Genomic DNA, 72089 nt, shown 5'->3' with positions numbered 1-72089 from the left:
CCCTGCCGGAGAAAGATATATATATCTAAGAGGATAGAATTTGATCGGTGTTGTTACACTGTTTTGTTGGCAAGTTACTTGATACTTTTGTCCTCATTGGTTACTATAGGTCACGTGGATGAAGGTTTCTCCGTGTCCCCGGGCGTAGCGTGTGTCAGATGACGTCACTTTGATGCGCTGGAGCACGCGACGGACAGCAACATGGACGGTTCCACCGGGTATATTAATGACACGGGATGTGCACATTCGTGTAGATGGTGACACTAAAACTACTGGATGATCATTGTGAATGTCCGAGGTATTGATACAATGCACATTTGTTGAGATATTGTTTCTTTTTCAGATGGAACCATGGGTCGTGCACGTGATGCGACTGGCAAAAGGGATCCATAGGTTTTGGCCGAGACCGGCATTTGTTTGTTGGTGATCCCTTGTAGACTGTGAGTAGTATCCATCTACAGTGGAAGAAGCATGGACACCAAGAATCTCAGCGGCAGAACAGTGGTGGTGAAAGTAGATCATGACTAATCGGGACCACAGACATTTAGGACCCCTAGCAACCACCAATAGTTCCAAACGCATCAGGAACTGCACCAACAGTACAATGTTGGACCCAGCCAAGCAGTCCCACAGTCCCAGATCTGGTGAATAGGAGGGCCACGTGAGATGTGGTGGCACGTCAGACTGGTGCTCTGAAAACCAATCCAAGCCTTTCGGCCACTGTTCCGCCGCTGAGAGCATACCTAAAGTCTAACACTAATGTGATAGCTGTTTTTATAGTAATTATTTTGAGTAATAGAGTAGCACCTGCAGTATAGTGGGGTCCCTTGTCGGGGGCTGCAGGCTTAAATGCACTGAGCAATACATGAACTAAAACTCCACTGTTTATTATTGTTAGTTAAAATACTGAGTGCAAGACACATTTATGTATGTAGTAAGGCTACTGGGAGACCTTAGATTGAGCAATATTGGATCAGGCCATTACATTCCCTAAAGTCATAACCTCAGAACTGCACAGAGCAGGAACTATTATTCACAAGTAATTAGGAATGTGTTCATCATGAACAAGTCCACAAATACCGTCTGAAGGTTACACAACTATTTCAGGTCTACACAACTGATATTTGAGGATAAAGCCTTTAACAGAAAACTCCCCTGAAGAAGTCACTATTGACGAAACGCGTTGGAAGACACGCAATTTGGATTTAGAGTAAAATTGGAGTGGATAAGAACAAGCCCGCCCATGCAAGGGTGACAATAAGTGCTAAACGCTTGTCTTATGATTATACAGATATGTATTTGTGATAAGATTTTAATCTGTTTTACTTAAAGTTCTAGATTCAAATTTCATTTTATTTCTGAATCTTATACGAATTGTATTTGGTGAGCTCATGTCTACTGTATAGCAGCAAATATTTCACACCTGCATTATCTAACAAAATGCATACTAATTATATTATATACATACATACACATTTATATATAACTAGGTGATTCATCGCGCCCTACGGGCGCTCTTCACACCGTCGTTAGGGGCTACACCCCGTTAACCTCTGCACGGCTTTGAACATACGCAGGGCGGTAGATATTTGGCGGGGTGGTGCGGTTGGGTGGGAGTGAGGGTGCCACGGTTGCGGGGGCGGGTGGTGCTGCAGGAAGGGGAGGGATGGGAGTGGGGGAGCAGGGGTCCTGTGCGTAGGGTAGGGGCGGGGTGCCATGGGTGGAGATTTGGGAGCAGGGGTGATATGGGTGTGGGAGGGATTGTGGGAGAAGCTGGTGTGGGAGTGCCGTGGGTGGGGGAGTGGGGGGCTGCGGGTGGGAGTGTGGTGCCATGGGTGTGGGGACAGGTGCGGGGGGCAGGGACTGGTGCAGTAGTGCTACGGTTGGGGTGTGGTAGGCGGCTGCGGGGGTTTCCGAGGGTTGGCGCGGGTGGGGGAGGGGGTGCTGCGGATGGGGGAGGGGAGGGTGCAGGAGGGGCAAATGCGGTGGTGATGGTGCGGGTGAGGTGGAGGGGTGTAGCGGGGGAGAGGTGGGTATGGGGGTGGAGTGGGGGAGGGGGCAGTTAGCCGGAGTGGTGCGGTTGGGGGTGGGTGTGAGGGTGCTATGGTTGCAGGGGCGGGTGGGGGGGTGCTGCAGGTAGGGGAGGGGTGGGGGTGCGGGAGCAGGGGTGCTGTGCGTAGTGGAGGGTCGGGGTGCCATGGGTGGAGAGTTGGGAGCAGGGGTGCAGTAGGGGCAGATGCGGTGGTGGTGTGAGTTGGGTGAAGGGTGCAGCGGGGGGGGGAGAGGTGGGTATTGGGGAGGGGCAGGGTTGCAGCGGGTGGAGGAGGTGCGGAGGGTGCTGCAGGTGTGGGAGCTATGGGTGGGGGCGGGAGTGCCGCGGGTGGGAGCTGATGTGGGGGATGCGTTGGGTGTTGCGGGGGGGCAGCGGGTGTTGGTGCTGTGGGTGGGGGCAGAGTACCACGGGTGGTGCGGGTGTTGGTGCTGCGGGTGGGGGAGGGCTTTGAGTGCCACGGGTGGTGGGTGGATGCGGTGGGTGCCGCGGGTAGGTGGCGCGGGTGTTGGTGCTGCGGGTGGGGGTGGAGTGCCACGGGTGGTGGGTGGATGCGGTGGGTGCCGCGGGTAGGTGGCGTGGGTGTTGGTGCTGCGGGTGGGGGTGAGGGTGGGTATGGGGGAGGGGCAGGGTTGCAGCGGGTGGGGGAGGGGTGGGGGGTGCTGCAGGTGTGGGAGCTACGGGTGGAGGCGGGAGTGCCGCGGGTGGGAGCGGATGTGGGGGATGCGTTGGGTGCCGCAGGGGGGGGCAGTGGGTGTTGGTGCCGTGGGTGGGGGCAGAGTGCCACGGGTGGTGCGGGTGTTGGTGCTGCGGGTGGGTGAGGGGGTGGATTGCCATGGGTGGTGGGTAGATGCGGTGGGTGCCGTGGGTAGGTGGCGCGGGTGTTGGTGCTGTGGGTGGGGGAGAGGGTGGGAGTGCCGCGGGTGGGGGGAAAATGCGGTTGGTTGCTGCGGGTGTTGGTGCTCTGGGTGGGGGAGGGAGCGGGAGTGCCGTGGGTGATTGGTGGATGCCGCAGGTGTTTGTGCTACGGGTGGGGGAGGGGGCAGGAGCAGTGGCGCCACAACGTGGGTGCGGGGGTGCAGGCCGCACCCGGGTGTTACCCTCTGAGGGGTGACACCAAAGTGCCGGCTCCTGCTCAGTGGCAGATTCAGCAGTGTCCGGGTGAAGGCAGTATCCCCTGACCCACAATGTGCCGAAAACGGGGGTCGGGACGCGAAGACACGCCCCTTATGCAAAGCCACGCCCCTTACGTGAGTCCACGCCCCCTTTTCACCCGCGACCGCAACGGGTGTTATAACAGTAAGTGACGCCTCTGAGCGGGAGTGCCGCGGATGTTGGTGCTGCGGGAGGGGGAGAGGGCGGGAGTGCCGCGGGTGGGGCACAGATGCGGGTGGTTGCCGCGTGTGGAAGAGGGAGCGAGCGTGAGTTCCGCTCACAGTCAGCGGCTGCTCTGTCACCAAAGAGAGTACGGGGAGAAGGGAGACAGGGGACTGGGCGGAGATGGGGAGGGGACTGGGCGGAGATGGGGAGGGGACTGGGCGGAGATGGGGAGGGGACTGTTCCTGGCCAGATCTGTGCCAGTGACTCCGCCCAGCGTTACGGCCAGGTATGGAATCACAGAGTTGGGCAAATATATAGAATATCACTAATAATAAACTTCTAATTGTTACTTTTAATAACATTATAGTGTTGTGTGTAATAACTCTCTACATGTGATATTTGTCATGGATAGCCTTGTGTTAGAAACACCCAACTGAGAACAGGGCTGATGGCAGAGGAGGGTGTAGGATAAGAGATTGCTGTAGTGACTGAGCAAGGAGAATATGTGACTTCTGTAATAATAAGATTTTACTCACCGGTAAATCTATTTCTCGTAGTCCGTAGTGGATGCTGGGACTCCGTAAGGACCATGGGGAATAGCGGCTCCGCAGGAGACTGGGCACAACTATAAAGAAAGCTTTAGGTCTAACTGGTGTGCACTGGCTCCTCCCACTATGACCCTCCTCAAGACCTCAGTTAGGACACTGTGCCCGGAAGAGCTGACACAATAAAGAAGGATTTTGAATCCCGGGTAAGACTCATACCAGTCACACCGTATAACTCGTGATACTATACCCAGTTTACAGTATGAAAAACAACTGAGCCTCTTAACAAATGGCTCAACGATAACCCTTTAACAACAATAACTTTGTACAAGTATTGCAGACAATCCACACTTGGGATGGGCGCCCAGCATCCACTACGGACTACGAGAAATAGATTTACCGGTGAGTAAAATCTTATTTTCTCTAACGTCCTAAGTGGATGCTGGGACTCCGTAAGGACCATGGGGATTATACCAAAGCTCCCAAACGGGCGGGAGAGTGCGGATGACTCTGCAGCACCGAATGAGAGAACTCCAGGTCCTCCTCAGGAAGGGTATCAAATTTGTAGAATCTAGCAAACATGTTTGCCCCTGACCAAGTAGCAGCTCGGCAAAGTTGTAAAGCCGAGACCCCCCGGGCAGCTGCCCAAGATGAGCCCACTTTCCTCGTGGAATGGGCTTTTACTGATTTAGGATGCGGCAGTCCAGCCGCAGAATGCGCCAACTGAATTGTGCTACAGATCCAGCGAGCAATCGTCTGCTTAGAAGCAGGAGCACCCAGCTTGTTGGGTGCATACAGGATAAATAGCGAGTCAGTTTTCCTGACTCTAGCCGTCCTGGAAACATATATTTTCAGGGCCCTGACTACGTCCAGTAACTTGGAATCCTCCAAGTCCCTAGTAGCCGCAGGCACTACAATAGGTTGGTTCAAGTGAAAAGCTGATACCACCTTAGGGAGAAACTGAGGACGAGTCCTCAATTTCGCCCTATCCATATGGAAAATCAGATAAGGGCTTTTACATGACAAAGCCGCCAATTCTGACACACGCCTGGCCGAAGCCAAGGCAAATAACATGACCACTTTCCACGTGACATATTTCAGATCCACGGTCTTAAGTGGCTCAAACCAATGTGATTTTAGGAAACTCAACACCACGTTGAGGTCCCAAGGTGCCACTGGAGGCACAAAAGGGGATGAATATGCAGCACTCCCTTTACAAATGTCTGAACTTCAGGCAGTGAAGCCAGTTCTTTCTGGAAGAAAATAGACAGAGCCGAAATCTGGACCTTAATGGAACCCAATTTTAGGCCCATAGTCACTCCTGACTGTAGGAAGTGCAGAAATCGACCCAGCTGAAATTCCTCTGTTGGGGCCTTCCTGGCCTCACACCACGCAACATATTTCCGCCAAATACGGTGATAATGGTTTGCGGTTACTTTTTTCCTAGCTTTAATCAGCGTAGGAATGACTTCCTCCGGAATGCCTTTTTCTTTTAGGATCCGGTGTTCAACCGCCATGCCGTCAAACGCAGCCGCGGTAAGTCTTGGAACAGACAGGGCCCCTGCTGTAGCAGATCCCGTCTGAGCGGTAGAGGCCATGGGTCCTCTGAGATCATTTCTTGAAGTTCTGGGTACCAAGCTCTTCTTGGCCAATCCGGAACCACGAGTATCGTTCTTACTCCTCGTCTTCTTATTATTCTCAGTACCTTTGGTATGAGAGGCAGAGGAGGGAACACATAAACCGACTGGTACACCCACGGTGTCACTAGAGCGTCCACAGCTATCGCCTGAGGGTCTCTTGACCTGGCGCAATATCTCTCTAGTTTTTTGTTTAGGCGGGACGCCATCATGTCCACCTGTGGCCTTTCCCAATGGCTTACAATCAGTTGGAAGACTTCTGGATAAAGTCCCCACTCTCCCGGGTGTAGGTCGTGTCTGCTGAGGAAGTCTGCTTCCCAGTTGTCCACTCCCGGAATGAACACTGCTGACAGTGCTAAGACGCGATTTTCCGCCCATTGGAGAATCTTTGTGGCTTCTGCCATCGCCGTCCTGCTTCTCGTGCCGCCCTGTCGGCTTACATGGGCGACCGCCATGATGTTGTCTGACTGGATCAGCACCGGCTGGTTTTGAAGCAGTGGTTTTGCCTGACTTAGGGCATTGTAAAAGGCCCTCAGTTCGAGAATATTTATGTGCAGGGAAGTCTCCTGACTTGACCATAGTCCTTGGAAGTTTCTTCCCTGTGTGACTGCCCCCCAGCCTCGAAGGCGGCATCCGTGGTCACCTGGACCCAGTCCTGTATGCCGAATCTGCGGCCCTCTTGAAGACGAGCACTCTGCAGCCACCACAGCAGGGACACCCTTGTCCTTGGAGACAGGGTTATCAGACGATGCATCTGAAGATGCGATCCGGACCACTTGTCCAACAGGTCCCACTGAAAAGTTCTTGCATGGAACCTGCCGAATGGAATCGCTTCGTAAGAAGCTACCATTTTTCCCAGGATCCGCGTGCAGTGATGCACCGACACCTGTTTTGGTTTTAGGAGGCCTCTGACTAGAGATGACAGCTCCTTGGCCTTCTCCTCCGGGAGAAACACTTTTTTTCTGTTCTGTGTCCAGAACCATCCCTAGGAACAGTAGACGTGTCGTAGGAACCAGCTGTGACTTTGGAATGTTTAGAATCCAACAGTGCTGTTGTAGCACTTCCCGAGATAGTGCTACCCTGACCAACAACTGCTCTCTGGACCTCGCCTTTATCAGGAGATCGTCCAAGTATGGGATAATTAAAACTCCTTTCTTTCGCAGGAGTATCATCATTTCGGCCATTATTTTGGTAAAGACCCTCGGAGCCGTGGATAGACCGAACGGCAACGTCTGGAATTGATAATGACAATCCTGTACCACAAATCTGAGGTACTCCTGGTGAGGATGGTAAATGGGGACATGCAGGTAAGCATCCTTGATGTCCAGTGATACCATGTAATCCCCCTCGTCCAGGCTTGCAATAACCGCCCTGAGCGATTCCATCTTGAACTTGAATTTTTTGATATATGTGTTCAAGGATTTCAAATTTAAAATGGGTCTCACCGAACCGTCCGGTTTCGGTACCACAAACATTGTGGAATAGTAACCCCTTCCTTGTTGAAGTAGGGGTACCTTTACTATCACCTGTTGTGAATACAGCTTGTGAATTGCCTGTAACACTGCCTCCCTGTCTGAGGGAGCGGTTGGCAAGGCAGATTTGAGGAAACGGTGGGGAGGAGACGTCTCGAATTCCAGCATGTACCCCTGAGATATTATTGGAAAAATCCAGGGGTCCACCTGTGAGCGAGCCCACTGATTGCTGAAAAATTTGAGACGGGCCCCCACCGTACCTGGCTCCGCCTGTGGAGCCCCAGCGTCATGCTGTGGACTTAGAGGAAGCGGGGGAGGACTTTTGCTCCTGGGAACTGGCTGCATGGTGCAGCTTCTTGCCCCTACCTCTGCCCCTGGGCAGAAAGGACGTACCTTTAACCCACTTGCCCTTATTGGACCGAAAGGACTGTACCTGATAATACGGTGCTTTCTTTGGTTGTGAGGGAACATGGGGTAAAAATGTAGACTTCCCAGCTGTCGCTGTGGAAACGAGGTCCGAGAGACCATCCCCGAACAACTCCTCACCCTTATAAGGCAGAACTTCCATGTGTCTTTTGGAATCTGCATCTCCTGTCCACTGCCGAGTCCATAAACCCATCCTGGCAGAAATGGACATTGCACTTATTTTAGATGCCAGCCGGCAAATATCCCTCTGTGGATCCCTCATGTATAAGACTGCGTCTTTTATATGGTCTACGGTTAGCAATATAGTGTCCCTATCTAGGGTATCTATATTTTCTGATAGGGAATCTGACCACGCAGCAGCACTGCACATCCAGGCTGAAGCAATAGCCGGTCTCAGTATGACACCTGTGTGTGTATATATACATTTCAGGATAGCCTCCTGTTTTCTATCAGCAGATTCCTTCAGGGCGGCCGTATCCGGAGAGGGTAGTACCAACTTTTTTGACAAGCGTGTGAGCGCTTTATCCACCCCAGGGGATGTTTCCCAGCGTGACCTATCCTCTGGCGGGAAAGGGTACGCCATTAGTAACCTCTTAGAAATTACCAGTTTCTTATCGGGAGAAGCCCACGCTTCTTCACACACTTCATTTAACTCCTCAGATGGAGGAAAAAATAAGAATTTACTTACCGATAATTCTATTTCTCGGAGTCCGTAGTGGATGCTGGGGTTCCTGAAAGGACCATGGGGAATAGCGGCTCCGCAGGAGACAGGGCACAAAAGTAAAGCTTTCCGATCAGGTGGTGTGCACTGGCTCCTCCCCCTATGACCCTCCTCCAGACTCCAGTTAGGTACTGTGCCCGGACGAGCGTACACAATAAGGGAGGAATTTTGAATCCCGGGTAAGACTCATACCAGCCACACCAATCACACCGTACAACTTGTGATCTAAACCCAGTTAACAGTATGATAACAAAGGAGCCTCTGAAAGACGGCTTCCTACAACAATAACCCGATTTTTGTAACAATAACTATGTACAAGTATTGCAGAATAATCTGCACTTGGGATGGGCGCCCAGCATCCACTACGGACTCCGAGAAATAGAATTATCGGTAAGTAAATTCTTATTTTCTCTATCGTCCTAGTGGATGCTGGGGTTCCTGAAAGGACCATGGGGATTATACCAAAGCTCCCAAACGGGCGGGAGAGTGCGGATGACTCTGCAGCACCGAATGAGAGAACTCCAGGTCCTCTTTTGCCAGGGTATCAAATTTGTAGAATTTTACAAACGTGTTCTCCCCCGACCACGTAGCTGCTCGGCAAAGTTGTAATGCCGAGACCCCTCGGGCAGCCGCCCAAGATGAGCCCACCTTCCTTGTGGAATGGGCCTTAACAGATTTAGGCTGTGGCAGGCCTGCCACAGAATGTGCAAGTTGAATTGTGCTACAAATCCAACGAGCAATCGACTGCTTAGAAGCAGGAGCACCCAACTTGTTGGGTGCATACAGTATAAACAGCGAGTCAGATTTTCTGACTCCAGCCGTCCTTGAAATGTATATTTTTAAAGCTCTGACAACGTCCAACAACTTGGAGTCCTCCAAGTCGCTTGTAGCCGCAGGCACTACAATAGGCTGGTTCAGGTGAAACGCTGATACCACCTTAGGGAGAAAATACGGACGCGTCCGCAGTTCTGCCCTATCCGAATGGAAAATTAGATATGGGCTTTTATAAGATAAAGCCGCCAGTTCTGACACTCTCCTGGCTGAAGCCAGGGCTAGTAGCATGGTCACTTTCCATGTGAGATATTTCAAATCCACATTTTTTAGTGGTTCAAACCAATGGGATTTGAGGAAATCTAAAACTACATTTAGATCCCACGGTGCCACCGGAGGCACCACCGGGGGCTGTATATGCAGTACTCCCTTAACAAAAGTCTGGACCTCAGGAACTGAGGCCAATTCTTTTTGGAAGAATATTGACAGGGCCGAAATTTGAACCTTAATAGATCCCAATTTGAGACCCATAGACAATCCTGATTGCAGGAAATGTAGGAATCGACCCAGTTGAAATTCCTCCATCGGAGCACTCCGATCCTCGCACCACGCAACATATTTTCGCCAAATGCGGTGATAATGTTTCGCGGTGACTTCCTTCCTTGCTTTAATCAAGGTAGGAATGACTTCTTCCGGAATGCCTTTTCCCTTTAGGATCTGGCGTTCAACCGCCATGCCGTCAAACGCAGCCGCGGTAAGTCTTGAAATAGACAGGGGCCCTGCTGAATCAGGTCCCTTCTCAGAGGTAGAGGCCACGGATCGTCCGTGACCATCTCTTGAAGTTCCGGGTACCAAGTCCTTCTTGGCCAATCCGGAGCCACTAGTATCGTTCTTACTCCTCTTTGCCGTATAATTCTCAATACTTTTGGTATGAGAGGCAGAGGAGGAAACACATACACCGACTGGTACACCCAAGGTGTTACCAGCGCGTCCACAGCTATTGCCTGCGGATCTCTTGACCTGGCGCAATACCTGTCCAGTTTTTTGTTGAGGCGAGATGCCATCATGTCCACCATTGGTCTTTCCCAACGGTTTACTAGCATGTGGAATACTTCTGGATGAAGTCCCCACTCTCCCGGGTGAAGGTCGTGCCTGCTGAGGAAATCTGCTTCCCAGTTGTCCACTCCCGGGATGAACACTGCTGACAGTGCTATCACATGATTCTCTGCCCAGCGAAGAATCCTTGCCGCTTCTGCCATTGCACTCCTGCTTCTTGTGCCGCCCTGTCTGTTCACATGGGCGACTGCCGTGATGTTGTCCGACTGGATCAACACCGGTTTTCCCTGAAGCAGAGGTTCTGCCTGACTTAGAGCATTGTAAATTGCTCTTAGTTCCAGAATGTTTATGTGAAGAGACGTTTCCAGGCTCGTCCACACTCCCTGGAAGTTTCTTCCTTGTGTGACTGCTCCCCAGCCTCTCAGGCTGGCGTCCGTGGTCACCAGGATCCAATCCTGTATGCCGAATCTGCGGCCCTCCAATAGATGAGCACTCTGCAACCACCACAGAAGAGATACCCTTGTCCTTGGAGACAGAGTTATCCGCAGGTGCATCTGAAGATGCGACCCTGACCATTTGTCCAACAGATCCCTTTGGAAAATTCTTGCGTGGAATCTGCCGAATGGAATTGCTTCGTAAGAAGCCACCATTTTTCCCAGGACTCTTGTGCATTGATGTACAGACACCTATCCTGGTTTTAGGAGGTTCCTGACAAGCTCGGATAACTCCTTGGCTTTTTCCTCCGGAAGAAAAACCTTTTTCTGAACCGTGTCCAGAATCATCCCTAGGAACAGCAGACGAGTTGTCGGCTTTAACTGGGATTTTGGAATATTCAGAATCCATCCGTGCTGTTTTAGCACTTCTTGAGACAGTGCTAATCCCATCTCTAGCTGTTCTCTGGACCTTGCCCTTATTAGGAGATCGTCCAAGTATGGGATAATTAATACGCCTTTTCTTCGAAGAAGAATCATCATCTCGGCCATTACCTTTGTAAAGACCCGAGGTGCCGTGGACAAACCAAACGGCAGCGTCTGAAACTGATAGTGACAGTTTTGTACAACGAACCTGAGGTACCCCTGGTGTGAGGGGTAAATTGGAACGTGGAGATACGCATCCTTGATGTCCAAGGATACCATAAAGTCCCCTTCTTCCAGGTTCGCTATCACTGCTCTGAGTGACTCCATCTTGAACTTGAACCTCTTTATGTACAGGTTCAAGGACTTCAGATTTAGAATAGGCCTTACCGAGCCATCCGGCTTCGGTACCACAAATAGAGTGGAATAATACCCCTTCCCTTGTTGTAGAAGAGGTACCTTGACTATCACCTGCTGAGAGTACAGCTTGTGAATGGCTTCCAAGACCGTCTCCCTTTCGGAGGGGGACGTTGGTAAAGCAGACTTCAGGAAACGGCGAGGTGGATCTGTCTCTAATTCCAACCTGTACCCCTGAGATATTATCTGCAGGATCCAGGGATCTACCTGCGAGTGAGCCCACTGCGTGCTGAAATTCTTGAGACGACCGCCCACCGCCCCCGAGTCCGCTTGAGAAGCCCCAGCGTCATGCTGAGGCTTTTGTAGAAGCCGGGGAGGGCTTCTGTTCCTGGGAAGGAGCTGCCTGTTGCTGTCTCTTCCCCCTTCCTCTGCCTCGTGGCAGATATGAATAGCCCTTTGCTCTCTTGTTTTTAAAGGAACGAAAGGGCTGCGGTTGAAAAGTCGGTGTCTTTTTCTGTTGGGGAGTGACTTGAGGTAAAAAGGTGGATTTCCCGGCTGTAGCCGTGGCCACCAAATCTGATAGACCGACTCCAAATAACTCCTCCCCTTTATACGGCAAAACTTCCATATGCCGTTTTGAGTCCGCATCGCCTGTCCACTGTCGCGTCCATAAACTTCTTCTGGCCGAAATGGACATAGCACTTACCCGTGATGCCAGTGTGCAGATATCCCTCTGTGCATCACGCATATAAAGAAATGCATCCTTTATTTGCTCTAACGACAGTAAAACATTGTCCCTATCCAGGGTATCAATATTTTCAATCAGGGACTCTGACCAAACTACTCCAGCACTGCACATCCAGGCTGTCGCTATAGCTGGTCGTAGTATAACACCTGTATGTGTGTATATACTTTTTTGGATATTTTCCATCCTCCTATCTGCTGGATCTTTAAGTGCGGCCGTCTCAGGAGAGGGTAACGCCACTTGTTTAGATAAGCGTGTGAGCGCCTTGTCCACCCTAGGAGGTGTTTCCCAGCGCGCCCTAACCTCTGGCGGGAAAGGGTATAAGGCCAATAACTTCTTTGAAATTAGCATCTTTTTATCGGGGGCAACCCACGCTTCATCACACACGTCATTTAATTCTTCTGATTCAGGAAAAACTATAGGTAGTTTTTTCACACCCCACATAATACCCTGTTTAGTGGTACCTGTAGTATCAGCTAAATGTAACGCCTCCTTCATTGCCAAAATCATATAACGTGTGGCCCTACTGGAAAATACGGTTGATTCGTCACCGTCGCCACTGGAATCAGTGCCTGTGTCTGGGTCTGTGTCGACCGACTGAGGCAAAGGGCGTTTTACAGCCCCTGACGGTGTTTGAGGCGCCTGGACAGGCACTAACTGATTGTCCGGCCGCCTCATGTCGTCAAACGACTGCTTTAGCGTGTTGACACTATCCCGTAATTCCATAAATAAAGGCATCCATTCTGGTGTCGACCCCCTAGGAGGTGACATCCCCATATTTGGCAATTGCTCCGCCTCCACACCAATATCGTCCTCATACATGTCGACACACACGTACCGACACACAGCAGACACACAGGGAATGCTCTTAAGGAAGACAGGACCCAACTAGCCCTTTGGGGAGACAGAGGGAGAGTCTGCCAGCACACACCAAAAGCGCTATATGTGACAGGGATAGCCTTATTATAAGTGCTCCCTGTATAGCTGCTTTATAATATAAATTTTGCCACTATTTTTGCCCCCCCTCTCTGTTTTACCCTGTTTCTGTAGTGCAGTGCAGGGGAGAGACCTGGGAGCCGTCCTGACCAGCGGAGCTGTGTAAGGAAAATGGCGCTGTGTGCTGAGGAGATAGGCCCCGCCCCTTTTTCGGCGGGCTCGTCTCCCGCTCTTTAGTGGATTCTGGCAGGGGTTAAATATCTCCATATAGCCTCCGGAGGCTATATGTGAGGTATTTTTAGCCAACAAAGGTTTTCATCTTGCCTCCCAGGGCGCCCCCCCCCAGCGCCCTGCACCCTCAGTGACTGCCGTGTGAAGTGTGCTGAGAGGAAAATGGCGCACAGCTGCAGTGCTGTGCGCTACCTTTAGAAGACTGAAGAGTCTTCTGCCGCCGATTCTGGACCTCTTCTTACTTCAGCATCTGCAAGGGGGCCGGCGGCAAGGCTCCGGTGACCATCCAGGCTGTACCTGTGATCGTCCCTCTGGAGCTGATGTCCAGTAGCCAAGAAGCCAATCCATCCTGCACGCAGGTGAGTTCACTTCTTCTCCCCTAAGTCCCTCGTTGCAGTGATCCTGTTGCCAGCAGGATTCACTGTAAAATAAAAAACCTAAGCTAAACTTTTCTAAGCAGCTCTTTAGGAGAGCCACCTAGATTGCACCCTTCTCGGCCGGGCACAAAAATCTAACTGGAGTCTGGAGGAGGGTCATAGGGGGAGGAGCCAGTGCACACCACCTGATCGGAAAGCTTTACTTTTGTGCCCTGTCTCCTGCGGAGCCGCTATTCCCCATGGTCCTTTCAGGAACCCCAGCATCCACTAGGACGATAGAGAAACTACTGGTAGTTTTTCTCTCCAAACATAATACCCTTTTTTGTGGTACCAGGGGCAACATCAGAAATGTGCAACACATTTTTCATTGCCTCAATCATGTAACGTGTGGCCCTACTGGAAGTTACATTAGTCTCATCGTCGTCGACACTGGAGTCAGTATCCGTGTCGACATCTGTGTCTGCCATCTGAGGTAGCGGGTGTTTTAGAACCCCTGATGGCTTTTGAGACGCCTGGGCAAGCACAGGCTGAGAAGCCGGCTGTCCAACGTTAGGTATGTCGTCAAACCTTTTATGCAAGGAGTCGACACTATCACGTAATTCCTTCCACAGCACCATCCACTCAGGTGTCGACCCCGCAGGGGGTGACATCACATCCACAGGCATCTGCTCCGCCTCCACATATGCTTCCTCATCAAACATGTCGACACAGCCGTACCGACACACCGCAACCACACAGGGAATGCTCTGACAGAGGACAAGACCCCACAAAGCCCTTTGGGGAGACAGAGAGAGAGTATGCCAGCACACACCAGAGCGCTATATAACACAGGGATCCCACTATAATGAGTGTTTTCCCTTATAGCTGCTTTTTTATATATATAATATATATATGTAACTATCCTGCGCCTAAATTTAGTGCCCCCCCTCTCTTTTTTACCCTTCTGTAGCGTTCAGACTGCAGGGGAGAGCCAGGGAGCTTCCTTCCAGCGGAGCTGTGAGGGAAAAATGGCGCCAGTGTGCTGAGGGAGATAGCCCCGCCCCTTTTTCGGTGGACTTCTCCCGCTTTTTCTAAAATACTGGCAGGGGTATTTTTACATCTATATAGCCTCTAGGACTATATATGATGTAGATTTGCCAGCCAAGGTGTCATATATTGCCCTCAGGGCGCCCCCCCCCCAGCGCCCTGCACCCATCAGTGACCGAAGTGTGAGGTGTACATGAGGAGCAATGGCGCACAGCTGCAGTGCTGTGCGCTACCTTGGTGAAGACTGAAGTCTTCTGCCGCCGATTTTCCGGTTCTCTTCATGCTTCTGGCTCTGTAAGGGGGCCGGCGGCGCGGCTCCGGGACCGAACATCAATGGCCGGTTCCATGCGGTCGATCCCTCTGGAGCTATTGGTGTCCAGTAGCCTAAGAAGCCCAAGCTACCACCAGTTAGGTAGGTTCGCTTCTTCTCCCCTTAGTCCCTCGCTGCAGTGAGTCTGTTGCCAGCAGATCTCACTGTAAAATAAAAAACCTAAATATACTTTCTTCTAGGAGCTCAGGAGAGCCCCTAGTGTGCATCCAGCTCGGCCGGGCACAGAATTCTAACTGAGGTCTGGAGGAGGGTCATAGTGGGAGGAGCCAGTGCACACCAGTTAGACCTAAAGCATTCTTTATAGTTGTGCCCAGTCTCCTGCGGAGCCGCTATTCCCCTTGGTCCTTACGGAGTCCCAGCATCCACTTAGGACGTTAGATAAAAGTGTTTATTACTCACCTGTGCTGATATCTGTAGGGATCTCCTCCTCCTTACACTGCTGATCACCCCTCACATACGTGTCTTCTTCTCCCTCTGAATCTTCTTCCTTCATATCAGTCACATACGTCTCTTCTTCTCCCTCTATATCTTCTGCCTTTATATCAGTCACATACGTCTCTTCTTCTCCCTCTATATCTTCTGCCTTCATATCAGTCACATACGTCTCTTCTTCTCCCTCTGTATCTTCTGCCTTTATATCAGTCACATACGTCTCTTCTTCTCCCTCTATATCTTCTGCCTTCATATCAGTCACATACGTCTCTTCTTCTCCCTCTGTATCTTCTGCCTTTATATCAGTCACATATGTCTCTTCTTCTCCCTCTATATCTTCTGCCTTTATATCAGTCACATACGTCTCTTCTTCTCCCTCTATATCTTCTGCCTTTATATCAGTCACATACGTCTCTTCTTCTCCCTCTGTATCTTCTGCCTTTATATCAGTCACATATGTCTCTTCTTCTCCCTCTATATCTTCTGCCTTCATATCAGTCACATACGTCTCTTCTTCTCCCTCTATATCTTCTGCCTTTATATCAGTCACATACGTCTCTTCTTCTCCCTCTATATCTTCTGCCTTTATATCAGTCACATACGTCTCTTCTTCTCCTTCTATATCTTCTGCCTTTATATCAGTCACATACGTCTTTTCTTCTCCCTCTATATCTTCTGCCTTTATATCAGTCACATACGTCTTTTCTTCTACCTCTATATCTTCTGCCTTTATATCAGACAGACGTTCTTCCTAAATAACCCAAAAAATAGGATTTTAATACCTACCGGTAAATCATTTTCTCTTAGTCCGTAGAGGATGCTGGGGTCACATCAAGAACCATGGGGTATAGACGGGATCCAGAGGAGACATGGGCACTTTAAGACTTTCAAAGGGGTGTGAACGGGCTCCCCTCTCTATGCCCCTCCTCCAGACTCCAGTTATAGGAACTGTGCCCAGGGAGACGAACATTTCGAGGAAAAGGATTTATAGTTAAACTAAGGTGAGATACATACCAGCTCACACCTCAAGCACGCCGTACAACATGGCATTTAACACAACGCAAGTCAACGGCATGAACATCATCAGCAAGAGGCTGACTATAAACGTAACACAACATGTGTGTAACCACAAATAATAACTGAAGATACAGTACGCACGGGCGCCCAGCATCCTCTACGGACTAAGAGAAAAGGATTTACCGGTAGGTATTAAAATACTATTTTCTCATACGTCCTAGAGGATGCTGGGGTCACATCAAGAACCATGGGGTTATACCTAAGCTCTAGAATGGGCAGGAGAGTGCGGATGCAGCACCGAATGACCAAACATGAGGTCCTCATTAGCCAGGGTATCAAACGTGTAGAACTTCGCAAAGGTGTTTGAACCCGACCAAGCAGCTGCTTGGCAAAGTTGTAATGCCGAGACCCCCCGGGCAGCCGCCCAGGATGAGCCCACCTTTCTGGTAGAATGGGCCTTCACCGATTTCGGTAACGGCAATCCACCCATAGAATGAGCCTGCTGAATTGTATGACAGATCCAGCGCGCAATAGTTTGCTTGGAAGCAGGAGCCCCAATTTTATTGTGAGCATACAGGACAAACAGAGCCTCCGTTTTCCTAAACTGAGCCGTTCTGGTGACATAAATTTTCACATCTCTTACTACATCGAAAAACTTCGATTCCAGCAAGGCGTCAGTAGCCACCGGCACCACAATAGGTTGGTTCAAGTGGAACGACAAAACCACTTTCGTCAGAAACTGCTGACGAGTCCTCAATTCTGCTCTATCTTCATGGAAGATCAAATAAGGGGTCTTGTGAGACAAGGCCACCAACTGCATGACCACTTTCCAAGTAAGACATTTTAACTCTACCTTCTGCAAAGGTTCAAACCAATGAGATTGAAGGAATTGCAACACCACGTTAAGATCCCACGGTGCCACAGGGTGCACAAAGGGAGGTTGGATGTGCAACACGCCTTTCACGAAGGTCTGAACTTCTGGAAGAGAGGCCAATTGTTTTTGGAAGAAAACCGATAAGGCTGAAATTTGAACTTTAATTGAGCCCAACTTTAGGCCCGCATCCACACCGGCTTGTAGAAAATGGAGAAAACGTCCTAACTGAAATTCTTCCGTAGGAGCCTTCCTGGATTCACACCAAGACACATATTTTTTCCAAATATGGTGGTAATGTTTGATCGTTACTTCCTTCCTGGCATGAATAAGAGTGGGGATAACTTCCTCGGGAATACCCTTCTGGGTTAGGATCCGGCGTTCAACCTCCAAGCCGTCAAACGAAGTCGCGGTAAGTCTTGGAACACGCACGGCCCCTGCTGTAACAGATCCTCCCTCAGAGGAAGAGGCCAGGGATCTCCTACGAGTAATTCCAGAAGATCCGGATACCAAACCCTTCTTGGCCAGTCTCGAACAATGAGGATCGCTCGAACCTTTGTTCTTCTTATGATCTTTATCACTTTTGGAATGAGTGGAAGCGGAGGAAACACGTACACCGACTGAAACACCCACAGTGTCACTAGGGCATTCACTGCTATTGCTTGAGGGTCTCTTGACCTGGAACAATATCCTGAGGTTTCTTGTTGAGGCGAGACGCCATCATGTCTATTTGAGGAATTCCCCAAAGACTTGTCACTTCTGCAAAGACCTCTTGATGAAGACCCCACTCTCCTGGATGGAGATCGTGTCTGCTGAGGAAGTCTGCTTCCCAGTTATCCACTCCTGGAATAAAGATCGCTGACAGAGCGCTTGTATGCCTTTCCGCCCAACAGAGCACCTTTGTGGCCTCTGCTATTGCCGTTCTGCTCTTTGTTCCGCCCTGGCGGTTTATGCACGCTACTGCTGTTATGTTGTCCAACTGAATTAAGACGGGCCGATTACGAAGATGTTCCTCTTGCAGAAGGCCGTTGTGAATGGCCCTTAACTCCAGAACGTTTATGTGTAGACACATTTCCTGGCTTGACCATCTTCCCTGGAAGCTTTCCCCCTGCGTGACTGCTGCCCAGCCTCGGAGACTCGCATCCGTGGTCACTAAGATCCAGTCCTGGATCCCAAACCTGCGTACCTCTAGGAGGTGAGAACTGTGCAGCCACCACAGGAGTGAGATTCTGGTCTTGGAAGACAGGGTTATCCTTCGGTGCATGTGCAGATGGGACCCGGACCACTTGTCCAACAGGTCCCACTGAAACACTCTGGCATGGAATCTGCCAAACTGAATGGCCTCATAGGCCGCCACTATCTTTCCCAGCAGCCGAGTGCATTGATGGACTCTCTGTAATTCTGTGTACAGAATCATTCCCAAAAACTACAGCCGTCTCGTCGGAACCAACTGTGATTTTGGCAAGTTTAGGAGCCAACCATGTTGCTGCAGAATTGTCAGGGAGAGGATAATGTTCTGCATCAATTGGTCCCTGGATCTCGCCTTTATCAGGAGATCGTCCAAGTACGGGATAATCGTGACTCCTTGTTTGTGTAGGAGAACCATCATTTTGGCCATTACTTTGGTGAAAACCCTCGGAGCCATGGACAGACCAAACGGCAACGTCTAAAATTGGTAATGACAATCCCGAACTGCAAACCTCAGGTAAGCCTGATGTGGGGAATAAATGGGAACATGCAAGTAGGCATCCTTTAGGTCTACCGACACAATAAAATCCCCTTCCTCCAGACTGGAGATCACTGCCCGGAGAGATTCCATCTTGAATTTGAATTTTTTTAGGTAGAAATTGAGGGATTTGAGGTTCAGGATTGGTATGACTGAGCCGTCTGGCTTTGGGACCACGAACAGGCTCGAATAAAAGCCTTTTTTGTATTGCGGCGCATACCACCTCCCTGTCTGGAAGAGAAGCTGGTTAGGCTGATTTGAAAAATCGGTGAGGGGAGACGTCTTGAAACTCCAGTTTGTACCCTTAGGACACTATTTCTAAAACCCATGGGTCTATGGCCGAACGAGCCCAGAACTGACTGAAGAGCCTGAGACATGACCCCACCGGTGCGGACTGCCGCAGAGGAGTCCCAGCGTCATGCGGTGGACTTGGCAGAAGCCGGGAGGACTTCTGCTCCTGGGAACCGGCAACAGCCGGTGATCGTTTACCTTTTCCCTTTCCTCTCATAGCAAGGAAGGAAGACAGACCCTCGGACCCTTCTGTATTTATTGGGCCGAAAGGACTGCATCTGATAGTGGTGTGCTTTCTTTTGTGGTGCAGGCACATGAGGTAAAAATTATAATTTACCCGCGGTAGCCGTAGATACTAAATCAGCGAAGCCGTCACCAAACAACACACCACCATTATACGGTAGAGACTCCATAGCTTTCTTAGAGTTAGCATCAGCATTCCATTGATGAATCCACAATGCTCTCCTAGATGAGACAGCCATGGCATTGGCTCGTGATCCCAAGAGGCCAATATCTCTCGCAGCTTCTTTTAGGTAGACTGCAGCGTCCCTGATATGACCCAGTGTCAGAAGAATGCTATTCCTATCTAGGGTATCCAATTCAGACGACAGGTTATCTGCCCATTTTTTGACAGCACTACTCACCCACGCAGAAGCAATGGCTGGTCTGAGTAGCGTATCCGTGGTGACATAAATGGATTTCAGTGTATTTTCCTGCCTACGATCCGCGGGATCCTTTAGGGCTGCCGTGTCAGGGGACGGGAGAGCCACCTTTTTGGACAGCCGTGACAGAGCTTTGTCCACAATGGGGGGTGGCTCACATTTTTCCCTATCCCCAGAGGGAAACAGATATGCCATAACAATCCTTTTGGGAATCTGAAACTTTTTGTCAGGACTTTCCCAAACCTTTTCACAAAGCGTGTTCAGTTCATGAGAGGGAGGAAACGTTACCTCAGGTTTCTTTCCTTTATACATACAGACCCTAGCATCAGGAACAGCCGGGTCCTCAGTGATATGTAATACGTCTTTTATAGCCACAATCATGTACTGAATGCACTTTGCCAGTTTTGGATCTAATCTGGCATCACTATAGTCGACACTTGAGTCAGTGTCCGTATCGGTATCCGTGTCTGTCAGCTGAGCAAATGAATGTTTTTGTGACCCCGAGGGGGTCTGAACTTGTAACAGCACATCCTCTACGGATTTCTTCCAAGCCTGGTTCTGAGACTCAGATTTATCCAATCTTTTATTTATCATTCAAAGAACTCAAAACATTCACCCCATCAGGTGTCGGCGGTGCCGATAGGGTCACTCCCACAGCCGTTTGTGTCCCTAACATAGTCTCCTCCTGGGAAGAGCACTCTGCCTCAGACATGCCGACACACGTGCACCCACCACACGCAGATACACTGGGCCTATAGGGGACAGACCCACAGTAAAGCCTGTCAGAGAGCCACAGAGGGAGATATTGCCAACTCACACCTCAGCGCCCAAACTCGGTCTGAAAACACTACAGAAAATGTCTCAGACCTGCAGCGCTTTTATAAATTACATACAATGCACCAAAATCACTGTGCCCCCCCCCCTCCCCCGTTTTGCACCGTTACTTGTACAGCAGTGTGAGGAAGGACCAGTGTCTCTGCAGCCTGTGTAGAGAAAATGGCGTCGGGCTGTGTGGGCTAAGCTCCGCCCCCGTAATGGTGCGCTTCAGACCCGCTCTTTTTTAAACTTTTTTATAATGGCGGGGGTCCGGACAGTGGCCTGGCACTATGTCCGCTCTTGCCAGTCAGTTGTTTTGAGGTTAAAATGCTGCCCAGGGAGGCCCCCCCCCCCCGCGCCCAGCACCCTGTAGTGCCTCTGAGTGTGGGAGCATGGTGTGCAGCGCGGCTGCTGTGCTGTACCTCAAAGCCGTCACTGAAGTCTTCTGATCATCTTCTACTCGCCTGTCTTCTGAATTCTGGCTCTGCAAGGGGGGTGATGGCGGGCTCTGGGAACGAGCATCTAGGCGTACCTAGCGATCAGACCCTCAGGAGCTAATGGTGTCCTGTAGCCAAAGAAGCAGAGCCTTGAAACTCACAGAAGTAGGTCTGACTTCTCTCCCCCAAGTCCCACGATGCAGGGAGCCTGTAGCCAGCAGTCCTCCCTGAGAATAATAACCCTAACATTTAAAGTATTTTCAGAGAAACTCAGTAGAGCTCCACAGTGTGCATCCAGTCTGCCTGGGCACAGATTCTAAACTGAAGTCTGGAGGAGGGGCATAGAGGGAGGAGCCAGTTCACACCCCTTTGAAAGTCTTAAAGTGCCCATGCTTCCTGTGGATCCCGTCTATACCCCATGGTTCTTGATGTGACCCCAGCATCCTCTAGAACGTATGATAAAATAATACAATGGCATTTGCATAGTATTAGCTTAAACTGAGGTGAAACAGATTAATATCAGTGTATAAAACACACAGCTTCTCTACAGATCATATAGTGACAGTCACTTTGGTATATTGGGGAGACCCTAAATCCCACCTACCTGATCCTCCTGTGGGATCCTGTGATTCTCCTCTGTACAATCCTGGGAATACAGAGGACGGGGACATCTCTCTGGGGTATCTCTGTTACTGGGCCCATCTGTAGGAGACACACAGTGACTGAGTACAGTGTATATATGTGATTATCAGATGATGTGTGTATATAGGGGCCCCCATACCTGCTCTCCCCTGTACATTACACGACAGTCTCCTCTTACCCAGTGATGTGAGGGGCCGGTGATTCTCCATCATCACGTCCTTGTACAGACCCCTGTGTTCCTCTATATACTCCCCCTCCTGCATGGAGACATAGACAGTGACATCCTGACACCTTATAGGAACCTGACACACACACAGAGATACAGTCATCACCCAGACACATCCCCTTGGTGTTACTGTATAATGTCCCATTCCCAGCAGTCACCTCTCCAGTCATCACCCAGACACGTCCCCTGGTGTTACTGTATAATGCCCAATTCCCTGCAGTCACCTCTCCAGTCATCACCCAGACACGTCCCCTGGTGTTACTGTATTATGCCCCATTCCCAGCAGTCACCTCTCCAGTCATCATCCAGACACATCCCCTGGTGTTACTGTATAATGCCCCATTCCCAGCCGTCACGTCTCCAGTCATCACCCAGACACATCCCCTGGTGTTACTGTATAATGCCCCATTCCCAGCAGTCACCTCTCCAGTCATCACCCAGACACATCCCCTGGTGTTACTGTATAATGTCCCATTCCCAGCAGTCACATCTCCAGTCATCACCCAGACACATCCCCTGGTGTTACTGTATAATGTCCCATTCCCAGCAGTCACCTCTCCAGTCATCTTCCAGACACGTCTCCTGGTGTTACTGCATAATGCCCCATTCCCAGCAGTCACCTCTCCAGTCATCACCCGGACACATCCCCTGGTGTTACTGTATAATGCCCCATTCCCAGCAGTCACCTCTCCAGTTCATCACCCGGATACATCCCCTGGTGTTACTGTATAATGTCCCATTCCCAGCAGTCACCTCTCCAGTCATCATCCAGACACATCCCCTGGTGTTACTGTATAATGTCCCATTCCCAGCAGTCACCTCTCCAGTCATCACCCAGACACATCCCCTGGTGTTACTGTATAATGCCCCATTCCCAGCAGTCACCTCTCCAGTTCATCACCCGGATACATCCCCTGGTGTTACTGTATAATGTCCCATTCCCAGCAGTCACCTCTCCAGTCATCATCCAGACACATCCCCTGGTGTTACTGTATAATGTCCCATTCCCAGCAGTCACCTCTCCAGTCATCACCCAGACACATCCCCTGGTGTTACTGTATAATGCCCCATTCCCAGCAGTCACCTCTCCAGTCATCACCCAGACACATCCCCTGGTGTTACTGTATAATGTCCCATTCCCAGCAGTCACATCTCCAGTCATCACCCAGACACATCCCCTGGTGTTACTGTATAATGTCCCATTCCCAGCAGTCACCTCTCCAGTCATCTTCCAGACACGTCTCCTGGTGTTACTGCATAATGCCCCATTCCCAGCAGTCACCTCTCCAGTCATCACCCAGACACATCCCCGGTGTTACTGTATGATGTCCCATTCCCAGCAGTCACCTCTCCAGTCATCACCCAGACACATCCCCTGGTGTTACTGTATAATGCCCCATTCCCAGCAGTCACCTCTCCAGTTCATCACCCGGACACATCCCCTGGTGTTACTGTATAATGCCCCATTCCCAGCAGTCACCTCTCCAGTCATCACCCGGACACATTCCATGGTGTTACTGTATAATGTCCCATTCCCAGCAGTCACATCTCCAGTCATCACCTAGACACATCCCCTGGTGTTACTGTATTATGCCCCATTCCCAGCAGTCACCTCTCCAGTCATCATCCAGACACATCCCCTGGTGTTACTGTATAATGCCCCATTCCCAGCAGTCACCTCTCCAGTCATCACCCAGACACATCCCCTGGTGTTACTGTATAATGTCCCATTCCCAGCCGTCACGTCTCCAGTCATCACCCAGACACATCCCCTGGTGTTACTGTATAATGCCACATTCCCAGCAGTCACCTCTCCAGTCATCACCCAGACACATCCCCTGGTGTTACTGTATAATGTCCCATTCCCAGCAGTCACATTTCCAGTCATCACCCAGACACATCCCCTGGTGTTACTGTATAATGTCCCATTCCCAGCAGTCACCTCTCCAGTCATCTTCCAGACACGTCTCCTGGTGTTACTGCATAATGCCCCATTCCCAGCAGTCACCTCTCCAGTCATCACCCAGACACATCCCCTGGTGTTACTGTATAATGTCCCATTCCCAGCAGTCACCTCTCCAGTCATCACCCAGACACATCCCCTGGTGTTACTGTATAATGCCCCATTCCCAGCAGTCACCTCTCCAGTCATCACCCGGACACATTCCATGGTGTTACTGTATAATGTCCCATTCCCAGCAGTCACCTCTCCAGTCATCACCCAGACACCTCCCCTGGTGTTACTGTATAATGTCCCATTCCCAGCAGTCACCTCTCCAGTCATCATCCAGACACATCCCCTGGTGTTACTGTATAATGTCCCATTCCCAGCAGTCACCTCTCCAGTCATCACCCAGACACATCCCCTGGTGTTACTGTATAATGCCCCATTCCCGGCAGTCACCTCTGCTTGCGTGGAATTAAGAAGTGTGTTATCAGAACAGTTAAACAGCTGAACAAACTTTGAGCACCATCAAGGAAAGGTAACTTACTTAAACCACTTAACCCAAAATGATCTCACAAACGACCACAGCATGTTCATCAAACTACTGTTTCTTATTTCAATTCATGGAATTCTCATCAAATGTATCACATTCTACACTCACCCTAAAACTCACCCCTCTGTGCACATTACAGCTTCTATTCTCCACTCCCCTCTTCTAACCACTCATGAGCTTTATACTTACTTCTGTGCAAGTACTTTGACAACCACAATTGGCCACCAGAATAAACACTCGCAGACATCCAATATGTATCTCACTCTTCTGCTTTTATTAGCTGGTGCCATATCACCAAATCCATGCCCCAACCACCTGTCCCTCTCACACTCAGCTATCTTAAAACAACATAGAACGCCATCTAACCTCATAAATATCACGTGTCTACCATCCCCCTCCAAGTCACTAAAATGTGGCTTATGGAACGCACGCTCTGTTTGTAACTAATTAACATCCATCCATGACCGCTTCATATCTCACAACTTTTATCTGCTGGCTATAACAGAAACCTGGCTCACACAATCAGACACGGCCTCCCCTGCAGCACTGTCACACGGTGGTTTCCACTTCACACACACCCCCAGGCCTGGTAATAGTAAAGGTGGTGGGGTTGGAATCTTACTGTCCCAATTTTCCACCTACACTTTTCTACCTCAGGTTCCATCACTCACATTCACATCATTTGAAGTTCACTCTATCAGGATTTTCACCCCCTTCTCTCTGCGTGTTGCAGCTATTTATCGCCCTCCTGGGTAACCCGAACAATTTCTAGAAGATTTTTCTGCCTGGCTCCCACACATCTTATCCTCTGACATCTCCACCATCATTATGGGTCGATATCAATATAGCTCTTGACAGTCCACAATCTGTTCATGCCTCCAAACTTCTCTCTCTAACCTTCTCTCTTGGCCACACCCATGGTCTGACACCTCTACACACCAGGAAGGCCACTGCCTTGATCTTGTGTTCACCAGGCTCTGCTCAGTTTCTGAATTCATTAACACTCCTTTCCCTCTCTCTGATCACAACCTGATCACCTTCACAATCTCTTCTATTACTCTAAATTCTATGACACTAAAACCTAGCAAGCCTCCTCTAACCCGCAGAAATACTAACAATATACATTTTCTACAACTTTTCACTTCTCTGCAACAACTGGTCTCACCAATCTCTACATTCACCACACCTGACACTGCTGTATCCCACCTGCACAAGACCCTAGAGAGTGCCCTTGATGAAGTGGCTCCAGCTACCCATCACACTCCACGTAGGCTTAGATGTCAACCATGGCACTCTAAAGCAACAAGACACCTACAAAAACTGTCACGTAAAGTAGAGTGTCAGTGGCGTAAATCTCAGAATCCTCAGATATAAGACCACCTACCACTCCTATCATCAGGCTCTAGACACTGCCAAACAAACATACTTCCAATCTCTCATCTCTTCTCATGCCACCAACCCCAAGCAACTTTTTAATACATTTAAATCACTTCTTTACCCTCCCTCACCTCCCCCACTAGCTACTATCAGTGCCTACAACAGCACAAACCAGTCCAGGTGGTTACTCCATATACCGGCCCTGTTTGAACATTACCGATCAATCCATCTCAAGCCCTGCACGGGAGTCGGGAAGCTAATCCCCCTCCAGCTTGAACAATTGACTGCAGCTTATATCATCCAGCACGGGACTCTCACCATACGGCCTTATACAGCGGCCTTATCGATCTCGCCGCAACAGCGGTTCACATGCCGACAATACCAACAGCGCCCATATCGCAGGGTCAATTAGCCCAATGATAAAGCTGTAGTGGCAGCACAAACAAGGTACGAGTCACCTCAAATCCAGTATAAGAGACGGGAATACAAACTGCCCCCAGTCTGAAAAATTTACTATGTTTTATATATCCACCACGGGATCTTCACTATTTAGCGGCAATTCCATCCCCGCTGTGGACACGGTCCACACGCCGCTTCTATCAACAGTGTTAACATCTTGGGACCGTTACCCATACAATCCAGCTATAGTGGAAGAGGTGATTTAATCCTGGAGGAGAATATACATCAAGCGCATAACGGATTTTCCACCACTGGACTTGACGGTTCTCTTCTCATCAGTTCCGTGCCGGCACCCACCTGGGCTTGGCATATAAATGTTTTTTTATCTTCCAGCAGTTGTCTTTAAGCCACAACCAATATTTTCTTTCCGGGGACGCCCGGTTGGATATATTGGTCATATTACCACTGAACAATTACATTAATATATGTATTTGGTTTCTAGCTGCTTTTTATATGACTCTGTAAGTACTGTTAATTAATTATACAAGTGTTATGAAATTGCTACACAATTGTACAAGAATAGTTAATATTTAATAGCAATATATACAGATACAAAAGTATTTGTTATTTATAATAAAGTAATTTTAATACCTATTGGGACTCCATGGTTGTTATCTTGTTGGGTACAGTGTTTTGATATATGAGCGCCCCTATTATATTTCTTTCGTCTAGTTATTCCTAATAGGAGCAATACACAACTCCTATATATTGGTGAACGTATACCAAGCATTGTCCCCACCATTGAATTTTTTTAAATATTTTTTCTGATTTTATTTAATTGATGCAGGCGCTGCAAATATTAGTGTTTTGTGTATCAGTGCACAAGAACTTGCCTCCTACTTCAAGGATAAGATTGATAAATCCGAGATGAAATGGTACGCTCTTCCTCAGCCAGTGACCTGCTCAATTCCCTACCTGAACCCTCTGGCCCTTTCTCTTCATTTGATCCCACAAGTGAAGATGAAGTATCATCAGTCTTTCCATCCTCCTATTACACTACCTCTCCTCTTGATCCTATACCCTCACAAGTCAGTAAAACTTTGTCTCCTTTGCTTATCCCAACCTTAACTAAAATCTGTAATCTCTCTCTCTCTCTCTCTACTGGTGTCTTTCCTTCTCTGTATAAGCATGCAGTGATTACTCCCATTACTAAACAAACACAACTCTGACCCAAACACACTCTCTAACTACCGTCCATTTCTCAGCTACCAGGTCCCTCCAAGCTACTTGATAGACTTGCCTACACTCGCCTCACACACTTTCTTAACTCCCGCAATTTACTAGACCCGCTTCAGTCAGGCTTTCATGCCCAACACTCCACAGAGACGGCGCTGACCAAAGTAGTGAATGATCCAGTCACTGCTAGATCTAAAGGCCATTACACACTACACATTCTTCTAGATCTCTCTGCTGCTTATGACACTGTTGACCACTCTCTTATCATACAAACACTACAATCCCTAGGTCTTCAGGACACGGCCCTCTCCTGGTTTTCATCCTACCTATCTAATCGCTCTTTCAGTGTTCACTTCTCGGATTCTACCTCTTCTTCTCTACCTCTATCAGTTGGAGTACTGCAAGGCTCAGTCTTGGGTCCTCTGCTGTTCTCAGTCTGTACCTCATCTCATCGCTGGGTGATCATATCATACAACCCATTAAGAAACTGGCAAGCTGGTGGACCATTATGCAACAGGTAGCATCTATCCTTGTGTATCAATGCCTATTTTCCCATAGATTGTAAACTTGCAAGCAGGGCCGTCCTACCTCTATGTCTGTCTGTTTTTACCCTGTTTCGTTCTATTACTGCTGTTCTAATTGTAAAGCGCAACAGAATATGCTGCGCTATATAAGAAACTGCTAATAAATAATAAATACAACACAGGCCGCTCCCCCTGTATACTATGACAGCACAGAAAGATACCCCTGTATATTATGACAACACATGCCGCTCCCCCTGTATACTATGACAGCACAGGAAGCTACCCCTGTATATTATGACAACACATGCCGCTCCCCCTGTATACTATGACAGCACAGGAAGCTACCCCTGTATATTATGACAACACAGGCCGCTCCCCCTGTATACTATGACAGCACAGAAAGCTACCCCTGTATATTATAACAACACAGGCCGCTCCCCCTGTATACTATGACAGCACAGGAAGCTACCCCTGTATATTATGACAACACAGGCCGCTGCCCCTGTATATTATGACAACACAGGCCACTCCTTCTGTACAGAAAGAAAATACATTCCGCTCACCCTATATAATAATAGTAACAAGACACCACAGGTCCCTCCACTTGTATATTATGACAACACAGGCCACTCCCCCTGTATACTATGACAGTACAGGATGCTACCCCTGTAATATGACAACACAGGCCACTCCTTCTGTATAGAAAGACAATACATGTCGCTCGCCCTATATAATAAAAGTAACAAAACACCACAGGCCACTTACCCTGTATAAAAGGGCAACACAGGCTGCTCCCCCTGTATAGTAGGATGTCATAATCCACTACCCCTGTGTCACGATCCGGGTATCTGGACGCCATTACTTACCCTTCAGATGCCTCCTAAGGCTGGCTCAGCGTTCCAGGACCGGATCCCGCTGTTCCTGAGTTTCCACATGCAGAATGTCAGCATGGTGATTTCATCAGCCGCGGCCTCCGCTGTGCCCGCGTGGTTAAATGTGCGCTTGTCAGTCTGGCGTCCCCTGTCTCCTGTGGCCGGCGTCGCCATTACTGTTTCAATTCTCACATGGATTACAAACCAAACTTCCCTCCAAGTGTCTGCATGGGCGCAGCCATCTTGGATTTTGTCATCTGATCATTTCCACCAATCTGCTGTCTGTATTGTTGATTTGCATAATTGCCTAGCCAACCCCTTCCTTGCTGCAGGTATAAGTAAGCTGTGCCTGAGCAAGGAAGGCGTCAGTGCTTTGGTTGTCTAACCTAGTTCCAGTTTGTCTCTCTCCTGTGGTTGTCTTCCAGGTTCCAGCTCCTGTCTCCAGACTTCTGCTACAGAGACCCGCACCAGCATTCCATCTGCGGTGTAGCCTGACTCTCCGATCCATTCTGGACTCACCTGTTTCCAGCTCAAACAATCACCTGCTTCCAGCCCAGCTTCCAGCAGTGTACAGCTTCTCTTAAAGGGCCGGTGTCCTTTTCTGCAGTTTACCACTCTCCACCGGTATTATTATTTCACCGCTCTCAAACTCCAAACTTCATTATTATTTAATCGCTCTCAAGTTCGTTTATTATTTAACTGGTCCCAGCCAGTATCCACTCCGTATCAACAACAGTCTGGTTCCAGCCAGTATCCACAGCAGCCGTTTTATCTTCAGCAGCCCAGCCTTTCCTGGAACACCGGCTGGTACGATCCTGGGTTCTCTCCATTGCTACAGTCAGGCCTGGTAAGGACTTTCCAACTAAAAGATTATAAGAACTGTCTCACACTACCAGTGCCTGTGGCCCTTGCCACCTTGTAGTACCCAGGAATTGTATTTATCCTCTGTTGACTTTTATGTTTCCTTTTACTGCTGCTGTGTTACGGAGTTTGTCATAATAAACATCATTGACTTTTATCCTGGTTGTCGTGGTCACGCCTTCGGGCACTTATTCTACATGTTACTTACATGTCTAGGGGTCTGATACAACCTCCCAGGTTCCGTTACATCTCAGACCCTACAACTGAGGCTGCCTCCCGTCAGCTCAGGCCCTCAGTTGTGACAGTAAGCACTGACCTAATGAATCCAGCCGGAGACCAGGATCAAGCAGCCAGGCCGATGCAAGAACTGGCAGCCCGACTTGAACATCAGGAGGCTGCACAGGGCCACATCATCCGCTGTCTCCAGGATCTCTCTGCACGGCTGGATGGGATTCAAACGACCCTCCGTGGACCTGGCACGTCCGGTGCGTCCACTACAGTGACACCAGCTGTAACCCCACCCACCTTACCCATTTCCAGTCCACATCTTCATCTTCCAACGCCAGCAAAATTTGATGGCTCTCCAAGGTTCTGCAGGGGATTTCTCAATCAATGTGAAATCCACTTTGAGCTTCTACCTGGCAATTTCTTCAGTGACCGTACCAAAATTGCCTATATCATCTCCCTTCTCAGTGGCTCAGCCCTTGACTGGGCATCACCTTTATGGGAGAAGTCTGATCCCCTGCTATCCTCCTATACTGACTTTGTAGCTACATTCAGGCGCATCTTCGACGAGCCAGGCCGGATAACATCTGCTTCATTTGAGATTCTCCGTTTACGCCAGGGAACACGTACTGTGGGACAGTATCTTATACAGTTTAAAATCCTGGCATCCGAACTGGCATGGAACGACGAGGCCCTGTATGCTGCATTCTGGCATGGCTTATCAGAACGCATCAAGGATGAGTTAGCTACCAGAGACTTGCCCTCTAAGTTGGATGAGCTAATTTCTCTTTGCACGAAGGTTGATCTACGTTTTAGAGAGAGAGCAACCGAGCGAGGAAGATCATCTACTCCTAAATCTTCTGCTCCTCCTCCTCGTCAACCATCTCCATCCAAGGATGAGCCTATGCAAATTAGTCGTTCCCGTCTATCTCCCGCTGAGCGCCGAAGACGTCTCTCTGAGTCTCTCTGTCTCTACTGTGCAGCTCCGTCGCACACTATCAATGCCTGTCCCAAACGTCCGGGAAACTCCAGATCCTAGCTCGCCAAGGAGAGGGCCGGCTAGGAGTAATGATCTCCTCTCCATCTCCTCATGACTGTAACCTCCCAGTGTCGCTCCAAATTGCTCAACGTTACAGGAACGTCATTGCCCTCCTTGATTCCGGAGCAGCTGGGAATTTCATAACCGAAGCTTATGTTAAACGGTGGTCCCTACCCACGAGAGACTGTCCTCGTCCATCTCTTTGACTGCCGTGGATGGCAGCAAGATTTTTGACGCAGTCATTTCCTTAAGGACTCTTCCAGTTCGTCTGAGAGTGGGAGTTCTTCATTCTGAGTATATTTCTTTTTTAGTGATTCCAAGAGCCACACATCCAGTGGTTTTAGGCCTTCCATGGCTCCGTCTCCACAACCCATCAATTGACTGGACGACTACGCAAATACTGGCATGGGGTCCCTCCTGTGCTGAGACTTGTTTAGCCAAAGTTCTTCCTGTTTGTTCTTCCTTCCCCAGGTCAACTGATGTTCCACCTCCTCCATATCAAGACTTCACGGATGTGTTCAGTAAAGCCTCTGCTGATATCCTTCCTCCTCATAGAGAATGGGACTGCCCAATCGACCTCATTCCAGGGAAGGTTCCACCGCGAGGCCGAACTTATCCGTTGTCTCTGCCCGAGACACACTCCATGGAAGAGTACATCAAAGAGAACCTGGCGAAGGGTTTCATCCGACCATCTTCTTCTCCAGCCGGCGCAGGCTTCTTCTTCGTTAAGAAGAAAGACGGTGGTCTGCGTCCGTGCATCGACTACAGAGGTCTGAACGACATTACCGTCAAGAACCGATACCCTTTACCCCTGATTACCGAGCTCTTTGATAGAGTTAGTGGTGCAACCATTTTCACAAAGCTGGACTTGAGGGGTGCCTACAATCTCATCCGAATCCGTGAGGGTGACGAGTGGAAGACCGCCTTTAACACCCGTGACGGACATTATGAGTACCTCGTCATGCCCTTCAGATTGAGCAACGCTCCAGCAGTCTTCCAGCACTTCGTGAATGAGATCTTCAGGGACATCTTGTACCGCCATGTCGTGGTTTATCTAGACGACATCCTCATCTTTGCTAATAATCTCGAAGATCATCGTTTCTGGGTAAAAGAGGTTCTTTCCCGTCTCCGTGTCAATCACCTCTATTGTAAATTGGAGAAGTGTGTGTTTGAAGTTAAAACCATTCCGTTTCTAGGTTACATTGTGTCCGGTTCCGGACTAGAGATGGATCCTGAGAAACTCCAAGCAATCCAGAATTGGCCTATACCCTTAAGCCTCAAAGGGGTCCAGAGGTTCTTAGGGTTCGCCAATTATTATAGAAAATTTATACGAGACTTTTCCACCATTGTGGCGCCTATCACTGCATTAACCAAGAAAGGTGCTAATCCGTCCAAGTGGTCCGAGGAAGCTACACAGGCCTTTCACCTTCTGAAGCAACGGTTCATCTCTGCACCAGTTCTGAAACAGCCCGACACCGACTCTCCTTTTATCTTAGAGGTAGACGCCTCCTCCGTTGGAGTAGGAGCAGTGTTATCCCAGAGGGCCAAAGATGGACATCTACATCCTTGCAGTTTCTTCTCCCGGAAGTTCTCTCCAGCTGAGCGCAACTATGCCATTGGTGATCAGGAGTTGCTAGCCATCAAGCTCGCTCTGGAGGAGTGGAGATACCTGTTGGAGGGAGCTTCCCACTCAATCACCATACTCACTGACCACAAAAATCTTTTATATCTCAAAGGCGCACAATGTCTGAATCCTCGTCAGGCCAGATGGGCACTTTTCTTCTCTAGGTTTGACTTTAAACTCCAGTTCTGTCCGGGTTCTCAGAATCGTAAGGCCGATGCTCATGGGAGCAAGAAAATGAGTCCGAGTCTGCAGACAAGCATCCTATTATTAATCTGTTGGCATTCTCCACGGTAGGGATGGACTCTACGCCTCCACCAGGGAAAAGTTTTGTTAAGCCAGTTCTAAGGAAGAAGCTCATGCATTGGGCCCATGCTTCCCGTTTTGCTGGACATACAGGCATTCAGAAAACCCTTGAATTTATTTCTAGGTCCTACTGGTGGCCAACTCTGAAGAAGGACGTTATGGAATTTATTGCCTCCTGCCCAAAGTGTGCCCAACACAAAGTCTCCCGCCAGTCGCCTGCGGGGCAACTGGTTCCATTATCTGTTCCCCGTCGACCATGGACCCATTTGTCGATGGACTTTGTTTCCGATCTACCTATCTGCAACAAGTTTAATACCATCTGGGTGGTAGTTGACCGGTTCACCAAGATGGCACATTTCATTCCTCTCACCGGTCTTCCGTCAGCTTCCAAGTTGGCTCAAGTGTTTATACAAGAGATCTTCCGACTTCACGGTCTTCCTGAAGAGATCATCTCGGATCGTGGAGTACAATTTGTAGCCAAATTTTGGCGAAGTTTGTGTCAAGCCCTCCAAGTCAAGTTAAAGTTTTCCACGGCTTACCATCCTCAGACCAATGGTCAAACCGAGAGGGTGAATCAGGACTTGGAGGCCTTCCTCCGTATATATGTGTCTTCCTCTCAAGATGACTGGGTTCAACTCCTTCCTTGGGCCGAGTTCAGCCACAACAATCAATACCATTCCTCATCTTCTTCTACACCATTCTTCATTAATTATGGATTCCACCCTAAAGTCCCAGAATTCCAACCGCTTCCCGCAACTTCTGTTCCAGCAGTGGATGTCACCTTGCGTCAGTTTTCAAATAACTGGAGGAACGTCCGCGCAGCCCTGCTTAAAGCCTCATTCAGGTATAAGAAGTTTGCCGATAGGAAGCGTAGAGCGGTTCCTGCTCTCAAGGTGGATGATCGTGTGTGGTTGTCCACGAAGAATTTGAGGTTGAGAGTTCCCAGCATGAAATTTGCACCTCGCTACATCGGACCCTTCAAGATTGAACAAGTCATCAATCCTGTTGCCTACAGGTTACAGTTACCATCCTTCTTGAAAATACCCAGGACATTTCATGTTTCTTTGTTGAAACCGCTGATCCTGAATCGGTTTCATTCCGCACTTCCTCCAGCTCCCAAAGTTCAGACTCAACGGGGAGTCGAGTACGAGGTGGCCAAGATTTTGGACTCACGTTTCCGTTACGGTCAGTTACAATACCTCATTGACTGGAAGGGCTATGGTCCTGAAGAACGCTCTTGGACCAATGCCTCAGACGTCCATGCTCCTGCCTTGGTCCGAAATTTCCACGCAAAGTTTCCTTTAAAGCCTAAGAAGTGTCCTGGGGCCACTCCTAAAGGGGGGGGTGCTGTCACGATCCGGGTATCTGGACGCCATTACTTACCCTTCAGATGCCTCCTAAGGCTGGCTCAGCGTTCCAGGACCGGATCCCGCTGTTCCTGAGTTTCCACATGCAGAATGTCAGAGTGGTGATTTCATCAGCCGCGGCCTCCGCTGTGCCCGCGTGGTTAAATGTGCGCTTGTCAGTCTGGCGTCCCCTGTCTCCTGTGGCCGGCGTCGCCATTACTGTTTCAATTCTCACATGGATTACAAACCAAACTTCCCTCCAAGTGTCTGCATGGGCGCAGCCATCTTGGATTTTGTCATCTGATCATTTCCACCAATCTGCTGTCTGTATTGTTGACTTGCATAATTGCCTAGCCAACCCCTTCCTTGCTGCAGGTATAAATAAGCTGTGCCTGAGCAAGGAAGGCGTCAGTGCTTTGGCTGTCTAACCTAGTTCCAGTTTGTCTCTCTCCTGTGGTTGTCTTCCAGGTTCCAGATCCTGTCTCCAGACTTCTGCTACAGAGACCCGCACCAGCATTCCATCTGCGGTGTAGCCTGACTCTCCGATCCATTCTGGACTCACCTGTTTCCAGCTCAAACAATCACCTGCTTCCAGCCCAGCTTCCAGCAGTGTACAGCTTCTCTTAAAGGGCCGGTGTCCTTTTCTGCAGTTTACCACTCTCCACCGGTATTATTATTTCACCGCTCTCAAACTCCAAACTTCATTATTATTTCATCGCTCTCAAGTTTGTTTATTATTTAACTGGTCCCAGCCAGTATCCACTCCGTATCAACAACAGTCTGGTTCCAGCCAGTATCCACAGCAGCCGTTTTATCTTCAGCAGTCCAGCCTTTCCTGGAACACCGGCTGGTACGATCCTGGGTTCTCTCCATTGCTACAGTCAGGCCTGGTAAGGACTTTCCAACTAGAAGATTATAAGAACTGTCTCACACTACCAGTGCCTGTGGCCCTTGCCACCCTGTAGTACCCAGGAATTGTATTTATCCTCTGTTGACTTTTATGTTTCCTTTTACTGCTGCTGTGTTACGGAGTTTGTCATAATAAACATCATTGACTTTTATCCTGGTTGTCGTGGTCACGCCTTCGGGCACTTATTCTACATGTTACTTACATGTCTAGGGGTCTGATACAACCTCCCAGGTTCCGTTACATCTCAGCCCCTACAACTGAGGCTGCCTCCCGTCAGCTCAGGCCCTCAGTTGTGACACCCTGTATAGGAGGATGCCCCAGGTCGCTCCCCCTGTACAGTAGGACAACACATGCCACTCCCCTGTATTTTAATACAGCTCCCCTGAATATTAATACAACATATGCCGCTCCACCTGTATAGTACAATGCCACAGGACACAACACCTGTAATGTCCCGTTTATAGAATTACAGTAACGGCGGGTTCTGCGCCACCTGAATCACGGTAATGGCGGGGACTGCGCCACCTGTATTACGGTAACAGCGGGGACTGCGCCACCTGTATTACGGTAACGGTGGGGTCTGCACCACCTGTATTGCGATAACGGCTGGGTCTTGCGCCACCTGTATTACGGTAACAACGGGGTCTGCGCCACCTGTATTACGATAACGGCGGGGTCTGAGCCACCTGTATTACGGTAACGGCGGGGTCTTGCGCAACCTGTATTACGGCAATGGTGGGGTCTGCGCTACCTCTATTATGGTAACGGTGGGGTCTGCGCCACCTGTATTACGGTAACGGCTGGGTCTTGTGCCACCTGTATTACGGTAACGACGGGGTCTGCGCCACCTGTATTACGGCAACGGCGGGGTCTGCACCACCTGTATTACGGTAACGGCGGGGTCTGAGCCACCAGTATTACGGTAATAGGGGGTCTGCTCTACCTTTATTACGGTAATGGGGGGGTCTGCACCACCTGTATTACGGTATCGGCGGGGTCTGCACCACCTGTATTACAGTAACGGCGGAGTCTGCACCACCTGTATTACGGTAACGGTGGGGTCTGCGCCACCTGTATTACGGTAACGGCTGGGTCTTGTGCCACCTGTATTACGGTAACGGTGGGGTCTGCGCCACCTGTATTACGGTATCGGCGGGGTCTGCACCACCTGTATTACGGTAACGGCGGGGTCTGAGCCACCAGTATTACGGTAATGGGGGGTCTGCGCTACCTTTATTACGGTAATGGGGGGTCTGCGCCACCTGTATTACGGTAACGGCGGGGTCTGCGACACCTGTATTACGGTAACGGCGGGGTCTGAGCCACCTGTATTACGGTAACGGCGGGGTCTTGTGCCACCTGTCTTACAGTAACGGCGGGGTCTGCGCCACCTGTATTACGGTGACGGCGGGGTCTGCGTCCCCTGTATTACGGTAATGGCGGGGTCTGCGCCACCTGTATTACGGTAACGCTGAGGTCTGTGCCACCTGTATTACAGTAAGAGGACACTAGAGTGTCAGCCACCTGTACAGGGATAATGCAGCACCAGAGGCTGCTCCAGCTGCACTATAACAAGGCACCAGAGGCTGCTCCCCTTGTAGTACAGAACCTGACACCAGAGCTGCTCAGCCTATAGAATAATAATAATAATATCATTACCTGCTGCCAGACACAGCAATGGCTGCTCTCTGCTCCTGCTGCCTTGTGGGAATGATAGAAGGAAGGCGGAGCTCAGACCAGGGGAAAATGGCCGCCGCTCCTGACGTCACTACACGGCCAGGGAACCTATTGTTGCTGCCGGACTGGTCTACAAGAAAATGGCCGCCGGCCTCCTGCACTCAGGACATGTATAGTAATAGTCATTACAGAGGGCGGGAGTGTGGGAGGGGAGGAACCAGTCACTAGGAATCAGCTTGTGCCAATCACTCTTTACTTCCGGCCTGTGCGTTCCACCTTACTTCCGGGCTGTGCGTTCCACATACAGGAAGTGAGTTTTCATCGACAGCTGCAGCCTCCCAGTGTCCGTGGAGATCAGGTAATGGCGTCTTACTATACTACTAGCCTGTGGTGTCCTGTTATTATTACTATACAGGGGGAGCAACCTGTGGTGTCCACTCCTGATATTTTTATTATACAGGGGGAGCAGCCTGTAGTGTCCTGTTATTGTTATACGGGGGAGCAGCCTGTGGTGTCCTGTTGTTATACGGGGGAGCAGCCTGTGGTGTCTTGTTATTATTAATATACAGGGGGAGCAGCCTGTGGTGTCCTATTATTGTTATTATACAGTGGGAGCAGCCTGTGGTGTCCTGTTATTGTTATTATACAGTGGGAGCAGCCTGTGGTGTCCTGTTATTGTTATTATACAGGAGGAGCAGCCTGTGGTGTCCTGTTATTATTATTATACAGGCGGAGCGGAGCAGTCTGTGGTTTCATGTTATTATTATACAGGAGGAGCAGCCTGTGGTGTCCTGTTATTATTATTATACAGAAGGAGCAGCCTGTGGTGTCCTGTTATTATACAGGGGGAGCAGCTTGTGGTGTCTTGTTATTATTAATATACAGTGGGAGCAGCCTGTGGTGTCCTGTTATTGTTATTATACAAGGGGAGCAGCCTGTGGTGTCCTGTTATTGTTATTATACAGGAGGAGCAGCCTGTGGTGTCCTGTTATTATTATTATGTCAGCTGCAGAGCATTACTACACCACTGGCAGTGTGACCACTGCAGAGCATTACTCCACCACTGGCAGTGTGACAGCTGCAGAGCATTACTCCACCACTGGCAGTGTGACAGCTGCAGAGCATTACTAATAATTGGGGAATACCAGGTAGGCGCTCTATCCAAATGATGCAACCAAAACATAAAAACAATATAAACAGTAATATAGATCAAAACATATACTAATGGGTGTTACCCTGAGGTATATGATATCTCTGGTATACATGATATACACAATGAGTATACACAAAGGTATCACTGATAAAATCAATGTAAAAGGAAAACGCTGATCCTTCTACATCGGAGACTCTCAGAGGTTTTGTCAGTCTCTTATAGTAAATTAGCAGCGCACAGTGTGAGTGAGAAGAAATCCTCCAGCTCTTGAAAAAGCTGCCCGGTGTGCGGAGAAACGCGTTGAGGGCACAGAGAGAGGGATCGCTGATACTTGTAGTGCCCACAGAAGAAGATACAACCTCCAATAGCTGATGGTTCACCAATTGCCGGCAAATATGAAATGAACATCGTGGAGAGACTGCACCATGTGTTCCTCCCTATTCCGGGTAAGTCCAGACACTGTGCTGCTGATACAAACCTCACCCGTGCTGGGAGTACGAGACAGCGGCTCTGCGCATCCACATTGCACCGCACGACAGGGAACAGCTCATAGCAGACCGCGCCGCCCGCAGCTTCTTCACCCGGGCAAAGGGTGATACGGAGCGGGTCTGCAGTATCAACTTTGTGTCGCAAGGACTACCAACACTGGTGCAGTGACTACTGACCACCATCACATCTATACACATGTAACTCACTTTGTTGTTACACCGGAACTAAGCGGATGGACAATTACCATATAAAGGTCACTCTGGTTCAGGACACATTCCTGTATGGACCATATCAGCTGGAGGATTTCTTCTCACTCACACTGTGGCTGCTAATTTACTATAAGAGACTGACAAATCCTCTGAGAGTCTCCTATGTAGAAGGATCAGCGTTTTCCTTTTACATTGATTTTATCAGTGATACCTTTGTGTATACTCATTGTGTATATCATTTATACCAGAGATATCATATACCTCAGGGTAACACCCATTAGTATATGTTTTGGTCTATATTACTGTTTATATTGTTTTTATTTTCTTGTGTGTAATAAACAGTGTTTTTAATTATGTTATGGCTGCATCATTTAGATAGAGCGCCTACCTGCTATTCCCCACATTTGTCTCTGTTTGAGGAGGCCGGCTACCCCTCTCCAGGTGGCTGCTAATCCTAAGGTGTATACCATCACAGACCTGCCCAGCGCCAACAGACCTTGTGTTTTCATGCTGTGTGCGCTGCCAACATCTGCACCCATGCAGCAAGTAGGGGAGGGCAGCATCTAGAAGCAGGCACAGAGCGGCACTTACTCCTCCAGGGGGCTCGCAGCAGCTCATCCTTCCTAGGCTGCAGAGGGTGTGGGTAGGAGGCAGGGGGCTGCGGGTCTAGCATGGCAGGAGCCTCTGGTATGGGAGGGCTGGGTTATAGCCTGCAGGCAGCTGGCACTGTACCCCGCTCGTGGCTGCTGCTGCTGATCCCGTCCGAGCCCCATCTCATGTTACTCCATGCGGCTGCTCCCCTTTCTGTCTCCTGCCGCCTTTCCCCTGTCTGTCTCCGGCTGCCTTTCCCCTGTCTGTCTCCGGCTGCCTTTCCCCTATCTGTGTCTTGCTGCCTTTCCCTGTCTGTCTCCTGCCGCCTTTCCCTGTCTGTCTCCGGCCGCCTTTCCCCTGTCTGTCTCCGGCCGCCTTTCCCCTGTCTGTCTCTGGCCGCCTTTCCCCTGTCTGTCTCTGGCCGCCTTTCCCCTGTCTGTCTCCGGCCGCCTTTCCCCTGTCTGTCTCCGGCCGCCTTTCCCCTGTCTGTCTCCGGCTGCCTTTCCCCTGTCTGTCTCTGGCTGCCTTTCCCCTGCCTGTCTCCTGCCTCCTTTCCCGTGCATGTCTCCTGCCACCACCCACCCTACAGCCTCATGCCAGTTTACTGCCACCCCCACCCTGCCGCCCCCCCCTGCCTGTCTCCAGCCGCCTTCCCCCTGCCTGTCTCCAGCCGCCTTCCCCCTACCTGTCTCCTGCCACCCCTTGACTGTCTCCGGCCGACATTCCCTTGCCTGTCTCCTGCCGCCTTTCTCCTGCAACCTTTCCCCTGCTTGGCTCCTGCCGCTTTTCCAGGAGACCCTGTCCCTTCACAGTGTACTGAACATCAGCTAATTGTGACTCCACCCACAATAGCGCTACACTCTAGATCAGGCCCACTATGCAGTACAGCCTTATGGGGCTGGGTCACAGGAACCTCGGAGACACTGACCAGGACTCTATGGCTGTGGGGAAATAGGAGACTTAATGACCACTCTATTCCATATTTACTATGTTACATGTGCAATATGTTTTATGTATTATATTTATTCCAAAGAACTCCAGCTGTGAGGAACGGAGTCTTTATTACACATCACACCTTCTGTATTCTCTCTAATTCATCAAGGATGGACAAAGACAGGAGTCACAGGACTGAGAGGATAATAAATATCACCCTGGAGATCATTTACCTGCTGACTGGGGAGGTGAGTGGATCTGGGAGCGTCACAGTGAACTCAAATCTATAGTAATAATACAGGGACATGACTGGGGAGGTGAGAGGATCTGGGAGTGTCACAGTGAAATCACTAATATCTATAGTAATAATACAGGGACATGACTGGGGAGGCGAGAGGATCTGGGAGTGTCACAGTGACATCACTTTTATATCTATAGTAATAATAAAGGACATGACTGGGTAGGTGAGGGTAATGACATCACTTATATCTATAGTAATAATACAGGGACATGACTGGGGAGGTGAGAGGATCTGGGAACATCACTGTGACCTTTTATCTATAGCAATAATACAGGGACATGACTGGGGAGGTGAGTGTATCTGGGAGCATCACAGTGAACTCATATCTATAGTAATAATACAGGGACATGCCTGGGGAGGTGAGAGGATCTGGGAGTGTCACAGTAACATCACTTATGTCTATAGTAATACAGGGACATGACTGGGGAGGTGAGAGGATCTGGGAGTGTCACAGTGACATCACTTATATCTATAGTAATAATACAGGGACATGACTAGGGAGGTGACAGGATCTGGGAGCATCACTGTGACCTTATATTTCTAGTAATAATACCGGGACATGACTGGGTAGGTGAGAGGATCTGGGAGCATCATTGTGATCTTATAGCTATAGTAATAATACAGGGACATGACTGGGGAGGTGAGGGGATCTGGAAGCATCACTGTGACATCACTTATGTCTATAGTAATAATACAGGTATATGACTGGGGAGGTGAGGGGATCTGGGAGTGTCACATTGACATCACTTATATCTATAGTAATAATAAAGGGACATGACTGTGGAGGTGAGTGAATCTGGGAGCACCACTGTGACCTTATATCTATATTAATAATACGTATATGACTAGAGAGGTGAGTGGATCTGGGAGTGTCACAGTGACATCACTAATATCTATAGCAATACAGGGACATGACTGGGGAGGTGAGGGGATCTAGGAGACGCACAGTGACGTGACATATATAGTAATAATACAGGGACATGACTGGGGAGGTGAGGGGATCTGGGAGTGTCACTGTGACATCACTTATATCTAAACTAATAATACAGGGACATGACTGGGAAGGTGAGGAGATCTGGGAGCGTCACTGTGACATCACATATCTATCGTACTAATACAGGGACATGACTGGGGAGGTGAGGGGATCTGGGAGCGTCACAGTGACATCACTAATATCTGTAGTCATAATAGAGGGACGTGACTTGGGAGGTGAGGGAATCTGGGAGTGTCTCAGTGACCTAACTTATATCTATAGTAATAATACAGGGACATGACTGGGGAGGGTGAGGGGATCTGGGAGTGTCATAGTGACACACATCTATAGTAATAATACAGGGACATGACTGGGGAGTTGAGGGGATCTGGGATTGTCACTGTGACATCACTTATATCTCCTATATATTTGTCTTAATCTGTGACTCTGTGCTGTAACGCTGGGCGGAGTTACAGTGGTGGGTGGAGTTATTCAAATGAGTCACAGAACTGGGCAAATCTATAGGAGAGCAGCAGCAGAAGCAGATGGTATGGGCATGTCACAGGCAGGGGTGCATACCTCCCAGCTTTCTTCAGACAGGAGGGACACACACACACGCACACACACACACACAAAACACCACACACACACACACACACAAAACACCACACGGCGAAAAGGGGGCGTGGTCAACGAAAGGGGCGTGGCTTCACGGGAGGGTCCCTGTTTTCGTCAGTGAGGGGGCATGCCCAGCGCTCTGTGAGCTGCTGGCATGCCCCCAGGGGCAGATTATGAGTCTGGGGGGCCCAGGGCACTTAAGACAAGGGGCCCTATCTCATTGCTGAGCCTGCTGTGGGATTGGGGCGTGGCCTAATCACGCCCACGAAGCCACGCCCCCTTATGCAAATTCCAGGCTTTTTTTTAATGGGATTTTGGCCCCTCAGCTAGAGGTAAATCCAGAGGAGGTGGTCGCTCCCCCCTACACACCCGCACAGGCAGAAGAAAGCAGGGAGACTGCTGCCTCCCTGCAACACCACAGACCTGCCGACACGCAGCAGCCTCCCTCCAACACCACAGACCTGCCGACACGTAGCAGCCTCCCTCCAACACCACAGACCTGCCGACACGCAGCAGCCTCCCTCCAACACCACAGACCTGCCGACACGCAGCAGCCTCCCTCCAACACCACAGACCTGCCGACACGCAGCAGCCTCCCTCCAACACCACAGACCTGCCGACACGCAGCAGCCTCCCTCCAACACCACTGACCTGCCGACACGCAGCAGCCTCCCTGCACCACCACAGACCTGCCGACATGCAGCAGCCTCCATGCACCACCACAGACATGCCGACACGCAGCAGCCTCCCTGCACCACCACATACCTGCCGACACGCAGCTGCCTCCCTGTAACACCACAGACCTGTTAAGGGGGCGTAGCCCCTTGCGACGGTGTGAAGAGCGCCCGTAGGGCGCGATGAAGCACCTAGTCTATTGTAATAATATGAGAACATGACTGGGGAGGTGAGGGGATCTGGGAGCGTCACTGTGAAGTCACATATCTATAGTAATAATACAGAGACATGACTGGGGAGGTGAGGGGATCTGGGAGAGGCGCAATGATGTCACATATCTATAGTAATAATACAAGGACATGACTGGGGAGGTAAGGTGACCTGGGAGTGGCACAGTGATGTCACTTTTATCTATTGTAATAATACAGAGATGTGACTGGGGAGGTGAGAGGATCTGGGAGCGTCACAGTGACGTCACTCATATCTATAGTAATAATACAGGGACATGACTGGGGAGGTGAGATCTTGGAGCGTCACAATGACCTCACTTATATCTGTAGCAATAATACAGAGATGTGACTGGGAGGGGCGAGGGGATCTCTGAGTGTCACAGTAATGTCACTTTTATCTTTAGTTATAATACAGGGATATGACTGGGGAGGTGAGGGAATCTGTGAGTGTCACAGTGACATCACTTATATCAATAGCAATAATACAGGGACATGACTGGGGAGGTTAGCGGATCTGGGAGCTATACAGTGACATGACTTTTATCTATATTAGTAATACAGGGACATGACTGAGAAGGTGTGGGGATCCGAGAGCATTACAGTGACGTCACTAATATCCATAGTCATAATACAGGGACATGACTGGGGAGGTGAGATGATTTAGAAGCGTCACTGTGAAGTCACTTATATCTATAGTAATAATACAGGGACATTAATGGGGAGGTGAGGGAGTATAGTAGCATAACTAACATCACTTATTTTTAGTAATACAGGGACATGACTGGGGAGGTGAGGGGATCTGGGAGAGTCACTGTGACATCACTTATATCTATAGTAATAATACAGGGACATGACTGGGGAGGTGAGGGGGATCTGGGAGCGTCACTGTGACTCACATCTATAGTAATAATACAGGGACATGACTGGGGAGTTGAGGGGATCTGGGATTGTCACTGTGACACCAATTATATCTATTGTAATACGAGAACATGACTGGGAAGGTGAGGGGATCTGGGAGCGTCACTGTGAAGTCACATATCTTTAGTAATAATACAGGGACATGACTGGGGAGGTGAGGGGATCTGGGAGAGGCGCAATTATGTCACATATCTATAGTAATAATACAAGGACATGACTGGGGAGGTAAGGTGATCTGGGTGTGGCACAGTGATGTCACTTATATCTATAGCAATAATACAGGGAGATGACTGGGGAGGTGAGGGAATCTGGGAGTTTCACAGTGACTTCACTTATATCTATAGTAATAATACAGGGACATGACTGGGGAGGTGAGGGAATCTGGGAGTTTCACAGTGACTTCACATATCTATAGTAATAATACAGGGACATGACTGGGGAGGTGAGGGGATCTGGGAGTGTCACAGTGACGTCACTCATATCTATAGTAATACAGGGACATGACTGGGGAGGTGGGGGGATCTGGAAGCATCACTGTGAAGTCACATATCTATAGTAATAATACAATGACATGACTGGGGAGGTGAGGGGATCTGGGAGCGTCACAATGACCTCACTTATATCTGTAGCAATAATACAGAGATGTGACTTGGTGGGGTGAGGGGATCTGGGAGCGTCACAGTAATGTCACTTTTATCTATAGTAATAATACAGGGATATGACTGGGGTGGTGAGGGAATCTGTGAGTGTCAAAGTGACATCACTTCTATCAATAGTAATAATACAGGGACATGACTGGGGAGGTGAGGGGATCTGGGAGCGTCAATGTGACATCACATATCTATAGTAATTATACAGGGCCATGACTGGGGAGGTTAGCGGATCTGGGAGCTATACAGTGACATTGCTTTTATCTATAGTAGTAATACAGGGACATGACTGAGAAGGTGAGGGGATCCGAGAGCATTACAGTGACGTCACTAATATCTATAGTCATAATACAGGGACATGACTGGGGAGGTGAAGGGATTTTGGAGCTTCATAGTGACGTCACTCATATCTATAGAAATAATACAGGGACATGACTGGGGAGGTGAGATGATTTAGAAGCATCACTGTGAAGTCACTTATACCTATAGTAATAATAAAGGGACATGCCTGGGGAGGTGAGGGGGGGGGGGTCTGGGAGTGTATATATTGATATTTGATGTCTCCTCCCTTACTCAGGATTACACAGTAGTGAAGAAGACATCCAATGAGTGTGAGATACTCAACAGCCATCCCTGTGTGTCAGGAGGTCTGAGTAGAACCCAGAGCCACATCCCAGTGCCTCCACCTGACTCACTAATACATGAGAGACCCAATGACCAAAAGATCCTGGAACTCACCAACAAGATCATTCAGCTGCTGACTGGAGAGGTGACTGCTGGGAATGGGGCATTATGCAGTAACACCAGGAATGTGTCTGGGTGATGACTGGAGAGGTGACTGCTGGGAATGGGGCATTATACAGTAACACCAGGGGATGTGTCTGGGTGATGACTGGAGAGGTGACTGCTGGGAATGGGACATTATACAGTAACACCGGGGGATGTGTCTGGGTGATGACTGGAGAGGTGACTGCTGGGAATGGGACATTATACAGTAACACCAGGGGATGTGTCTGGGTGATGACTGGAGAGATGACTGCTGGGAATGGGGCATTTTTCAGTAACACCAGGGGATGTGTCTGGGTGATGACTGGAGAGGTGACTCCTGGGAATGGTACCTTATACAGTAACACCAGAGGACGTGTCTGGGTGATGACTGTATCACTCTGTGTCAGGTTCCTATAAGGTGTCATGATGTCACTGTCTATGTCTCCATGCAGGAGGGGGAGTATATAGAGGAACACAGGGGTCTGTACAAGGACGTGATGATGGAGAATCACCGGCCCCTCACATCTCTGGATAAGAGGAGACTGTCATGTATTGTACAGGGGAGAGCAGGTATGGGGGCCCCCTATATACACACATCATCTGATAATCACATATATACACTGTACTCAGTCACTGTGTGTCTCCTACAGAAGGACCCAGTAACCGAGATATCTCAGAGAGATGTCCCCGTCCTCTGTATACCCAGGACTGTACAGAGGAGTATCACAGGATCCCACAGGAGGATCAGGTAGGTGGGCTATAGGGTCTCCCCAATAAACCAAAGTGACTGTCACTATATTTGTGTAGAGGAGCTGTGTGTCATTATATTTGTCTTGTTTACATAGGGTGAAGCCCAATTAAATAATATTAAAATCAAAGATACAGAGGGAGAAGAAGAGACGTATGTGACTGATTTAAAGGCAGAAGATATAGAGGGAGAAGAAGAGACGTATGTGACTGATATAAAGGCAAAAGACATAGATGGAGAAGAAGAGACATATGTGACTGATATAAAGGCAGAAGATATAGAGGGAGAAGAAGAGACGTATGTGACTGATATAAAGGCAGAAGATATAGAGGGAGAAGAAGAGACGTATGTGACTGATATAAAGGCAGAAGATATAGAGGGAGAAGAAGAGACGTATGTGACTGATATAAAGGCAGAAGATATAGATGGAGAAGAAGAGACGTATGTGACTGATATGAAAGCAGAAGATATAGATGGAGAAGAAGAGACGTATGTGACTGATATGAAGGCAGAAGATACAGAGGGAGAAGAAGAGACGTATGTGACTGATATAAAGGCAGAAGATATAGAAGGAGAAGAGATGTACGTGACTGATATGAAGGCAGAAGATACAGAGGGAGAAGAAGAGACATATGTGACTGATATAGAGACAGAAGATACAGAGGTAGAAGAAGAGACGTATGTGAGGGGTGATCAGCAGTGTAAGGAGGAGGAGATCCCTACAGATATCAGCACAGGTGAGTAATAAACACTTATTATAGAAGAGAGTCACATATTCTCCTTCCTCAGTCACTACATCAATCTCTTATCCTACACCCTCCTCTGTCAGTACAAATTAATGAGGAATTTGTTTTTTCCCAGTATGGAGTCAGGAGCCATCACCTCTATAATACTCCTGCTCTCACCCTCACATCATGTCACTGTGTGTTACCATCCCAGAGATCTGACCAGTCTCTTCCCCACACTCTCTAGGGTATATTGTACATCAGGAGCCATCAGCCCCTATTATACTCCAGCTCTCCGCCTCACATCATGTCACTGTGTGTTAGGTGTATCATACATCAGGAGCCATCAGCCCCTATTATACTCCTGCTCTCCCCCTCACATCATGTCACTGTGTGTTACCAGCCCAGAGATCTGACCAGTCTCCTCCCCACACTCTCTGGTATATCTCATACATCAGGAGCCATCAGCCCCTATTATACTTCTGCTCTCCCACTCACATCATGTCACTGTGTGTTACCAGCCCAGAGATCTGACCAGTCTCCTCCCCACACTCTCTGGTGTATCTCATACATCAGGAGCCATCAGCCCCTATTATACTCCTGCTCTCCTTCTCACATCATGTCACTGTGTTATACCAGCCCAGAGATCTGACCAGTCTCCTCCCCACACTCAAAATTGGGCGCTAATGTTTAAATCAAATGCTAGCTGCACGTTCCTGGGGCCTGGTTCGTAAGCCACCAATTGATTATAACAAGACAAAACGAATTGGAACAGCGCTTAGCATTTAATTAAAGCTTTTTTTTAATATTATTTTACTATAAAATTGAATAAAAATAAAAATAAAAGAATTATATAATTTATACAATTACCGGCCGGATTTCTTGTTTTTAGCAATCAATACATGACACAATTAATATATATAAAATACATAACTGTTGTACACAGCGAGAAAATTCCTCCTGAAGATATATATTTTTGTGCACAACAGGATATACTCCACTAATTAAGAGAAAAACTACTTTAATGACAGTTATGACTTGGCAGGCGTCCCTGCACTTATGATTTGCCCAATACTGTCCGTTTGGTTTAAGGAAAAGGATTTGGAAAGATATTGTCCACTTTGTCCTTCCTTTAAACAGCAGAATATAAAGGCAGTCTCTGTGTAAAATGTGGGGGAGTTCAAATAACGGACTGTCCATGTATCAGCATAACGACATATCTCACAGCTATTTGTATTAAGCTGAAATTAAGATACTCTCTTCAGCTTAATACAAATAGCTGTGAGATATGTCGTTATGCTGATACATGGACAGTCCGTTATTTGAACTCCCCCACATTTTACACAGAGACTGCCTTTATATTCTGCTGTTTAAAGGAAGGACAAAGTGGACAATATCTTTCCAAACATTGTGCTGCCATCTGCATTTTCAGGACAGCCTGGAACGATTTGGTAATTAAGGAGGTAATTTACCAAATCCTTTTCCTTAAACCAAACGGACAGTATTGGGCAAATCATAAGTGCAGGGACGCCTGCCAAGTCATAACTGTCATTAAAGTAGTTTTTCTCTTAATTAGTGGAGTATATCCTGTTGTGCACAAAAATATATATCTTCAGGAGGAATTTTCTCGCTGTGTACAACAGTTATGTATTTTATATATATTAATTGTGTCATGTATTGATTGCTAAAAACAAGAAATCTGGCCGGTAATTGTATAAATTATATAATTCTTTTATTTTTATTTTTATTCAATTTTATAGTAAAATAATATAAAAAAAAGCTTTAATTAAATGCTAAGCGCTGTTTCAATTCGTTTTGTCCTCCCCACACTCTCTGGTGTATCTCATACATCAGGAGCCTTCAACCACTATTATACTCCTGCTCTCTCCTTCACATCATGTCACTGTGTTACCAGCCCAGAGATCTGACCAGTCTCCTCCCAACACTCTCTGGTCTAACCCTCCCTCCCCCACAGCCTAACCCTCCCTGGGGGATGCCTAACCCCCCCTACACGCTGCCTAACCATTCCTCCCCCACAGCCTGTTCCTATCCCTACCCAGCGGTGCTAACCCTTCTCCCTGAAGCCTAACCCTAACTCTCCCTCCCCCACAACCGAACCCGCCCTCCCCCATAGCATAACCCTCCCCGGGGGGTGCCTAACCCCCCCTATCCGCAGCCTATCTCCCTCACAGCCTAACCCTCCCCTGGGGATGCCTAACACCCCCTACCTGCAGCCTAATCCTCCCTCCCCAACAGCCTGTCCCTAACCCTCCCCAGTGGTACTAACCCTTCTTCCTGCAGCCTAAACCTAGCCCTCCCTCCCCCACAACCTGTCCCTAACCCTCCCCAGTGGTGCTAAGCCTTACCCTTCTCTCTGCAGCCTAACCCTCCCTCCCCCACAGCCTAGCCCCCCCACCCTAGCAGCCTAACCCTATCCCTCTCTGGGGATGCCTAACTCTAAATCCCCACCTACCCACAGCCTAACCCTAACCATCTCACCCCTGCAGCCAAAAGCACCTCCAAGTCAGGTGACCAGAATACAGCCTGTGGCTTCAGCAGCATTGCTAGGCTGCGGCAGTAAACGCTGCCCGGAGTAAGCGTAGCCAGCGGCTTTAGGGCAGTAGGAGTGGGGTGACTTAATGGATTGGGTCTTGGTCCCAGCGGCGGCTGAGAGCTCTCAGGTAGGGTAGATAAATAGCCACTTAGTGAGGAGAGCTCCAGAAAGCACGTCTGGATGGACCACACCCCTATTATTTATTATTTTATATACTAACAGGGGTGACAGGTGTGGTACATCCCTGCAAAGGCAGATCCAATCTCTTTCTCATCAGACTCTGCTGTCTTCCCTGCACTCTCACTCAGATGTTCACTGCTGCCAGTAGCACACGTATGAGAAGCAGAAGTATGGCGGCAGCTGTATAGATTCTGATATGTAATTCTCTGTATCATACTTACCATACACACATCGTCCTTATTACTATTGAGAGAATAGAGGTAAGACACTGATGATGGGGTGTAACAGTGTATTATAACCTAGCAGATGATGATGATGATTACAGGGTATTATATGGTGTATTGCATGTAAAGTACCTTGTTCCACACCTACTCTGCTGTAGCAATATACCTTATATAAGGGTGAGTAACACATGTTCAGGCTTACCAGCATATGAGCACACACATAAAGGAATACTACCTTACTAATGCTTCCAGGAGTAACGTTAGGAGACATTTCTCTGATCCATCAGCTCATATGACTGATGTTATTGTTCATCTAGAATCTCCAATTCATACGATATGTTCCCCATCCATTGTTTTATATTGGTGCTGACATAGGACTTGGCAAGTGACTACATCTCCATTTATACTTCATGGTTAGTTACCAGTACAAGAGAGAGGTATATCTAAGTCTTATTATAATATTATATTTGTTATTGTGAGTATTCTCAGGAGGGTGGACACAATGATAGTCTGAGACACAATATTATAAAGCATTCATTAAAAGTTATGTTTTATTATACACACACATTTACAATTAAGTGTCTCAGAGAGTCGTCTTTTCCTATTGTTTACAAGATTAATATTGTTACAGAAAATGTCACATTTCCATAATGTACTTTATTACCAGCAGATGGACACACAAGCAGGAATATCTCAGAAGGACATCTAATGTTATCCCCGGATTGTGACATAAATGATAATGACAGTAGACAGGATTCTCCAGGAGATAACCCCATTACCCCAATTATACATCCAGCTCGATCAGCTGGTCCCTCTGATCCTGGGAAATGTTCTCCTGATCACTCTGATATTGGTGCATCTGTTACAGCTCTGACAGTAGATACAGTGTTTCCATGTTCTATAGATGCCAAATGTTTTACACAGAACACAAAGCTTATTACCCATCAGGCAGCTAAGGCAGGTGAGAAGCCATTTCCATGTTCTGAGTGTGGGAAATGTTTTGCACGGAAATCGCATCTTGTTATACATCAGAGAAGTCATACAGGTGAGAGGCCATATTCTTGCTCTGAGTGTGGGAAATGTTTTTCCCAGAAATCACATCTTGTTCTACATCAGAGAAGTCACACAGATGAGAGGCCGTTTTCTTGCTCTGAGTGTGGGAAATGTTTTTCCCAGAAATCACATCTTGTTCTACATCAGAGAAGTCACACAGATGAGAGGCCGTTTTCTTGCTCTGAGTGTGGGAAATGTTTTAGATGGAAATCACAACTTGTTACACATCACAGAAGTCACACAGGTGAGAAGCCATTTTCTTGCTCTGAGTGTGGGAAACATTGTTTAAATAAATCACATCTTGTTATACATCAGAGAAGTCACATAGGTGAGAAGCCATTTTCTTGCTCTGAATGCGGGAAATGTTTTTCCCAGAAATCATATCTTGTTATACATCAGAGAAGTCACACAGGTGAGAAGCCATTTTCTTGCTCCGAGTGTGGGAAATGTTTTAGATGGAAATCACAACTTGTTACACATCACAGAAGTCACACAGGTGAGAAGCCATTTTCTTGCTCTGAGTGTGGGAAACATTGTTTAAATAAATCACATCTTGTTATACATCAGAGAAGTCACACAGGTGAGAAGCCATTTTCTTGCTCTGAATGCGGTAAATGTTTTTCCCAGAATTCACCACTTGTTACACATCAGCGAAGTCACACAGGTGAGAAGCCATTTTCTTGCTCTGAGTGCGGGAAATATTTTTCCCAGAAATCATATCTTGTTATACATCAGGGAAGTCACACAGGTGAGAAGCCATTTTCTTGCTCTGAGTGTGGGAAATGTTTTAGATGGAAATCACAACTTGTTACACATCACAGAAGTCACACAGGTGAGAAGCCATTTTCTTGCTCTGAGTGTGGGAAACATTGTTTAAATAAATCACAACTTGTTATACATCAGAGAAGTCACACAGGTGAGAAGCCATTTTCTTGCTCTGAATGCGGGAAATGTTTTTCCCAGAAATCACCACTTGTTACACATCAGCGAAGTCACACAGGTGAGAAGCCATTTTCTTGCCCTGAGTGTGGGAAACGTTTTACACGGAAATTATATCTTGTTAGACATCAGAACTCACACAAGTGAGAATATATTTCCATGTTCTGAGTGTGGGAAATGTTCTGCACACAAATCAGATCTTAGAAACCATGAGAGAAGTTGCACAGGTGAGAAGCCATTTTCTTGCTCTTAGTGCGGGAAATGTTTTACATAGAAATCACAACTTGTTACACATCACAGAAGTCACACAGGTGAGAAGCCATTTCCATACTCTGAGAAATAAATCGGCACTTGTTGCACACATTAGACATCACTCAGGTGAGGAACCATTTTAATCTTCTGGAGTATACTCCTCATTGCCATGCATTGTTCTTCAAAGTTCTTATCCTATCTCCTATGCTTTTTGCAATATACATGTTACCACTGGGTGAAATAATCAGGTGTCATGCCCTCATCTACCACTGCTATGCAGATGACCTGTCTTTTGATCCAGGTACTGAGAAACCAGTACCAATCCTAAATGGTTGTCTAGCTGAGCTCCAGGTGTGGGTGATGCCAGTTGGCTGTGACTCAGTCCTGGTGAAACAGGTCCTTATGATAGAAGCTCACCAATAAACGGCAGGGCTACAACTCAGCTTTACTACCAACCAGACGCCACATAACACCCATTCTCTGTTCCCTCCACCGGCTGCCTGTAAGATGGTGACTGTTACATAATCTTACTGACTCTCCCAGCCCTACATGACCAGGGTCCAAGGTACCAGAAGCAGCTTCTGACTCCTTACTGTCCTACTTGCTTCCATCTGCAGATGGACTGTTACCAGCAATACCAAGAAACCCCAAGCAGTGCTGAGATGTCAGAGGGGAGACAGGGTGGGTGGCACTATTGCTGTATCGGTGGCACTGTCTGGGTAATATTATCCCCAAGCAGAGCTGAGGGGGTACTCAGGGTGGCTGGCAGTAGTGGGGACTGCAGGAGGCAGTGTATGTGTGAGAATCTTGTCCTCAAGCAGAGTTAAGGTGTCAGAGGGGGAGACAAGGTGGTGAAAGTAGTGGAAAGGAGACAGGGCGGATGGCAGTAGTGAGCGGAGACAGGGTGGGTGGCAGTAGTTGGGGGAGACAGGGTGGTGGCAGTAGTGGGGGGAGACAGGGTGAGTGGCAGTAGTGGAAGGAGACAGGGCGGTGACAGTAGTGGGGGAGACAGGGCAGTGGCAGTAGTGGGGGGAGAGGGTGGGTAGCAGTGTGGGGGAGGCAGGGCGAATGGCATTAGTGGAGGGAGGCAGGGCGGTGGCAGTAGTGGGTGTAGACAGGGCGGTGGCAGTAGTGTGGGGGGAGATGGTGGGTAGCAGTAGTGGGGGAGACAGAGCAGTGGCAGTAGTGGGGAAAGACAAGGCGGTGGCAGTAGTGTGGGGGAGTCAGAGCGGTAGCAGTAGTGGGGGGAGACAGGGTGGGTAGCAGTAGTGGGGGAGACAGGGCGGTGGCAGTAGTGGGGGAAGACAGGGCGGTGGCAGTAGTGGGGGGAGACAGGGTGGGTAGCAGTAGTGGGGGAAGACAGGGCGGTGGCAGTAGTGGGGAAATACAGGGTGGGTAGCAGTAGTGGGGGGAGACAGGGCGAGTGGCATTTGTAGAGGAAGGCAGGGTGGTGGTAGTAGTGGGGGAAGACAAGGCGGTGGCAGTAGTGGAAGGAGACAGGGCGGTGACAGTAGTGGGGGAGACAGGGCAGTGGCAGTAGTGGGGGGAGAGGGTGGGTAGCAGTGTGGGGGAGGCAGGGCGAATGGCATTAGTGGAGGGAGGCAGGGCGGTGGCAGTAGTGGGTGTAGACAGGGCGGTGGCAGTAGTGTGGGGGGAGATGGTGGGTAGCAGTAGTGGGGGAGACAGAGCAGTGGCAGTAGTGGGGGAAGACAAGGCGGTGGCAGTAGTGTGGGGGAGTCAGAGCGGTAGCAGTAGTGGGGGGAGACAGGGTGGGTAGCAGTAGTGGGGGAGACAGGGCGGTGGCAGTAGTGGGGGAAGACAGGGCGGTGGCAGTAGTGGGGGGAGACAGGGTGGGTAGCAGTAGTGGGGGAAGACAGGGCGGTGGCAGTAGTGGGGAAATACAGGGTGGGTAGCAGTAGTGGGGGGAGACAGGGCGAGTGGCATTTGTGGAGGAAGGCAGGGTGGTGGTAGTAGTGGGGGAAGACAAGGCGGTGGCAGTAATGGGGGAGACAGGGCAGGTGGCAGTGGTGGGGGAGACACGTGGTGGATGGCAGTAGTGGGGGGGGAGACAGGATGGGTGGGAATAGGTGTTTAAACAAGATGGGTAGCAGTAGTGGGGGGAGACAGGGCAGTGGTAGTAGTGGGGGTAGGCGGGGTGGGTGGCAGTAGTGGGGGGAGACAGGGCGGGTGGCAGTAGTGGGGGTAGACAGGGCAGGTGACAGTAGTTGGAGGAGACAGGGCAGTGGCAGTAGTGGGGGGTGACTGGGCGGATGGTCGCAGTACAGTACCAGGGGCTGCTGGAGACAGTAACGAGGTGTATGGGTCCTGCACAGAACCAGTTGATAATTAGACTTGATGATTATGCTTCCTTATTTCTAATTAATCCCTTGTATGTGTTACTGTTATTTGCTGTGTCAGCCTTTATGTGTGTTCTGTGTAATAATCCTGAAAGTAGTGCTGCTACCGATCTCATATCATTTGTAGTAACTTGGAAAAGATGAGATAGGAGGTGCACTCTGGAAGCTTATAGGGGGTTAATCTGAGATGAACGCAGATGTGACATCACGTAGCCCCTGGAAAATGGTTCCGGCCCACCCACGTTCACCCCTCAGGGATGCGACCGCAATGTGTTTGTCTGCGTGGCAGCTGCGCATGCATATTTTTCCAACACCAGCAAACTGCTGCAGGCCGCTATTGCGGTTGGGTCTGAATGACCCCCGTAGGCTGTTGTGCAGAGTAAAGTATTTCAGTTTAAAATATAGAGAAAAATCTGTGTATTAAAGATATCAAATAAAGTCGTGTAAAAACAAGATTTCCGTTGAGTCTTTTTATGTGTCTGTGTATTATATTATTATCAGATAATTGTCGCTATGGTGATGGATATAATTTCCTGTTACTGTGTCACTTGTAGTGTTACTTTTGTGTCCACATAATATCAGTGTTGCTGTGTATAAATATGCCGTCTGGTGTGTAAAGGTGGGTACACACGCTGCCATTTTGGCTATGTCCAATTTGACAGCTCATGTGAATATTGAGGTAACATTACAGGGGGGGGGTCTCTTTCTGTGTAAATAAATAGTGGCAGACATTTTATATCAGTGCATTATGTGGAGTGGGGGCAGTGGCCTGTCAGGAAACTGCAATTACATCATGTGATTTCCTCTCATTTCCAAATTCGTGTGTATATATTTTTTTTATTTAATTATTATTTATGTCTGTTCAAAGTTTTTTTTTTTTGTTTTTGTTTTTTTTTTACCTGTAGGGGAATTAGGGTTGTTGTATTTTAAATAAACTTACCTGACCTTGGCCTGGAAATGTCCATGTATGAAGGTATGGGAGATACCTGCTGCAGTCCCTTCTACTTACATTTGGGAGGTCCAGTTGTATTGGGGGAATTAGCAGCACATATTATATGATACATTGGCTCCATAACGTCTCGCTGACCTGTGATTTAAAAAAAAAATACACTCCTATAAGCGCTCTTATTAAATAAGATGATATACTTTCCTTATCTATTGAGCAGTAATGTCCTTCATCTCCGGACTTTCCTTGTATTCACACAAAGTTTCAGAGATGGACTCCCAGTTTCATTATGTATGGAAAAATAGGATTTTAATTACCTACCGGTAAATCCTTTTCTGATAGTCTGTAGAGGATGCTGGGATCCATTTAGTACCATGGGGCATAGGCGGGTTCACTAGGAGCCACTGGCACTTTAAGAGTTTAATAGTGTGGGCTGGCCCCTCCCTCTATGCCCCTCCTACCAGACTCAGTCTAGAAACTGTGCCCGAGGAGACGGACATACTTTGAGAGAAGGAAATACACAGATAGTGGTGAGATTCACACCAGCTCACACAGAATAAAAGGAAAGCCAAACTAACCAACTTGAAAGGATTCAGCAACCAACAATACATTACCAAGTAACAAAGCAGGAATACGAAGCACTGGGCGGGCACCCAGCATCCTCTACGGACTACGAGAAAAGGATTTACCGGTAGGTAATTAAAATCCTATTTTCTGCTGCGGGTACACTGGGTTCCACAGGGAATAACATTGGGGTGTAGAGTAGGATCTTGATTCGAGGCACCAACAGGCTATAAGCTGTGACTGTTCCCAGAATGCATAGCGCCTCCTCCTCTATAACCCCGCCTCTGTGTACAGTTGCTCAGTTTTGTAGTTGGTGCCATGCAGTGCAGGCATACAACAGGGGGGCTGCTCCCTCCCTCAGAAGAGCTTTTATTAAGTGAAATTTGAAGACTTCAACGGCTGTAGCAGAACAACTGAGTGTTAGATGTCAGTTAGACATCTCCTACTGCAGCTCCATCACCTCCAGCGTCGCTGTATACTCCAGCGCCCTGGTCGCCGGGTACTTACAGCGGAGGCTCTGGTTTGCTTCAGTCACACACCCCACCGCAGCTCTCCAGGATCGCGTGACCGCACTTTGGGAGGAGGTAAGAGGGTCCCCCAGGCGGGACCCGCTGGAAACCGCAATCTGGCGCGGCCAGTGGGAAGTGGGCCACATGAGCTGGCGTGGACACTGTGGTAGTACAGGGACCCCACTAGACCACCAGGGCAGGGGCACAGGTCGGTTTTACAAAAAAACATTTGATACATGGCCTGCAGTACCCGGTGGTGAAGTCCAGCAAGGGGGATAAGGCTTTGACCTGTAGCCCCTCCCTCAGCCCAAGGGCACCATTTAGATTAAATGTTCCCACCCTGGAGCTGCATCTCTCTCTCCCTCACCCCCTGTCAGCGTCTGGGCGCCATTTCCACATGCTGTGCTGATCCTGGGACTGTTTGGGAAAATCCTCCTCTGTAAAGCCGCCTGCATGTCAGCACTGTGCATTTTACAGGACACTTACGTATTCTACATGTCTGCTGACAGTGTTAGTTAAGAAACGGTTAGTCGGGGTTATTTAGTACAAGTACCATGTGATATACATCCAGTATTTACTGTGCATTGATATATCTATTGATTGTATAGCTGTACTTAGTATTACTTTGTATTGCTAGTCCAGTGCAGTTTTATTGCATGTCATAAATTCTGCATTGTACATATGACTGTGTGTGCATATAGCTGCTGTGTGGTACCTACTCTGTGTATCTCACTCATACTGCTATCTCTATATTCTGTACCCTGAGGGGGCTAAGTGCGTCAGGGTTATTGTTTAATATAGGTGTTTCACAGAATATACTCATTGTGTGTTTTTTCTCTGTGATTTTCAGTCACCATATACCTCTTGAGTTCTCTGTTGGTGTTAATGCACTGCACAGGGGGTTCTTGTTAAGGTATTAGATTGCTGATATTGTACTAGGTTGCCCGTAAATTGAGCTTTCAGATATGTCACCTACACAGGGTGACGGAGCTGGGGCTGATCACACATTGCGTGGTGGTGATGCTGCAGACACATTGGTGGAAAATATAGCAGCAGAGGGTTCAGGTTCTACTTAGTTACAGCAATTGAACCACTCATTGACTAAACAAAAATCTACCTCTTGCCCGCCTAAGACCAAGGGGTCCTCTAAGCAGGCCATTACTTCCTCGCAATCCACCCAGGTCCCAGACACCTCGTTGGATCAGGATGGCGTGTATACTGACCCCACAGACACTGATCCAGATAATTCTGATGGGGAATCTGTCTCACAGGTGGATGCTCCTGACTTATTGGAGGCTATCAGACTAATTCTTCAAGTTACTGATGACCCAGAGCCTGACGCTGCCTCTAAGAAACCGGACAGATTTAAACGTCAGAAGGTTGTTAAACAAGTTTTACCTCATTCTGACCATTTAGTTGACATACATCAGGAATCCTGGGAAAATTTGAGTAAGCAGTTCACACCTCATAAACCTAATTTAGAGAAGTATTGTATAATTAAATTATATAGTGGAGTGGAAAACAACAGGATTAAAATGAAATATGATAATGGTATTAGTGGAAAAATGTGGAAAAATATTAACGAAAAAATATTAATGAAAAAATATGAATGCAGAATGAAAATAAAAATGTTAATAATGGGAAATAAAAATGATGAAAAATATGACAAATATATGTAATAAAAAATATCAAATATATGATAAGATGGGGTATGTGAAAAGAATTGGGAATGAGCAACAAATAATGAAATTGGAATATCTAAATATGGAAATGGATGAGGTGGAAAAGTGTTTGGATATAAAATAATAATAAGGGTCGAGATCTTATGGAATTGGAATGGTTGATGGAGGTAAAGAGAGATGAGAATAATTATATATTTATATGAGGCAATGTACGACTATTATTGATATTTGTGTGTGAAAATGAAACTCGGGGGGGGGGGCAGATGTAGTGTGACTGTAGAGTGAGTGGGTGATAGAGCGATGTGTGGTGTGAAAAATCCTGTAGCAACCGTGAAGATGATAAGTGGGAAGTGTTATGGGATATTGGGAAGGGAACTCTGATTGATGTTGAATGTGTGAATGGTGTGAAGGGTGACGTGAGGAATGGGTGACAAGGAAAGGGTGGATAAAGCAGGGAAGTGAGAGGGGAAGAGAGAGAATAAATAAGAGGAGCTAGCCTGGGTGAAGGGGGAGCTGACAGTGTTGACAGTGAGGAGGGAAAATGGGGAGGGGCACAGAATTTGAGAAGGACATCTATAATGATGATTTGAGGTAAATAATATTCAAAGTGGTGTGAAAATTGGTTTATTGGTGTTGTAAATGGGAGATTGTGTCAACAACTAGTGAATTGGGCATGTGTATGAGGAGAAAAGGGGAGGGGAGGAGAATGGTGAGAGACCGTGGGGCTTCCAAAGGATTGGAATGGCTTGGGGGAGAGTGGGACCTGTGGTGAATGTATCGTTTGGGCCCTAAAACGGTTCTTTACACTTTGTATTGGGATATGAAGGCATTATAAAAAGACACTGTAGCTGATATATTCATTGAGACCATTCAGGGCTAAGGTATTCAAATTTGAAAGTCCATTCGCTTTCTTTTTTGAGGAGTGTAGCCATAATGTCTCCACCTCTGATTCCCATTTTGACTTGTTCTAAACCGCATATTTTTAAATCCTGCGGGGAGCAGAAATGTTTTTGCAGAAAGTGTCTGGAGACAGTAGTCAGTTGCTTCATCCGTTGTTGGTCTCTACTGGCATTCCTGATGTTACTCATATGTTCGAGGGCCCTGTGCTTCAACATGTGTGTGGTGATTCCTATATATTTGAGATTGCATGGGCACGAGATGCAATAGACTACATTGGTATTCTTGCAGTTAAAGAAATCCTTGATTTTAATGGTGTCCCCATATCTGTCCATTGTTGTTTGCAGATTGACTATATGCTCACAGATTTTACAATTTCCACATGGATAGCTTCCTATTATGACGGGGTCTCGTGCTGGTCTTGATATAGAGTGACTTTTGAGAAAATGGTCTCTCAAATTTGGAGAGCGTCTCCAACTGAGATCTATTGTGTTGTTGAGTTTCTATGACAAGTCATTATCAGACAGCAAAATAGACCAATGTCGTTGTAAGATGGATTTAATTTCTTTCCATTCGTCACAGAAGTCACCCACGAATTGAATTGTCGTGTTGACATTAGTGGACTTAGACTCCTGGAAAATTAATGACTCTCTTGGGGTGTGAAAGCAGATCTTTTTAGCTTTTTTAATGGACCTGGAACTGTACCCTCGTTCTTTTAATCTGTGTGCCAGTTCTTTGCTGCGGGTAGCAAATATTTAATCATTGGAACAGTTTCTTCGTAGGCGTAGGAATTCCCCTTTGGGGATGTTGGTAATTGTGGGGGGGGGGGAGTGGGAACTGGTTTGTTGTAATAGAGTATTGGTAGAGGTACACTTGCGGAAGATTTCAGTTGAAAGGAGGTGACGGTCGTCTCTGTAGATTCGAAGATCCAGGAAGGATATGCTGTTTGAGTTACATTCAAAGGTAAACCTGAGGTTTAAATTGTTATTATTCAGATGATTTATGAAAATACCAAGTTCCTCAGGTGTTCCACTCCAAATCAAAAGAGTGTCGTCAATATAACGAGTCCACAGAACGACATGTTTAGTATGTTCCTCCATGCTATCCGTGAATACAAACTCCCTCTCCCACCACCCCAGGAAGAGGTTCGCATATGTGGGGGCACAGGCTGCCCCCATTGCTGTACCCCTTACCTGGGTGTAGAAGAGGTTGTTAAATCAGGATTTTGGTACTTACAGATAAATCCCTTTCTCCGATTCCACAGGGGCCACTGGAGCGTAGTTACAATGGGGAAATAGTAGGCAGTAATTGGGAGCTGGCACTTTAAAACTCTCACACTGTGGCTAGCTCCTCCCCTACTATCTTCCCTTCAAGCCAGTCTACGTAAAACTGTGCCCGAGGAGAGCTGGAATAAACAAAACCTTAAGGTAGAGGAGGTAAATGACGCCCTGTAAACCAGGATAACACAACCCAAACCTGGAACAGAACCTAACAAACAACAGGCTAGCCCAAACTCAACCAGCAGTCATATGGTGATCTGCAAATTGTTAAGCAAAAAACAAGGAGGAACAGCGCTGGGCGGGCGTCCAGTGGCCCCTGTGGAATCGGAGAAAGGGATTTATTGGTAAGTACCAAAATCCTGATTTCTCCTTCATCCACTAGGGGCCACTGGAGTGTAGTTACAATGGGGACGTCCCAGAGCTCCCAAAATGGGTGGGTGAGTGCTGAGAGTCCTGTAAAATCGCTCAACCAAACTGTGATGCAGAGGCCGCAAACGTGTCAAACTAATAGAATTTGACAAAACAAATGTCGGTCCGATCAAGTAGCCGCCCGACAAAGTATTCATGGAGACCCCACGGGCAGCCGCCCACGAAAGTTCCACAATGCGCGTAGAGTGCACTGAAATGGAAAACAGAGGCTCCCGAGCAACCGCCAAGAAGACTGTCTGATGGTTAGATGTATCCAACGGCCCAGGGTATGCTGGGACCCCGGCTATTTAGTACTGGAGCATCATACAGAAGAGGGAAGAAAAACTTTGTCCAATAGCCTAAGATCTCTGTAGAGAGAGTCGGCGAGCCCTGACAACCTTCAAAGAGGGCCGAAAACACTGGGGTCAGATTTATAGGAAAAACGGACATCCCCTCTGGAAGAAACGACCGCTGAGTCTGAAGCTCAGCCGGGGGAGTTGCCAATAGAGTACTCCCTGAAAGAGAGCCCAAACTTACGGCCGGCAGGCTGATCTCTTTTGGAAGAAAACCGAAAGGGCAGAGACCTAGATTTCAGGTCAATGTATTTTGAAGCGCAGCCAAGCAAAACTTCCCAGAGAAACCAAAGATGACAGCTGAATGGTAACTGAAAGAAGGGGAAAACCCCTGTTATCCTCACTATGCCCTATAAAGTTTTCCAAAAGTGGCAAAAGCGAGAAGAGGTAACAGACTTCTGAAATCGGGGCCCAGTAGGCATAACCGAACTAGGGAACTCCTCCCTTCTGAGGTTTGGTGAACAGTCACACGGTTAAACGAAACCAGTTTGAGATGAACAAAGAAAAGGACCCTGTTGAAGTAGACAGTCTAGTTGAGGTAGGAGCCAAGGCTCCTGTACTGACAACAGGTGTAGCTGTATCTTCAAGTCATGCACGGCCCAACCGGAGCCACCGAGAGGACTAGCGCGCATATTCCCGTCCTGTGTTATCGAAGTGAGGTAGGAACAAACAAAGGAGGCAGGATAGAAAAACCCAAAACTCCAAGGAGCCCTGAGGGTATCCTCGGCTACTACCGCTAGAGCTCACGTCCGAGAGCAGTAAAGGGTTAAAGAGTCAGACAGAACGCCCTGAGGTCGATCCGAAATCTCCACCAACAGCAGACCAGCTGAGAAAACTCTGGGAAATGAACCCTCACCCTGGAGTCTGACCTGGCGGCTTGACCTGGAAAGAAGATTGTTGTCCTTTGCTCAGAGGGGAGTGTAGGCGACCACTCATTGCATCGCAACCTAACTTAAGAAATAGAGTACCTGGTGCCGAGGAAGGAAAAATCCTCTGACGGACCGTGTTGAGAAAAGTCTACGAGGAGCATAAAGTGGATCCGTGTCGAACCAGAAGCTCCTGGATCCTCTGGAAATTCAGAAGCCACCTAATGTACAGAGTTGGATTGTAGCAGTAGATTGTCCCATTAGGGAACAAACCTCACTTCCTGCCCCTGAAAAAGAGTTATTCTGTGATCTTCCTGAACCCTGTGGGAGCGGAAGAGAGACCGAAAGGAAAGGACCGACAGTGAAAATGAGAATCCTGTAATGTGAATCTGAGAAAAGCCCGATGAGGAAACCCAACGGAAATCAGTAAACAGGCATCCCTGAAGACAAGGGATGCGTAAAACCCCCTTTTTTCTGTTTAAAACTAGCAATCACAGACTGAAAGGATTCTAAGGACAGAATAGGCGTGGCCAAGCCATCTGGCTTCGGAACGTGAAAAGAAAACAAAGGCCTGAGAACTGTCCCGATTCAAATGATATGTGAAAAACAGGGATCAACACCCTTTGCGGTTAGAAGCATATGGAGCGCCGCCTGTATTATGACTCTCTTGTCCTTGTAAATCGGCCGACCCATGCCGAAGGACTCCTGAGATGGCTGTACTCCAAAATCTAATCTGTAACCGCCCAAGCCTTCTCAGTTCTCCCCGTAGGACCACGACCTGCGCCTACCCTGGGACCCTACAGGTGGTAGGAAGGTCTAACCTGTAGTGGGTGTATAGGATGACCTAAAATCAGACTGGACCGAGGATGCTGAGCCTCTGCTTCAGCCTGTTACCCTGAGATCCCCTGGTGACGGAGATATCGCCCGTGTGGAGTGGAAGCCTGAAAGGGCACGGAAAGATCTAAAGGAAAGAACGGTAAAGGTCCGTCTTGGAGCTGAGGCTAGTAGTAGGAGAAAGAAAAGTGGACTTACCTCCGATGGTTCAAGAAATCCTGCAGAAAGTTTCTTCCCCTGAACCATCTGCCCCGTAGGATTTCATGTTCACCTGTCACTGTCGCAGCCCCAGCGGTCTTTGGGTTAAGACAGCCCAAGCGAAAATGCAGGTTCCGAGTCTGCAGACCTCAAAAGAACATAAAAGCAGAATCCTGATTCTGATCTGTCCCAAAGTATCAATTGATCCTGATGCGAAATATCCTGTAACCTAGAGGACAATTGTTCCACAACCTACCTGCTCCGGACAAGGTAGAACCCCGCTGCCATATATGTGTCTTCGATGGATACCTGAGCAATGTTGCCTCAGGAAAATGGCAGCTTGTTGGACCGGTGATACATTGAGGGGTATACCTGGAGATATGTACAAAAAATTGGCGCTCTACAGTACACATACTGTCCAATTAGAGTCAGACAGCTGCTCACCAGTTGTGGGCGGGCTGCCCCAACAATAGATCAAAGTTGATGTGAAAAAAAGAGAGGAATTGGGAGCGCTGGATAAATCTAGTATATATTTTTTATTAAAATATTGTTATATTAAACACATAAAAGAATAATACATAAACTATCCTAAAAATGATGAAAAATTAATATTGTATAAATATATATAAGACTGCCATATCTCCCGAACCGATATGAGTAAGGAAAACTCTAATAAACCTTAATTAAAATCTGCACTGGTGCTTCATAGAAATCAGCCGTGCGTCCACAAGCTGAAATACATATAGGAAGGAGACTAATGAGAGGTACCTCTGTTATAGATCACTGTTGAAATGTACAGTCTCTCTTCTCCTTACACACAAAAGAGCCTCATTGGCAAATAGTGTCCCAGTATTGAGAATGCGGACACCGGCGCTGTATTAATGTGTGACAAGTAGATGGTGATAGTCAAATTCACTTGTAGTATATCACCTGATGTGAGAGCCTCTCCGTCAAAGGCGCTGTACTAAGCCGGGTTTGCAGCGGCTCTGTGCAATGAAGTACAGCTGATCCCGTCGCCAGTGAACCATCCACTCGAACGCTGAAGGGTACTAACCAGTTTGAATGTGCAGCGGTGCAGTAGAAATAAAGCAGCAGATTCTCCAGCCGCTGGTGAAGAGTCCGTTTAGATTGCGGCTATGATCCACTCAATAGATACGGTTCGCAGAGTGTCAGGAGAATACAGCAGTCAGAAGAAGTCCTTCAATGGAGTACCTTAACGCGTTTCTCGGCCTACAACACTGGCCGTTTCATCATTTCCTTCTGACGGAGAGGCTCTTACATCAGGTGATATACTACAAGTGAATTTGACTATCACCATCTACTTGTCACACATTAATACAGCGCCGGTGTCCGCATTCTCAATACTGGGACACTATTTGCCAATGATGCTCTTTTGTGTGTAAGGAGAAGAGAGACTGTACATTTCAACAGTGATCTATAACAGAGGTACCTCTCATTAGTCTCCTTCCTATATGTATTTCAGCTCGTGGACGCACGGCTGATTTCTATGAAGCACCAGTGCAGATTTTAATTAAGGTTTATTAGAGTTTTTCTTACTCATATCGGTTCAGGAGATATGGCAGTCTTATATATATTTATACAATATTAATTTTTCATCATTTTTAGGATAGTTTATGTATTATTCTTTTATGTGTTTAATATAACAATATTTTAATAAAAAATATATACTAGGGGGGCGTGGCCTAGGTGCTGAAGGAGTCAGACGTGTCCAGTGTGAGCTCCTGAGAACCATAGCCCAAATCGTTTATTCTTCTGCCTTCTGCACCTCCCAAGCTACCTTATCCTCTCTACTACCCTCCTTGCACCCCCGACTGGGACCCCTGAAGTGCTGCGGAATCGGGGAGCAGTTTTAACTGCTTCCGCGGATTGCGGCCTACGGGACTAGGAGAAGCCGGGACCTCGAGTTAGGCCTTAGGCCGGAAGTTGCTCCAGGACCCGCTGCACGGGCCGCTGACGTCACCTGGAGCTCCGACCTCTCCGCGGCCGCTGGCCACCAGCCGCGACTAGAGGTATCTCCCTGTCCCCGGCCTCAACAGATATACACCCGCCCGGCGGAGACCCAGCAACCCGGCGGGCAAGACAGCACTAGAAGACGCCCGGCGGCCATATTGGAATCACTAAAAGGTACCGTGATCTCAGAGACTCCCCCATCCCTCTCTCACCTGCACAGCGTTTCCCCCTGTCTGGCGGGCTCTGCTGAGGCGCTCCGTCTCCTCCGTGCGACCCGGAGCGGAGACTCGCAAATTGACGGCGGGTGACGGCGGGGAACCGGAGCTGGCGTTGCCGCATACAGGAGTGCGCCAGACCCCGCCGCCCTGCTCGAACACCAACCTGCCTCAATAACTGGGGGCTCCCTCCACTGCCACCAATGATCCAGACTGCTCGGGGGGTACAGCAGATATCCCATCCCTGAAGACCCTGGAGCTGAAGCCAGCGCCGCCATATTGGTTGTGGGCTGCATGCCCACAAAGCTCACTGTCTGCAGCCTGGCTTCCCCTGCAATACCCTACTAAGCTCTGTCAAAATAGACATCTACCTGGACAGACACCCTGGTCCGCAGCTCCTGCTCATACCCGCAGCTCCCTCGCGGACCTTGTGGCCGACCCGCAGGACGGCCGGCGGGTTCCGGGAGGCAAAGATCCGACACCTACCCTCAGACCACACAGCAACCAGCGCGGCCTCTCAGTGGTCCCCCACTCAAATGCGGAGAACCCATAGCTAGCCCAGCGCATCACCCGGAACCACCCCTAATTAGAGAAGAGTCTCCTCCACATCAGGATCTCGATACTCCGACAGAACGGAGCCAGCAGAGAGGTGAGCTACCTTTAGCCGTCTACTCACTCACTCACTCGACTTAACACCAATCCTCCCACCCCCTGCTCATTGAATACAGGGTACCCCTCCTACTTCCCTATTACTACACCCTCATACGCCAGGGATCTGCTGAGCCCAGGATAACCTTGGGCCTTCGAGGCACAGGAGCCGCCGCTGGTCGGGTCTCCAATTGTCCCTGAGTAACACCCCCGCATCCCCCATGTGATTTACCCTTACCCATCTGCAAGGCACTGGGACCCACGTCATTCACGTCACAGTTTTTCCTTTACATCTATATATTGTCACCCTGAATCGTAGTGACCATGTCTAACAGAAACCGTAAAGCCCCCCCAGGAGACTCATCGACATTCTTTGGTCCTAAACGAGGCAAAAACACGAATCAACATCCGGCCTCGCCCGGAACACTACAGGACACGGGATCCTCCCCGTCCAGATCTGATTCGGCCCTCACAGTGGACGCAGATCCATATGACTCACTGGTACAGAGGATTGCGACCACATTCAGAGTTGAACTACGGGCAGCCATTCAAGAACTTAAAACAGATATAGCTTCCCTTGGCTCCCGCACCGACGCTTTGGAGCGTAAAACAGATGATATCTCCAACTATCAGGATGTGGTCACCCAGGAAGTTTCGGAGCTACGGTCGGAAGTTGAGCTCATGCGCGAACAGGTCGAGGACCTGGAAAATCGCTCGCGCAGAAACAATCTTCGAATACGCAATGTGCCTGAATCGATAGATATTGCCACGTTACCTGAGTATCTCCTGGGCCTCTTCCAACAGCTACTCCCGGATCTCTCGGATGAACAATTCTTGCTGGATAGAGCACATAGAGCTCTCCGCGCAAAACCACCCCCGGACCAACCTCCGAGGGATGTTGTCCTCCGCATGCATTTTTTCCACATTAAATCTAAAGTACTCAACGCCTGCAGAGGTACCCCTGCTGTCCCATACAAGGGGTCAAATCTCCTCATTTTCCAGGATCTGGCTCCCTCCACCCTTAAAAAACGGAGGGAAATGCTACCCGTCACTAAGGCCTTACGCAACCGCCAGATTCTATATAGATGGGGATTCCCGTTTGCCTTACAATTCACCTTCAATGGTCGAAACCATTCGGTAAAGAACCCTGACGATGGTTTGGCGGCCCTGAGACGACTGGGGCTCTTCTCAACCTCTCCCCCGGCATCATCTTCAGACTCCCCTGAGAACCCGAGGTCAAGATCGCCCCCACGTGCCGAATGGTCGACTGCCCGCTGATCACATTTCCCGACTTTGAGTATTTCAGGTTTTATGTTTGTTACATGGACTATCAAAATGTTTTTCCCTCTCTAAGTTGAAATAATAGAGATGCAGTTTGTTCTTTTGTTTATATTATGGATGTGTTTGTTGCCTGGTCCCCCGGGATGACGGCATGGGGCCCCCCTTGCGTGCCCTCGCGGGCCGTCCCCCTGATGCACTGTCTCATTGACATTGCGATCTCACCGCACGAACCCCCCGGGGGTGCCCCATCCCGTTGTCCGACGGGGATACGCTCACCTAGGCATATGATAACTATCTTTCCCCTCTAGCTGTTATTTGTTTAAGGGTTTTTTTTTTTTTGTTTTTTTTTTCTCTATGTTCTTATGTCCATGTGTTGAGCTGTGATGACTCATTTTGAAACAATAGGATGTCATCTGCTCCTTTACAGGGATTGGGTTGTCACCGGAGTAACCCCTCCCCAGTAGAAATTCACTTAATCCCTATTTAAAAAGATACCGTGGTATCCCCCCTACTGCCTTGCAGAACCCCCCCCCCCCCCCATGTCCGCGTCTCTGACTCTCCTTCTCTTGTCAATCTGGATGATTGACTATTGGTGCACTTTCGGCCACCTCCTGGCCTCGCCCCCACAACACCAGGCTCCTCTCCGACATGGATGGAGCCCATTAGTGGTGTTGTTTGTCGTGTCTATAAGACTGCGACCTTTTTCGGATACCTGGTTGGCCGCAAGGCCTCCACCCCTGTTGTTCCCCGCACCTAACCTTCCCAGTTCCACTCATACCCCCCCTATACAGCCCAGCGCCCCTTGTTTGGGACCCAGACCCCCCTTGAGCCATAATCGGCTCTGGTACCCCCCATGACTCTTAACATTGTTTCACTAAATGTCAACGGACTCAATTTCCCCCAAAAACGTACCATGGCCATTCAATTTTTCAAAAAACAGGGAGCTGATATAATTCTTCTACAAGAAACGCACTTTAAAACGGTACACCCCTCTCTGGCCTCGAGAGCTTACCCTCAGGTTTTCTATTCCACTACCCCCCAAAAGCGTAAAGGTACAGCCATTCTGCTCCGCGCCTCGCTCCATTACGCTATTGAGAGCTCCTTTTCAGACCCAGAAGGCCGCTTCAACATTGTAGTTTTGCAACTCGGGGACTCCTTTTTAACAGTAGCCTCGATTTACTCCCCTAATCTGGAGCAGGGTGCCTTCCTCAACGATTTCCGCCCCCAACTAGATAAACTAATGAAGGGACGTGTTGTTATTGGTGGAGACTTCAATGCCGTCCCTGACCTAGTATGGGATCGCACCCAATCTCGCACCCCCAGCCCACTGACAATCAGAGAATCCAGACGATTATCCGATTACATAATGTCCTCTGGGTACTACGATGCTTGGAGGGTATTGTACCCGGATGAACGCACGTACACACATTATTCAGTCCCTCATGACTTACATTCCAGAATAGATCTTTTTCTAGTAGACTCTTCCACTGTACAGGGCCTAATCAAAGCCTCAACCACCCCAGTGGTGTGGTCAGATCACTTAGCTGTGTCCTTAACCATTGACTCCTCCCCTACGCCCCCCTCCACCTTCCGTTGGAGATTGAACTCCGCCCTCCTTCTGAAAAAAGATAACATAGTCCAGACTACTAAAGTCCTAAAAGAATTCTTCACTTTAAATACCACAGATGAGATTTCTCCTGCAATCATATGGGAAGCACATAAAGCCTCCATCCGAGGTCATTTTATATCCCTAGCTAAAGCACAAAAATTGGAGGACCGCCGGGCAGTTGCGGACCTTGAACGACAAATTGGGGAGCTAACGACTCAACATCAGCAAACCCCCAGACGCTCGACTTATAGCAAACTTCTGGCCCTCAAAGGCCAATTATATCAAATTTTGTCTGCCAAAGCTGCTAAGACCATGCGATGGTTACAACATAAAATATATTCCAAGGGTGACAAAGCCGACTCCCTCTTGGCTTCCCGCTTACGCGCCCGCAAACAGAGGAATAGGATCCTTTCGCTAAAAGACCAACACCATAAACTGACCTATGACCCTCAGAAAATAGCCCACTGTTTCAAGTTGTATTACCAATCCCTATATAACCTTCCCATCACAGGCGACCCCGCTAGCTTGCAAGAACGCATAGACAACTTCCTCTCTTCCTGCCCCCTCCCGACACTATCTAAGCAACAGATGGACTCACTCAATGAAGAGATCTCCATTGAGGAAGTGGACATCACAATCAAGTCATTGAGGAATGCCTCAGCTCCGGGTCCGGACGGACTACCGGCCTTATATTATAAGAAGTTTAGTGAAACACTAACCCCGGCTCTGACGGGACTTTTCAATGCGATCCTAGCTGGTACCCCCTTCGACAGCGCCACTACTAGAGCAGAAATAGTGGTCATACCTAAACCTGGCCGTGACCCCACAGATTGTGGCAGCTACCGCCCAATATCATTATTGAACTCTGATTTGAAACTATTTGCAAAAATATTGGCTAACCGTCTAGCGGGGATGATCGCTTCCTTGGTCCACCCGGATCAGGTTGGGTTTATTCCGGGCAGACAAGCCTTTGATAACATTAGACGAGCAGTCGATACCCTACATTTTGCCGACTCCTCGGGAATCCCCTTCCTGATGATGGGTCTAGACGCTGAGAAAGCGTTCGACCGCATTTCATGGTCATATATGGATCGCACCCTCCGACGCTTCGGTCTTTCGGGCCGTTACCTTACGGGCATAGAGTCCCTTTATGCCTCCCCGTCGGCTTGTGTCCTAGTGAATGGTCTACTTTCCCCCCCATTCTCGATTGCGAATGGCACAAGACAGGGCTGTCCTTTGTCACCCTTGATTTTTGCACTAATGATGGAACCATTGGCGTCAAGGATTCGCAGCTGCCCGGATATTACGGGAATCACTGTGGGCTCCTCTCAATTCAAGATCTCCCTATATGCAGACGATGTTTTGCTCACCCTCTCAAACCCGCATATCTCCCTCCCAAATCTTTTTAAAATTATACAGGAATTCGGCCTTATTTCCAACTTTAAAGTCAACGCGGCTAAAACAGAAGTGCTAGACTTCCACCTACAGGCCCCGTTGAAAGCTTCCCTCTGTAACAACTTTAAATTCGACTGGAAAAAATCACGTCTGAAATATCTAGGCGTATTCCTCACCAGAAAATACTCCCAATTATACTCAGCCAACTACCCTGGGCTGATCCATGGCATTACTAGTGACCTCCAGAGATGGTCAGATCAGTTCATTTCATGGTCTGGACGAGCCAACGCCCTGAAAATGAACGTTCTGCCCCGCCTCCTATACCTCTTTCAGGCGCTCCCGGTCCGAATCCCCTCACAGGTGCTCTCGGCCTTGCAGAAGAAATTCTCTCACTTCCTATGGTCGGGCAAAAGACCCCGGGTTCGTCTCAAGACGCTCTATTGCAGGGCCAGGGAGGGTGGACTTGGAGTGCCCAACATTAAATTATATTATTACGCAGCTCAACTATCTCAAGCCGTCCTTTGGCACTCGCGCACATCTTCCCGTAGATGGGTTCAATTAGAATCCGAACTTGTGCGGATGCACTCCGTTTCCACCCTGCTCTGGATCCCTCGCTCACACAGACCTTCGGAATACATTAACTCCCCGTCTGTGGCATTCACCATCACGCTATGGGACAGAATTTCTAAGACCTTTGCTTTACTCTCCTCTCCTCCCGCTCTCACACCCCTGTGGGACAACCCAATGTTCGCCGGTGGACAGACCCCACGTGCTTTCCAACATTGGGGGGCACACGACCTATTGTTTATCAACGATATCGCCCTATCTCGCTCTTTCCCAGCCTTCTCTGAATTACAGAGTCGATATGGACTCCCGCTGCAATGTTTCCACCAATATCTGCAACTGCGTAGTTTTCACACTGCATCTCTCCAACCACATAGCCCTACACCCCGTTCTCCCTTAGAATCACTATGCTTCCTTCGCGCTCCCTCAAAGGGCCTACTATCCTCAATATATCGTCTTATGCTTTCTCATAACCTACCCACAATGGCCCCTCATGAAATAGCGTGGGAAACTGAATTACAGGACCACATTGGCCCAGATTCCTGGGAACAGATAAAACAGAATCTAGTTTCCTCAGCGACCTCTATCAGACACAGAGAGAATGCGTTTAAAATATATGTCCGCTGGTACCTGGTCCCGACACGACTGAGTAGAATATTCCCTTCCGCTTCGGATAGATGTTGGAGGAGCTGTGGATTAGAGGGTACCCTGCTCCACATTTTTTGGGACTGCCCCAAGATAGCACCGATATGGAGGGCCATCCGGAGATTGATTCTGCGAATCACCGGAATAAACATGCCCTTTTCCCCATCCTTCTTCCTCTTCCCGAGGCCAATCCCGGGAACCCCAAAACCCTCACAAAAACTCATATGGCACATAGCGACCGCACTGAGATGTAGGATTGCCTTTCACTGGAAGTCACACACAGTCCCATCCACAGCGGCGGTGGTTGCGGCCGTTTGGGATACCTACCAAATGGAGTTTCTCTCTAGCGTGATTGAGAGCAAGACAGTAGCTTTCACTGAGACTTGGTCCCCATGGATGACACACTTTAAATGCCCCCCCCCCGTTGACATTTGGGTTTTGATATACTTGCTTATTTGATGTTTCACATATTAGCTGTGCTGTACCCCATTCCCTCCCCCCCTTCTCCCTCTTCCCTTCTGTCTTTCCCCTCCCCCACCCCCCTTTTTCTTTACAATGTCTGTTGTATGTTGACGAAAATTTCAATAAATAGTACTTTAAAAAAAAAAAAAAAGACTATATTAAAAAAAAAAATACGGGGGGGGGGGGGGATGACAGGGGATTCCCCGTATTTTAACAACCAGCATCGGGCTCTGCGTCCAGTCCTGGTGCCAAAAATATGGGGGACAAAAGACGTAGGTCCCCCGTATTTCTCTAACGTCCTAGTGGATGCTGGGGACTCCGTAAGGACCATGGGGAATAGACGGGCTCCGCAGGAG

The 72089-nt window shown here is 48.6% G+C and overlaps 1 protein-coding gene across 3 annotated transcripts; it reads left to right on the top strand.

Annotated features, from left to right (window-relative positions):
* Window positions 1-37135: 37135 nt before the first annotated feature.
* Window positions 37136-53046, top strand: LOC134984034 (zinc finger protein ZFP2-like). Of its 3 annotated transcripts, XM_063949679.1 has the most exons (7): window positions 37136-37224; window positions 40411-40489; window positions 45184-45375; window positions 45827-45944; window positions 46025-46122; window positions 46220-46859; window positions 50473-53046. In XM_063949679.1, exons 2-7 carry the CDS (start codon window positions 40412-40414, stop codon window positions 51942-51944), a joined length of 2598 nt encoding a protein of 865 aa, XP_063805749.1. In that variant the 5' UTR covers window positions 37136-37224; window position 40411; the 3' UTR covers window positions 51945-53046. The 3 variants fall into 3 exon arrangements, with proteins under 3 accessions (XP_063805749.1, XP_063805747.1, XP_063805748.1); XM_063949677.1 differs by lacking the exon at window positions 37136-37224 and having other exon boundaries at window positions 40084-40489; XM_063949678.1 differs by lacking the exon at window positions 37136-37224 and having other exon boundaries at window positions 40085-40489; window positions 50476-53046.
* The last annotated feature ends 19043 nt before the right edge of the window (window positions 53047-72089 follow it).

The sequence above is a fragment of the Pseudophryne corroboree genome (genome assembly GCF_028390025.1).
Source record: "Pseudophryne corroboree isolate aPseCor3 chromosome 3 unlocalized genomic scaffold, aPseCor3.hap2 SUPER_3_unloc_30, whole genome shotgun sequence".
Taxonomy (NCBI): Eukaryota; Metazoa; Chordata; class Amphibia; order Anura; family Myobatrachidae; genus Pseudophryne; species Pseudophryne corroboree.
Note: the sequence above shows the minus strand (reverse complement) of the source record. Positions and strands in the feature narration are given on the sequence as shown.

Excerpts from the sequence above, each read along its gene's own strand:
- LOC134984034 (XM_063949677.1), top strand. The coding sequence starts at position 40,304 with ATGTGCAATATGTTTTATGTATTATATTTATTCCAAAGAACTCCAGCT. Across the intron at positions 40,490-45,183 it reads TTTACCTGCTGACTGGGGAG|GATTACACAGTAGTGAAGAA; the intron begins GTGAGTGGATCT and ends TCCCTTACTCAG. Across the intron at positions 45,376-45,826 it reads TTCAGCTGCTGACTGGAGAG|GAGGGGGAGTATATAGAGGA; the intron begins GTGACTGCTGGG and ends GTCTCCATGCAG.